We start from the raw sequence: 72,089 nt of genomic DNA, 5'->3' as shown, positions 1-72,089 counted from the left end.
ATTGCTAGTAGAAGCAGTATTCTCCATTTGATCAATAATTGTGGATTTTAAAACTGGATCCTTAATCATTTTAAGAAATTCTAAAATATTATTATTAATTAACACATTAATATTTAAATCATTGAATTGAGACATTATTTTATAAAATTCATCATTTTTCTCTTCTATATGATTTAAACAAGATTTTTCTTGTATACAATTATTACATTCATTTAAATCATCAGAAATATCTGATTCACTATCTATTATTTCTTCTGAAATATAAGATTCTGAAGAAGTCTCAGTTTCACTGTCAGAATTATTATTTGAATCCATTATTATTTTAAATAATTTTTCTTTTAGATTATCATCTATATCTAAATTATTAATTTTGTTTCTAGCCCAACATTGATTAGCATAATGTCCTGGCTTTTTACATTTTCTACAAATTATTAATTTATTTTTGTATTTTTCTTCTTTTCGTAAATTACGGCTTTCTTTTCTTTTCTTCTTTTTATCTCTTTGTCTATCAGACAAATGTCTTTTCCTTCTATAAAGTTTTTCATCTTTTTCTTTAATTTTCTTCTTACCTTTATTAGGTAAGTCCATACCAAATTGATCACAAAATTTACCTAATTATTTTTTCTCAAGTAAATTTTGTCTTTTAATTTGATTATTTAATTTTAATTCATTACAGAGAGCTAGACCCTCTTTAATGCAAGTATTAATTAAATTTCCATAAGCATAATTATCATATGGAATATTAATCTCATCTTTTCTTAATACTTTTCTAATTCTTTCAGAAAATAGAAAAGGTAAACCATCTATAAATTTAGCTTTCCAGAAACTATTATTACAATCTGGTATCTCATATATACGAGATAAAAAGGTATCTTTATACCATCTAAAATCAGTAAGTGTTTTACATTTTAGATTACTTAATAAAGTACGAATCTTTTCACTATCATCAGTGAATTTACCAGTAAAATGTTCAATCATAGTCATTATTAATGAATATACAACATTTTCTGATTGAATATTATTCTCTATCTTTATAGAATTAATAATATCTTCTTTTTGGAATTGATTTAAATAATTATCCCACCAACCTTTAAGTTGACCAGTAAAACCTGATATAATCATCTTAGCAATATTTTTATCAGTATTGCTAGAAGTTTTACACACAGTACTATACATAAGCATTCTGTTAGCAGTATTATAAATTTGTTTATCACTAAAACCATCAATATTCCATTCATAAATACTTTTCCCATTATAACTATTAGCAAATATATATTCATGTTCTTCAATAAGAACGTCCATAGGAGTATGTCTATTATAATAATATTTATTTTGGTTAGGTCTATCTGCCCATTTAATTTTATTAATTTCTTCATCAGAATGATTTTCTAACTCTTTATTAAGAGTATTTAAATTAAGATTTCTAAATTTTTCTTCTAGTAATTTTTTTATATCAGAAACAGAAGATTTAAATTTAAAATCCTTTATATCTGGAGGGGATTGAATAGAAGAAGTAGCAATAGAGACAATATTAGTTTCTTCTTCATGTGTTTGAATATGAACATCTGGTTTAATTTGATTAATAGCTAGAATAATTTTATCAATACGATCCTTAAGAGAAACTATTTCTTCTCCTATTATCGTAAGATACAAATTTGTATAATTCTGTTTTTCAATTATCTGATTAATACGTTTAACAGTTATTTGTAACATATCATTTTCAAATAATTTAGAAAAAGCAGTAAAATTTAAAATTTTATTATTCTTTTCTATAATAAAAGATTGTTGAGTAGGATAAACAGATTTTTGAATCTGTCTTGAAGAAAGTTTATAATTTCTTTCAAGAATAGAAATATAATCTATAATAAATGTTTTAAAGAACCAAGGAACAAAATGAATTAATTTATTCTGTTTTTCACAATATTTATAAAATTCCGAAACAATATACTCAAATTCTTCTTCAGAAAAACTTTTAAAATACCAATTTCTGAAAGATTCCCATTTGGGTAAATAAAATTCTACATTGATCCTTGCTCTAGCAAGAGATCCTTTAGTAAAATCAATTTTAGATTTACTATCCATTAAATACTAAAATTCATTTCTGAAACGGTATCAGTTTATCTAACTTTTTGAAAGTTACTTTTATGCACAATATTATTCTGATTAATAATTAATTCATCTACTGTATCTTGTACAGGAGACTCAACATCTTCTCTTATCTGAGAAGTAGAAGCTTTAGAAGTTTGAGGAATATCCACCAAATAATCTAAAGACGAAATAAAAGAATGACTGGATCTTGATCTAGTATAGATAGAAGATGACAATAATCTTCTTTGTTCATTATTAAACTGTATTTGAACAGATCCTTCATTATTTTGTATAACCTGATGTAAATCCCTATTTATTATAGGATTTCTAGGAACAGCTTGTTCAATTATCCAGCTTTCTGGAAATTCAATTTCTTCCCATTTTATAGATCTACGTGTTGTAATATTAGATCTATTAAAATTAGTTTCTATAAGAATAGTTTCATTTAATTTTTTATCTATTTTTTTACACATAGGATTTAGTGTAAATAATGGTTTATAATAAATACGATAACAGATACATATTACTTCTGTACCAGGAGTATAATTATAACCATGAGTTTTAACATTTAATGTTAAAGAATCTAATATATTAATATCAGACAAAGATAAAGATAAATTCGGATAAACATCAAAATATACTGGACCATGAGCCAAACTAGATTGAATTATTCCCATAAGGGATTGTTTCCAATTCAAATTTCTACCATCTCTTAAAGCTGCTATAAAGCTTTCTGGTAGTCCTTCTAATGTTAAAGGTCTAAAAGCTATTTGAATTAAACTTATATGCATGAATCTGTAATTTTTTCTATAAGATAAAATATCTTTATTGTTTAACAATCTAATAACCATTTCATTATCATGAAGAGGTACTGAAGATTCCGTAGTTTTAACTACTTGTTTAAAACCAATTTTTTCAAAGGTTCCTAACTTATGGATCATTTTAGAATCTATCTTAGGAATAGTCCATTTATTCAATAAATCTAAATTCTCAGGTATATCATATTCTTCATTTAAACTGTTTTGAACAGTTTCTTTAAAATCGAAAATATTCATTTGAATAAAAGTGCTAAATTATTATCCAGACTATTTTTATGGCTCTGATACCATCTGAGACTTGGGATTAAAGTTTAGAAACATTACAGTAACTATTTAGGAGGACACCAACTTTTTCTCTCAACTTTATCCTTATATGATACTAATATTATACTTTTGTTTTTTGTTTTTGTTTTTTTTTTTTAATTTCAACACACTTTTATTTTTTATTTTTTTTATTTCAACCATTCAAATATCAATTTAATACATCCATAATTTGTCAAATTTTACTTTAGTCCATCGATAATGATAAAAAATACTATACACACATACATCGCGTGTACAAAATAATCAACATAATAAATGGGCCAGACTAATGCAAGGTTTGTACCATAAGCTGGGATTGGATATCTAGTTGCCGCTTGTAACATCAGTATACTGATATTTTTGTTTATAGATAAATAAAATCATAAGATTCCGAAACATGATATTTCATCTCAAATTTAACGTCTCTCGGACGAATATAGTACAAAAATAAACTAGCTATTAGTATGTATAGTCTATGTTTTCGTGGCTTATTCATTTCTCCAAGCTACTATTCTTGTCTAATATATTATAGTCGTTCAAAATATATTAATTTTTTAAAATATTTTTTTGGAAATTTTAACACACACACACACACACAATCAATCCAAATGAACGACTGGTGTGGGGGTATTATTTACGAAGTACAGGCGATACAAAGATCCACCACTGCTTCCCCTGAGCACTACACGTGCCTGCATGACTCATCGTGTGATTTGAAATTGGCAAATTCCAAATCCACACGTGTCAGAAAACTGAGATATTATTAAATTACAAGAATGAAAATTTTTATTATTACATTATTATTGCTGTCATTATCTTTATTATTGTGTGATTATTATTATATGACGAATGAAAATTTTGCTTAATGATTTGTTCCTTGGCTGTATTTACTTCCGAGTGTTTGACTCAGTGTTTCGAGATGATATACAATCGCCAGTTGGTTGAAGAGACTGCAAAAATTTTTAAATTTAGATAGATTTTTTAGCATAAAATTGTGGACCAATGGCTTCAGATAAAATATCGTACATTTTGAAATTCAATTGTAATAAATATTTTTTTTCCGGAATTCGAAAAAGAACATAACTTAAATAAAAAAAGATATTTTTAATCACAAAATGGTTTCAAAAGTTTTTTTTTTTAGCCCCACATTCAAGTGGCTGAGGTTATGAGATTGGGAAATATATAGGTCTTGACACGAGATAGGGTCGGATGGAAACATATTCAATGGTCGAGCACTTTGTGTTATCGAATGTTACATCAACCGACAATGCATAAAGCTCGAGAAATTTGTGGACAGAGTCCGTGACGACGACGATTTCTTGTCATTATTTGGGACATTCACGAAACTACGATCGTTTCATCTCATCACTTTGTTTTTATATAAAATATTTATACAAAATTACCAAGAGAGTTGTCTTATGGACTATTTTCTTCCCTACTAATTACTATATAACTCGCAAAATAAATAATTTATTTCTCTGTGAAGGCTATATATATATATATATATATATATATAAAATACCATATATTTTTAATATCTCAACTTAATTTAACTTTAAAAAATACATTAAAAAGAGAAGATGATCCCTAATCATTTTCAACCGAATGCGTTCCGTTGGCTTCTTACATGTTTCATTAAACACCCTCACTTCAACCTAGTTGCCATTTTGAATCTTGAATTAAAAATGAGTCAAGTTGCCATTTTTTGGACGAAAATTTTGTTGGAAATTTGAATCAAATTTAGAGTTTGAATGAAAGTTATGACTCATGAATGTGGAGTGTCTTTTGGCTCTCCACATTCTTGAGTTGGTTGTGGCTCATTATTGTGGAGTATCTTTTGATTTTTCACATTCTTGAGTTACTTGAAGACTTTTGGTTCTTCATATTCTTGAGTTAATGAGAATATTAATTGAGTTAATTAATCTTGCATGACTCTTGGTGTGCATTTTGAGGCTTATAAATAGTGTGTTCATTTCCTCATTTCAAGTACATGAAAATCTTTTCTCTTTCAAGTATTCTCTTGCATTTCATATTGTTAGCTTTTCATTTGGCATCCGTTAAATATCGGTGATAAAGTAAAAGTACGTTTTCAGTTCGCCGTAGTAGTGTCTCGTGCTAAGTCCCTGCTGGTTGTTCCGTTGTATCCTGGGAAAACAGACGTCCGCTGAAACCTCGAAGCACATACCGGAGAGGACGAATATGTTTTAAGAAAACTGTACCAGCTACGGGCCTCGGTTTGGTTTACTTCATTTATATCGTTTCTCTACTGTTTTCTTCTCACTATATTGCTCGCTGGTTTTATTGACAAAAACCTTTTTGTACTGTCCAATTTGATATATTGTGCAACAACCTTAAAACAGATTTCTCATTAAGTGGTTTGTTTCAGATATGGCTACTGAAACCAGCGTTCAAAGGGAACTGGTTTTGTTGTCCCTACTGTGGCTCAAGTTGTCTCTCATGTTACCCCACGTGCTGCTGCGGTTGCAGTCCCAGCCAGTCACGGTGAAAAGCCTGAAAAGTTCACTGGTGTGGACTTCAAAAGGTGGCAGCAGAAGATGTTGTTCTACTTGACGATACTGAACTTGGCTAGATTCTTGTCTGAGGATGCTCCTAAACTCACAAAGGGTGAGGGAAATGTTGAATCTGTTAGTGCTGTGGAGGCATGGAATCACTCTGATTGCTTATGCTGAAACTATGTGCTAAACGGATTGGCTGATTCGCTCTACAACGTGTTTTGCGAAAAGAAATCGGCTAAAGACCTTTGGGAAGCCCTTGACAGAAAGTACAAAACCGAGGATGCCGGGGCCAAGAAGTTTCTTGTTGGCCGCTTTCTGGACTTTAAAATGGTGGATTCAAAGCCGGTTATCAGCCAAGTTCAAGAAGTCCAAGTGATTCTTCACGAGATTCACGGTGAGGGGATGACTTTGAGTGAATCATTCCAAGTGGCTGCTATTGTTGAGAAGCTACCACCAGCTTGGAAAGATTTCAAAAACTACTTGAAGTACAAGCGAAAGGAGATGAATGTTGAAGAGCTCATTGTTCGACTTCGCATCGAGGAAGACAACAAGAGTTCGGAAAGACGACTGTTTTATCCTATTGCCACTAGGGCAAATGTTGTCGAGTATGGTCAAAGCTCGAAAAGAGAACCTTTTCCTCCTCCAACAAAAGGTTCAACATGGGACCCAAAGGAGGCATTTCAAAGAAGAAGTTCTCTGAAAAATGCTATAATTGTGATGGCATGGTTCACAAGGCATCTGAATGCAAGAAACCAAATAAAAACCGAGAGGTGAATGTGGTGGAGAACATATCTCAAGAGGTTTCTAACATGAATCTCTGTGCTGTAATATCAGAAGTTAATATGGTGGGTTCAAACCCAAGGGACTGGTGGATCGACACTTGTGCCACTCGCCATGTTTGCTCGGACAAAGAGATGTTTGCTACTCTTGAGGAATCTGTGAATGGGAAAAAACTATTCATGGGAAATTCCGCTACTTCTGAGATCAAGGGTCAAGGAAAAGTTGTTCTAAAAATGACATCTGGAAAAGAACTGACTTTGAACAATGTGTTGTATGTACCGGACATCCGTAAGAACTTGGTGTCCGGGTCGTTTCTTAACAAGCATGGTTTTCGCATTGTCTTCGAGTCAGATAAGGATGGTTTTGTCGAAAAGTGGAATGTTTGTTGGCAAAGGGTATGTTTGTAATGGTTTATTCAAACTCAATGTAATGGCTATTAAGCCTGTGATGAATAAATTTAATACTTTTGCTTACTTGCTTGCGTCTTCTTGTTTATGGCATGGTAGACTTGGACACGTTAATTACGATACAATTCGTAGACTAATTAACATGAAAAACATTCCTGCATTCCAAATTGATAAACAACACAAATGTGAAACTTGTGTTGAGACAAAACTAACAAGATCATCTTTTCGAACTATTGAAAGAAATAGTGAACCACTTGATCTAATTCACAGTGATATATGTGATCTAAAAAGTGTGCAAACTCGTGGTGGAAATAAATACTTCATCACTTTTGTTGATGATATCACAAAATTTTGTTAATAAGGATGAAGCTATTGACAAATTTGTCCAATATAAGAGTGAAGTTGAAAATCAACTTACCAAGAAAATTAAGGTGCTAAGAAGTGATCGTGGAGGTGAATATGAATCATTTTTTGCCGAGTTTTGTGCTCAACACGGTATCAAACATGAAAGAACTGCACCTTATTCTCCTCAGCAAAATGGCATTGCAGAGAGAAAGAATCGCACCTTGAAAGAAATGATGAATGCGTTGTTATTAAGTTCTGGTTCACCACAGAACTTGTGGGGGGAAGCTGTTCTAACAGCTAATTACCTTTTAAATAAGACCGAAAGAAGCAAGATAAAAGTCCATACGAGTTATGGAAAGGTAGAAGTCCTTCTTACCAATACTTGCGAGTGTGGGAGTGTCTTACCAAGGTAGCAGTACTCACTCCAAAGAAAGTAAAGATAGAACCAAAAACTATTGATTACATTTTCATTGGATATGCTCAAAACAGTAGCGCATATTGTTTTCTTGTATATGAATCTCAAATACCTGATATTCACAATAATACGATAATGGAATCAAGAAATACTTCGTTCTTTGAACACATGCTTCCATACAAATCTAAGGAAGAACCAAGTTCATCCAAAAGATTATATGAGACAATTGATAAAGAACAAGAGCTTGATCAAGATTTTGAATCTAGACGTAGTAAGAGAGCTAGGACTGAAAAATCCTTTGGTGCGGATTTCATCACTTTCATGATGGAAAGTGAACCTCAAAGCTTCAGAAAGCAATGAGTTCATCTGAGGGACCTCTATGGAAAGAGGCTATAAATTCTGAAATGGATTCCATTTTACAAAACCATACGTGGGAATTAGTAAATCTTCCTCCGGGAAGCAAACCACTAGGCTGTAAATAAGTTTTCAAAAGGAAAATGAAATCAGATGGAACCATAGATAAGTATAAAGCCAGATTGATAATTAAAGGTTACCATCAACGTGAAGGGCTTAATTACTTTGACACATATTCTCCTGTATCGAGAATAATCTCTATTCGTGTAATACTTGCGATTGCCGTCTTGCGGAATCTTGAAGTACATCAAATGGACGTAAAGGCAGCTTTTCTAAATGGAGATTTAGAAGAGGAAGTTTACATGGAACAACCTGAGGGATTTTCTGCGACTGGGCAAGAAAAAAATAAGGTATGTAAACTGGTGAAATCTCTGTATGGCTTAAAACAAGCACCAAAGCAATGGCACGAAAAATTTGATAAAGCCATGATGGAAAGTGGATTTAAATTCAGTGAATGTGACAAATGTGTATACATAAAGAACACTGAAATTTGATATGTCATTCTATGTCTTTACGTAGATGACATACTTATCATTGGTAGTAATGATAAGATGATTAAATCCACAAAGAAATTATTGAGCTCAAGATTTAACATGAAAGATTTGGGTTTAGCCGATTTAATCCTTGGAATTAAAATTTATAGAACATCAGAAGGGCTAGTCCTAAGTCAATCACATTATGTTGACAAAATACTTGAGAAATTCAATAAGGATGACTCTGCATTGGCTAGAACCCCAATAGATATCAGTCATCATCTATCAAATAATCGAGGTGAGAGTATGTCTCAATTAGAATATTCTCGAGTCATTGGAAGTCTGATGTACTTAATGAGTTGTACAAGACAAGACATAGCTTATACAGTAAGAAAATTGAGTAGATTCACGAGTAATCCAGGAGTTGAACACTGGAAAGCAATTATCAGATTGCTAAATACTTAAGGTACACTCGTGATCATGGGCTACACTATACTAGATATCCTGCTGTTATTGAAGGATACAGTGATGCAAATTGGATATCTGATATAAAAGACTCAAAATCTACAAATTGATTTGTATTCACTTTAGGAGGTGCAGCAATTGCATGAAAATCTTCTAAACAAACTGTAATAGCCAGATCCACGATGGAATTTGAGTTTATAGCTCTTGACAAGTGTGCTGAAGAGGCTGAATTGCTACGTCACTTCTTAGAAGATGTTTCAGGATAGGAAAAACCAGTGCCGGCTATATGCATACATTGTGATAGCCAATCTGCAATTGGGAGGGCACAAAATAAAATGTATAATGGTAAGTCTAGGCATATATGTCGTAGACAAAATACCATCGGACAACTACTCTCAACTAGAGTTATCTCTGTCGACTATGTAAAGTTAAAGGATAATATAGCGGATCCGCTAACCAAGGGGTTAAACAGAGAGTTAGTTACGAAATCGTCAAGGGGAATGAGGCTCAAGCCTATAGAATAAATTGGTGCGAAGAAAAACCCAACCTACGCTGACTGGAGATCCCAAGAACTAGGTTCAATGGAAAAACCTAATCGCACTAATTTGGAGAATCGCTGTGGGGGTTATCCCTAGTCCATTTCTATTATGAAACAGTGAATGTTGAGGATAAGCTTACGGCTTTTAATGATTCTGATGAGATAAATATATAATCACCTATGTGAGAGAGAAGTGGAGCCGCTTCTAAGGAATTGATAAGCTCAATTCTAGACCCTCTCGCAGAACCAGGCGTGTGTTCATGGCCGCCCAAACGTACACGATCATGAGAACGGAATAGTATCAGGGAAAGTCTTGTGTGAAGTATGTCTTAATTTACTTACATAAACGGCAGGAACAGTTCAAGGACAACATGTCTACTGGTCAGCTAGTAAAGCAAATATATTTCATAAGGGAAGGTTCAAAGGGTAACACCTACCTATGCCTATGCAGGATTCAACTGTAGAACTTTGTCACCGAGATTTATATCAATTTTCATTCATGTGGGGGATTGTTGGAAATTTGAATCAAATTTAGAGTTTGAATGAAAGTTATGACTCATGAATGTGGGAGTGTCTTTTGGCTCTCCACATTCTTGAGTTGGTTGTGACTCATTATTGTGGAGTGTCTTTTGACTTTTCACATTCTTGAGTTACTTGAAGACTTTTGGTTCTTTATATTCTTGAGTTAATGGGAAGATTAATTGAGTTAATTAATATTGCATGACTCTTGGTGTGCATTTTGAGGCTTATAAATAGTGTGTTCATTTCCTCATTTCAAGTACATGAAAATCTTTTCTCTTTCAAGTATTCTCTTGCATTTCATATTGTTAGCTTTTCATTTGGCCTCCGTTAAATATCGGTGATAAAGTAAAAGTACGTTTTCGTTCGCCGTAGTAGTGCCTCGTGCTAAGTCACTGCTGGTTGTTCCGTTGTATCCTGGAAAACAGACGTCCGCTGAAACCTCGAAGCACATACCGGAGAGGGCGAATCTGTTTTAAGGAAAACTGTACCATCTATAGGCCTCGGTTTGGTTTACTTCATTTATATTGTTTCTCTACTATTTTCTTTTCACTATATTGCTCGCTGGTTTTATTGACAAAAACCTTTCTGTACTGTCCCATTAGATATATTGTACAACAACTTTGTTTTTTCTACGTCTTTTTTTTTATATTTTATCCATTGAAATGAATGATGATGTATCTTGTCTTATATCAGATACTCAGACTAAGTGTATTATCAGATTACTTCTAGTTTGCAGATGAGCCTTATTATGCAATTTGCTTCTCGTTTTACTTATTATGTAGCATGATGAATATTGTTATTTCTTTTTATTTATGTTATGAAGAGAATTTTTTTATTAATCTTTTATCGATATGAACCTCATTTGTTTTAATGATGTACGTTCGATGTTCGTGTTCTGCCAAATTTTTTTTTTTTGTTTTTTTTATGTTTAGTATTTACTTGTAATTTATTATATGGAGTGAACGTTCCTAAAATTAAGAAAACTTAGTTGTAAGTTAAAGGAGTGAAAAAATCACACATTACACAATCACCACATATTTTATTTTATAATTTCGTAATGGTAATGTTGTCTTGATTAAACCGATTAAATTTTATTTATTCGTATCAAGTGTAAATTTTATTTATAGAGGAAATCTAACACAAACTGTGCTCATGCTTACTCTTTCAATTTCTACAAGTACAAATCAATCATTCACATTCAAGAATATCGTCAAACTAGGTTTCGAATCAAAATGAAGGATGTTTTTCTCTCGAGTATTTGGATGATATTTATTGACAGAAAATTACTAAAAAATACTTGTATTGATGCTATCATTGAAAGCTTTGAAATATTTAAAAAAACGTCGACTTTTGTTTACCTAATTTTTTTGTTTAAAAACATATATACGATGTTTAGTCAGTCGAATATAAACGATAAAATATGCGTCTTTTTTCTGTTTAACGTTTTTTGTCTTCTGTAAGTGGTTTGTAAAGCATAAACCCTAGACCAGCCCATGCTCACAATGTGACAAAAATCAGTACAATACTAATTACACCAGCTTCCTTATTTTACTACACTTGGTTGCAATAAATATTTACCAAATTATATGTGTGTGTATATATATATATATATATATATACATACCAAATTATATATATATATATAAAGTATCAAAGTTGATGAACTTTTATAAAAGGAAATTTGTAAATGCATTTTTTAAAAGTTAAATGTGAGAAATGTGGCGTTGATATTAAGGTTGAAGACATTAATTGGTGGGTTAATTCAGTTTTTCTTAGAAAAGAGTGCCAATCATAGAAAACCAAGAACATGATGAGTACAATTATGATGTTAATTCCGAGATGGAGCTCCAAAAATTAGATCCATAAATAAAGCATGTAGAATATAAAATTCAATTCGGGCAAGAAAACCATAACATTTTTTTTAATCTACGAGAGAGACGACATCGAATAAAAATCTTATTTTGTAGACATTTTTTTGTAGAAGTTCATCATCACCTTGTCTTCTTCCATAATTTCTTTTAACATATCGTCGATTGTACTCCAGTTTTTGTCATATTTCATGGCTTCCGATGCCAAGAAATCAGTTGTTGTGCTTTGCTTTCTGTAAATATGATGCACTTTGATTTTTTATTATTTAGGGAGTAAATTCTGACATTTGTGTATCAAATGATGACAAAAAAAATGGCAAAAATTTGTATAAGATGGTATCACAAGGCGCATTTTGTGAGACAGATCTCTTATTTGGGTCATCCATGAAAAAATATTACTTTTTATGCTAAGAGTATTACTTTTTATTCTGAATATGGGTAGGATTGACCCGTCTCACAGATAAAGATTTGTGAGACCGTCTCACAAGAGACCTACTCAAAAGATGGATATCGAAAGATATGTCAACCCTAATTAGTTTTTAAAACTTTAAACCCATAAAAAAAGAGAGGCAATAGCAACACATTAAAAGTAGTATCATCAAATAATAATTAAACAACCATTTCTCACATAAACAAGAAAGAAAACACATATCATGAGAGACATAACAAGTCTGAAATAGACTTAGACGAGGTGATGACACAAAGCTACATTACATCTCACGTCGATATATTAGAAACACCCCTTTTAGAGACGTTTAAATACAAAATGATTGAAGTCATAATTGGAATTTGAGTGATTTCCACATCAAGTTGAATAGGAAAAACTAAATGAAGCCGGTTCAAGTTTAGGAATTTATGGAAGAAGATGTCTTTCACCTTTGACAACTCTACGCACTAGGGGTGATCAAGGTGCGGTTTTGCGGTTTTTTTTTATAAAAATTCAAACCGAATTGCCATATGCGGTCGGATAGTATATTGAAAAATTTTAATCGCAGTTTTACATGAAAATTAATCTTACGGTTTTGAACGGTTTCAAGCGGTTGCGGTCGGTTTACGGTTTTTTTAATGAAAAATATTAGAACATATATTCTAATTTATTCGAAAACAATAACAATATATTGTCTTCAAATATAAAATATAGTTCAAAACATATAAAGATCAAAATAGATAAAACAATAATCAAGATTCAAAATTAAGTTAATAATTTAACAACACAACAAAAATGACATTTACACTATTTTATCATTTTTTTACTTTCAAACTTCAAACAAAATATTGCAGCAAAAGAAATAAATACTTTAATTAAAGACTAATATGAAGAATAATTAAGAAAAAGAAAAGTTTTATTTGTAAGAATAATAATTTTGAAGAGAGATGAGATATAATGATTGATGACTTCTTTTGTTGTTTACAAATTATTATAATTCTAGGCCCAATAATATGACAAGCGGTTTAGGCGGTGCGGTTATTGGCCAAAAAATATCGAATCGCAGATGCGGTGCGATTTATGATTAATATTTTTAATCGCGATTTTTATAAAATATTATGAAAAACGATACGGTATAATTCGATTCGAGCAGCTCATGACGATTAATAAAAAATTTGATCACCCCTACCTCGCACAACATCTACATCCACGGACAACTCGCACTCACTTTTCACATATTAAACACATGTTATGTGTGTGCACGAAATATAAATAATTTAAAATAATAATTTTTTAATTGATTGTGGAGAGCACACGAATCAAGCTGACGAATTCGAGAAGTATATTATAACCACCGGAAAACGCCACGTGGCGCGAACGCGCCTTCCTCAGACTCGCCTCCACCGCTGCAATACACATGAGATCTACCCGCAACCCCATGCCACTCTATCCCTATATATACACGCACTCATGCAACAGACTTCTCATCCCAACTGATATTTATCACATCCCCTTTCCACTATTTCTTGATTCTGTGTTAGTTATCATTCAAGATTCGTTTGTTTTTCTGCAAAAGATTTTTGTTGGAAAATGGCTAGTTCTACGCTCACCGGCTTGCTGAAGCATGTCGCCGGAGTATTCCCGTCGCGGAGAGCCGTCTCAGTCTCCGGGAAGTTTGATGTCACCCACTCACGCCTGAATCAGTTAGTGGAGCAAGCCGCCGCTCAGCTTGTCGCGGCTGGTGTGAACCCCGGCGATGTGGTTGCGCTTACTTTTCCCAACACCGTAGAGGTGAGTTTTGGAGATGGGTTCTCTTTGATTTGGCTGGAGACGTGTTTGATTCTTGTTTCCTCGTGTGTCACGCTCTTTCGGTTTTGGGTTTTTTGTTAAAAAAATAATCTTTTTGATTTGGTTGTTGTTCTGGTTTAATCTTGGTATTGATCGAAGAATTTAATGAGCTAATATAATTTAATCTCTGATCGCAGTTTGTGGTGATGTTTCTGGCCGTTGTTCGAGTCCGGGCCACGGCAGCGCCGCTGAATTCGGCCTACACATTCGACGAATTCGAGTTCTATTTATCAGATTCTGAATCAGAGCTTCTTCTCACGTCGAAAGAAGGGAACGAGCCCGCTCAGGCCGCCGCCGCGAAGCTCAACATCCCTCATATCTCCGCCGATTTACCCGCCGCTGACTCAGAAATCATACTATCCCCATCTCCAGCCGGGGTAGACCTCAGCTCCCTGTCTGAACTCATCAACCACCCCTCCGACGGTGCCCTATTCCTCCACACCTCCGGCACCACCAGCCGGCCAAAAGGCGTCCCTTTAACCCAGAACAATCTATGCTCATCTGTACAAAACATCAAACAAGTGTATAGAATCACTGAATCAGATTCCACCGTAATCGTTCTTCCCCTGTTTCACGTTCACGGCTTGTTAGCCGGTTTATTGAGCTCCCTCGGCGCTGGAGCTGCCGTGACTCTTCCCGCCGCCGGGAGATTTTCCGCTTCCACCTTCTGGTCGGATATGATCAAGTATAAGGCCACTTGGTACACCGCCGTGCCCACTATCCACCAAATCATATTCGACCGCCACCTTAGCAAACCCGAACCGTTTTACCCGAAACTCCGCTTCATCCGGAGCTGCAGCGCCTCATTGGCGCCAGTGGTCATGGCTCGGCTAGAGGAGGCGTTCGACGCACCGGTTCTAGAGGCATATGCCATGACGGAGGCTTCCCATTTGATGGCTTCGAACCCGTTACCGGAGGATGGCCAGCATAAGCCCGGGTCGGTCGGGAAACCCGTGGGTCAAGAAATGGGGATATTGGATGCAAAGGGTGTGGTGCAAGGGGCCAATGTCAACGGGGAGGTTTGCATTAGGGGTCCAAATGTTACTAGAGGGTATAAGAATAACCCGGATGCTAATAAATCGGCTTTCGAATTCGGATGGTTCCATACCGGAGATGTTGGCTTCTTCGACTCCGACGGGTACTTACATCTTGTTGGAAGGATCAAGGAGTTGATCAATCGTGGAGGTAGTTTTTATATCTATTTTGCTTGGCTTATTCCTTAGTAATCATGTTCATTGTATGTGACATTATTTTTACATATAAAATGTGTAGTTAGGACTTGGTTTACATTAGAATTATTCTGTGAATGAATTTGGATCCTTTACTGTGTTGAAAGAAATTGGATCCTCTACTGTGTTGGTTCATATCGTGTGATAGTATATGTTCGTGATTCTCCTGGAAAAAGTCGAACTTTGTGATCAAATTTCCCCTTGAAGTTGCATTGATTATGAAAGTTTGTTACATGAAATTTTTCGACGAATGCAGGGGAAAAGATATCGCCGATTGAAGTTGATTCCGTTCTTTTGTCCCATCCGGAGATCGCTCAGGCCGTTGCGTTCGGAGTCCCCGATGATAAATATGGTGAAGAGGTAAAAAAAGAAAAAATCGCCATTTAGGCCTAACCTTTCTCTGTCTTGATTTTGAAACTACGTGGTAGTTGTTTTTCGTGGTTATAGTTTAATGTCTTTTTCAAAGAGTACAACTTTCCACTTGCAAACAAAAATAGTCACGATGAACAACCACCCACTACTTCGAAAGTGACCCAGAATGATATTTTGTTTGCACAATTGATTCTCGAACGTGGTTACTCGTGTCTTGGTCATAAAATAAACTTCAAGTGCACGCATCCCACGGAATTGAAAATGACAAGACTAAGTTCGAGTTCGACATATACTGAAATTTCTCACTTAGCGGTTATGACTTGTGTGCCTATTTTTTCAGATTAATTGCGCGGTAATTCCCCGAGAAGGATCAAACTTGGACGAAGCAGAGGTTTCAAGGTTCTGCAAGAAAAATCTGGCTGCATTCAAGATCCCGAAGAAGGTTTTCATCACGGATTCGCTCCCGAAAACTGCTACCGGGAAAATCCAACGTAGAATTGTGGCTGAGCACTTCCTTGCACAGATTTCTACTGCCAAGGTTCCCAAGTTTGGAGCTTAGATCCAGAAAATGTGCAACCAAATATGCCCTTCAGTTCTGTATAATTGTCAAGAATGTAGCCTTAAGCTCTATAGGGAATGAAAGATTGTAGCTTGCAATGGGAAAGATTAATATTTCTTTATTCTTGTACACTCTGACGAAGATATATGAATGAATATTTATTTATATAATTTAGTTGGTGCAAAAATCGTTGCAAAGAACAATTTATAATGTATAAAATTTTTTGATAATCCTCCGTCGTGGCTGAGCCTAGAGAAAAGCTTCAATCTCAAGTTTTTCAAGTCCAAATTAAAAATGGAAAACTTGTTCAGATGAATCCCACACAACAAAACCAATTATTCGCTCTCAAATTTGTAGATCAGACAAATTCCCAATAATTTACGGAAAACAGAGAGCAAAACCTACAATTTAATTCGGTCAAGTATAGAGAAAACACGTATCAAGTATTGCTTTCAGGATAAGCAAATGTCGTCCAATGAAAGCACATAAAGAAACATTTTCAGGGTAGGTAGAAATCGTCAAGCAAAAGCAACGAAAACAAGCAGGCTGAAACAAAATTAAATGTGATCCACACCCTAAAACGCACAAAACATTGGAATACTAGAAACATGGCTAGAATTTACGCTTCCTCCTCAACATCCTCTTCGTCTTCATAATTATAGTCTTCCTCTGCTGATGCATCCTGGTATTGTTGATATTCAGAAACCAGATCATTCATGTTGCTCTCGGCCTCGGTGAATTCCATCTCGTCCATGCCCTCTCCTGTGTACCAGTGCAAAAATGCCTTCCTACGGAACATAGCAGTGAATTGCTCGCTGACCCTACGGAACATCTCTTGTATCGAAGTGGAGTTGCCAATAAATGTGGATGCCATCTTGAGGCCGGTGGGAGGAATATCACATACGGTGGATTTAACGTTGTTGGGAATCCATTCAACAAAGTAAGACGAGTTCTTGTTTTGAACATTGATCATTTGTTCATCAACCTCCTTGGTGCTCATCTTGCCACGGAACATTGCCGAGGCAGTCAAGTAACGACCATGGCGAGGATCAGCGGCACACATCATGTTCTTTGCATCCCACATTTGTTGGGTGAGTTCGGGAACGGTGAGGGCTCGGTATTGCTGTGACCCACGAGATGTGAGTGGAGCAAACCCAACCATGAAAAAGTGAAGCCGAGGGAATGGGATAAGGTTGACAGCAAGTTTACGGAGATCAGAATTGAGTTGGCCAGGGAAACGTAGGCAGCAGGTCACACCACTCATGGTTGCAGAAATCAGATGATTGAGATCTCCAACTGTTCAGCAAAGATCATCATTAACGCCGATAAGAAAAGTCGAGTTTTGGCTCAAATTATCAAAATTATAGCAGTTGAAAAATCAACAAGAAACATGCCTCTAGGAATCTAACAAGTAAGTGTGTGTCAAATCAGAAAATAACACAAAAATGACAACATTCATTGAGCTACTTCATAAGCTACAGAAAAAAGAGCACGACCTAGCGGATACACATCATATTCGTGGGCATCGAGAAGAATGAACAAACAAATACAGCACTGAACACTAGGAATTTAAACATTTATGCTTGATAAAGAGATACAAAAGAACATTAACTTACAGCTTGGAGTGGTGAGCTTAAGAGTTCGGAAACAAATGTCATAGAGTGCTTCATTATCCAACACCATACACTCATCTGCATTCTCGACAAGCTGATGGACAGATAGAGTAGCGTTGTAGGGTTCAACGACAGTGTCCGACACCTTAGGGGATGGAAAGACAGAGAACGTAAGCATCATGCGGTCTGGATACTCTTCCCTGATCTTAGAAATAAGAAGAGTTCCCATTCCTGATCCTGTTCCACCTCCCAGAGAATGGCAGACCTGGAAACCTGAAAATGGAACACGAAGAAAACAAATTTTGAAACAAATCAACAAAGCAATGGAATAAACATCCACCACTCAAAAAGCACTCTCAACACCTCATATAAACACGATCTTAAAAATTCGGTCATTTATAACAATATTAGATTAGATGATAAACAGAACATGGAAAGAATATAGCGAAGACAATTAATGGTCAATTTCTTCTTAACTTCATAAATTTCACAGGAACTCAATGATAAGTCATAGACAGCACGTAGGTAACAATGCTCATAATATTTTTTCATACCTTAATACAAAAGCATAGCTACAAATAACACAATGGATATATGTTTTTACACTATTGACATCAGGATTTTTATCTGAACAGAAATAGATTTGTGAATTATGATCACTAAAGCATAACCAGATCAACAAAAATTGCAATGCAAAGGAAATCAGAAACGACATTTTCTCCAAGTATCAGAGCAAAAATAAAAATATAGTCTCTAATGAGATCTACAAAATCACGTTAAAGCCCAACAGAAAGAATCACTTAATTCAGTTCCAGTGCATTGCCATTCAAAAATTACCTACGAAAACAAAAAAAAAAAGTCTACAAAGCAACATAAATCTTGGGCAAAAATAAGCATTTCGAAAAACAAAACCACGACAAATTAAATAATACCTTGTAAGCAATCACAATTCTCCGCCTCTTTCCTCACCACATCGAGCACCGAATCGATCAACTCCGCTCCCTCGGTATAATGACCCTTCGCCCAGTTGTTCCCTGCCCCGGACTGACCAAAAACGAAGTTATCAGGTCGAAAAATCTGGCCGTACGTACCAGATCTGACACTGTCCATAGTACCGGGCTCCAAATCCATGAGCACAGCGCGTGGGACGAACCTCCCGCAGCTCGCCTCGTTGTAGTAGACATTCACACGCTCCAGCTGCTGATCATCGTCGCCGCTGTACCTTCCGGAGGAATCTATGCCGTGCTCCGCGCACACTACCTCCCAGAACTTCGCCCCGATCTGGTTGCCGCATTGGCCACCCTGGATATGGAGGATTTCACGCATTTTGGAGCTTCTGGCTACGGAAATGGAGGTATATACAGTTATTTTTTGCCTGTCGGTATAGAGAAATTGAGGTTCGCTTGAGGACCGAGAGAAAGATGAGAGTTTTAAATAGGCAGGAGGGGTTCTGGATTTTGAATTTTATGTGATTTTTTGAAAGTTGAGGTACGCGACATTGGAGTGGGTGAAGCACACGCACCTCTCTTGTCGGGGAAGCTGGATATCATGTGACAGGGTATTTTCCAGCCGGCAGACATCTCTTTTTGTTCAAGGATATTCCAGTTTCTTTTAAAACAATAATAAATTATTCGCCGGTTCCATATATATATATATATATTATGGGATTAGTTAATGTATATTTAAGAAATAATGATAGATTATTGAAAAAATTACTAGAAATGGATTATGTATTTGAGATGAAGAGAGAACGTGAGCAATTATTAAACAAATCAAATATAATTTATAAATAAAATATGACAAAAACTTGTATGAGACGGTCTCATGAGTCGTATTTTGTGAGACAATTATCTTATTTGGGTTATCTATGAAAAAATATTACATTTTATGCTAAGAGTATTATTTTTTATTGTGAATATCGATAGGATTGACCCGTCTCACAGATAAAGATTCGTGAGACCGTCTCACAAAAGACCTATTAATAAAATATAATAAATCATGAACAAAACATTTGCTGTTTTAAAAAATCAAAAATAAATTATTTTAAGGTAAATTTTTGTAAAATCCTCATGTTAATATTTCAACCCTATGGTTTTTTTTAATTGGTAACTAACAACCACTAAATTTTAGTTTAAACTCCTTCAATGGTCCGAATTTACTTTGTTGCATGATGACTGATGCAACCCGGGTGAAACGGACGAGTCGGGTCAGGAACTCTGCCGGGTAAACTATCAGGATATTGGAGGAAATAGGAGTTAGACGCTGGACTTGGATTGTAAACTCTCGAGCTCCTTGAAGGATCTGCGAAGAAGAAAATAACCACGTGAATGGGCGCCGGAGGGGAGTCCGGCGTGGCCACTCCGATGCTTAAGTCAGCAGGGCACTCGAGCAACAAAACCAATGTAGCCAAGTGATGGCTGTGATAATTGTTGTGTAGCAAATGAGAGTATTAAATGTGAATTAATATCTGAAAAGATAGTAAATGCAAGTAAAAAACCTGATATTTATAGTAGAGGATTCAATGATGACCTCGTTCTTCGTGTGAGAGCATTAATTATAATAGGGTGGCTGATTATACCCTATTGTTCTGACATGTCAAATCGCACACTTGTCACATCCAGGCCACTTGATTTATTGACCAATTGTAATAATGTCAGAGACAAATCGGCTATAAACACTGTTGATCGGCGGCATTAAATACTTCACTCATATCGAAATGATCATGGTGAGGTATTCCTCGGGATTCCTTATAAGAACATAAATGTATAACTTCTCAGGGAGATTCGGCTTCGGGTGCTCTCGTGGCCTGGCCTCTGATTGACCGGCCCTTCCGTGGGTTCTTCCAGCCACCTTCTCGTTATCCCGGGTAATTTAATGACTTGGGTGCCGATCCGTCCGATTACTTTATTGGTATGGTCAGAACCGTTTATTCTCCTGACCCGGGCATTAACCATGGATATTATCCATGACCCGGGATATCTCGAGGCATCATCACTCCTACCTTAATTAGTCGGGCTAGAGTCCACTCGTTGTCCCGATTAGTCTCGTGTGCCCGGTCAGGAAAATTGTTTGCTTACTCGCTTATTATTATTATTATTATTATTATTATTATATATATATATATATATATATTTTAGCTGATCGTAGTATACGAACACGTGGATTATAGCTGACATAGGCCGTAGGATTTGTCAGAGACTCTTCTTTTTCCAAGAAAATGAATTATTATGACGCCTTGATTCCTGGACCTGTCTTTTCGAATATCTTCTCATCTGTATGAATATCTTTGCACTATTTCCGATGGATATCTGAGCCGTTGGGTCCATTATGGATTAATGGTGTGGATTGACTTCACTCTCCTATATATATAACAACCCTTCCTTTGTTCAATGACACCAACATTTATCTTCTAGATAATATGATGGCAGGTGCAAGCGGCTCCAAGACTCCTGATATGGCGGAAGAATTCATGAAAACAGCCCGGGAGAAACGAAAGCTGGAACTGGAGGATGAAGTCTTCCATAAAATTATCCACTACCGGGAAAAGCTTCAGAGATTGAAGTTTCTCTACGAGACTGGGGAAGCTAATACTCCTAGACTGGTGGTAAAGCTGAAGGAGTATCGGGAACGTCTGCACGTTTCTGAGACAGCTGATCTCTTCAAGGACGATTATGTCTACGAGTTGATGCTCTACAAGGAAAGGAAAATTCTGACGGACATTGTCGACTCCGACAGCTTCCTCAAATCGTCTACTGGAGAAGTAAAGGGCTGGATGACCATGTGGATGATGTTTGTAGAGGAAGCATATTATGATGTAGTCCGCAAGAATTTTTTTTTCTGAATAAAAGTTATTTTTGTTTTATATTTCCGTTACTTTCCCAGCACCATTTCCGGAATAAAAATGCTTGTCCATTTCTAATTTTGTCGAGAATTTCAGTTTTTTTAGATTTTGTATTTGTACTAGGAACTGAATAAAATAAATCTCCCTAACTGAGATGCCGGGAGCTAAAATTCCTCGTGCTACTGAATAAGATGCCGGGGCCTCAAACCTCCCGGGCTATGATGTAGAATCATAATGACGCATGTATCAATATTAAATTTCTGTCGAAAAACGTTCCATATTTTGAGATGGATAAGAATGATGCTTCGATAACCGTGAACGTCCTCTCGTCTTACCTGATACCATTTACAAGGTGCCTCCATTAAATGTAATGTGCCTATAAATAAGAGAATAGAAATGAAAGGTGAACATCCGTTCAACATGTCTTCAAGTGACTCCAGTGTCTGCAGCAGTACAGTCTCTTCCATTGGTGCACATAGCCAAATACCAGCCGAGCTACATCCTTACACGGAGAATCTAAAAAGAACCGTCGAAGAGTATATCGAGGTAAAGGTTATGTCTACTTGGTACAAGATTCAAGATATTACCATCGCTTACCAGAATGGCCTGGCTCTTACTCGTGAACAGAGAGCAGTGGCGAGGAAATATAGGCGAGAGCTTGAAATAGCTCGACCTGCAGACCTAGCCACCGACCAAGCTCTGTTGCATGCTATGCTGTGGAAGGAGTGACATCATTTGAACAAGATTTCAACCGCCGAGTCCTTCACCAATCTCTATTTTCAAGAGTTGACTGATTGGATGAATGAATGGCAAGATTATGTATCTTCTAGAATAGCTGTAATACGACGCCGACCATTTCCTTAAGAGTCAATAAACAAGAAAACCATAAGCTATTAATTGATCGCAGGATCCTCGTGCCACCCGTGCTTAAGATAATACGCCGGGACTTCGTATCACCCATGCTTAGGATAATACGCCGGGACTTTGTATCACCCGGGCTTAGGATAATACGCCGGGACTTCGTGCCACCCGTGCTTAAGATAATACGCCGGGACTTCGTGCCACCCGGGCTTAGGATAATACGCCGGGACTTCGTATCACCCGGGCTTAGGATAATACGCCGGGACTTCGTATCACCCGGGCTTAGGATAATACGCCGGGGCTTCGTGCCACCCGGGCTTAGGACAATACGCCGGGACTTCGTTTTTCCTGATCATTTAATGCGATGTCAGAACGACGCATCCTCTTCTGACAAGCTGTCAGGAACTGTCCGTATTCCAAGCAAGTGAATGACTATAATTTCTCGATTTGTGCTCACGTTTTTTCAAATATCCCGCCCAATGATACCGCTCAATTTTTGAGGCTGATCTGGTCCGTTCGATCTGCTTTAGATCAACGGTATAGATCACCCTCTTCCCCTATATATAGTATATGACTGGTTTTCAGCATTCACTTGCAAATTCCCTTGTAGCGAAGCTCTGCCAAATTCTTTTCTCGAGCTTTTCCGTCACGTGGGTGTTATTCCGGCGATCTTTCCGTTCATCGACAACCGGTCACCACCTCCATTTCTTCCTAGTAAGTCTCCTTTCCTCATTTACCCTTTTCATTATGTCAAACTCTACATCTTCCACGTCCGGCAAAAATGTCAGGGGCCGATCGGAGGATAACTCCCCGACCCCTTCTGAGACCTCCGTTCGCCTTCCAGTAGGCATTCTCATTTCCCTTTCTCGACCCCTTAAAAAATTCAAAACTTCTTCTTCTCGGCCTGCTGGTACCCAGGGCAAGGGAAAAGAGAAGGCCACAAGTCTCACATGGTTTTCCACTGTGACTTCTACCCTTCGCCCGGGTAGTATAGAGGAGTTGAAATCTTTGGGCTCCATCCCTTCTACTTATGACATCAAAATTCCCGGACCAAACGATCACCCAGATACCCCTCCCCCCGGCTATCATGCTTTCTTTCTTGAGCAGCTCAAGAGTGGTCTCCGCTTCCCGGTACACCATTTCTTTGAGGGAGTTGCCCGATTTTTCAGCCTTCCCCTCAACCACCTCCATCCTAATGCTTTTCGTATTATGGCTGCTACTTTTGTACTGTTCCGTATGAAACAACTTCTCATCAATTCTTCAATTTTTCATTATTTTTATTCTTGCCGGTTTAATGATGGGGTCTTTTCTTTTATGGCCCGGATGCATTACCGGTTCTTAACTGATATCCCTTCCTCTTTGAAGGGATGTAATACAAAATTTTTCTTTCTTCAATTCCCGACTCTCCCCACCACTGCTTTGGGCTTTCTTTCTGCTATGCCCTCCCAACCCGAGCTTCCCCGGGATTACAAACTCCTCCCCCCTTTTATCCAAGCCTGGGGGGCCCTAGAAAAACAATCTTATCTTTCCTCTGTATTGATTGGGGGGGACTACTTGATTCATTATGGGATTGGGTCCCGGCCTGAAGACCCCGTGGACAAGATAATAGATGAGTTCAGTCACCCCGGGTCGCAGGCTGGTAAAGTATTATCTTACCATTATTTCCCTTTATGTATCCTTCACTTGCTTGGTTATCTGACATGCTGTTTTTGTAATGCAGCCGAGGACATGATCAGGGCGAGTTTCCAGGAGGCCACGGCTAAGAGAAAAGCCGAACAAAAAAGAGCCCAGGCTGAGAAAAAAGCTCGGGAAACTCAAGAGGAGGAAGAACGCCAAGCCCGGGCATTGGCTGAAGCCCGGGAAACTGAAGGTCAGAGGGACGAAGCAGAAATGATGGTTCGTGAGGAACCCATTCTTCCCCCAGAAGAATCCACCGTCCCAACTACCGAAGAGGATTCAGCTCCTCTTAATCAACGAAAGAGGAAAGCCATCCAAGAGCCGGTGGTGGCAGTAGAGGATGACGTCGTGGAGGTCGTCCAGTCTCCTCCTATGACAGGTTCTTCTACCGGGCCCTCTGGGGGAAGGCCTTGGGTTATCCCCAACATCTTCGGGGAAGATATCAGTGCGTACCTTCTTAAAATGATCCGAGGCCTTCTTCGTCCTGACGAGGTGGCACACCTTCAGGGACTCCATCCCAACATGCTTCTCTGCGAAGGAACGTCCCGGGTTTTTTCTGTAAGTTCAGGAAATTGTAACCCCCCCTTTCTCTTCTCTCCCTTTCTTTCTCTTTTCTCGCTTTATCCCAAGTTTGAACAATATTTTCAGGGCCTGCAGATGCTCGTACATTCTTACGAGCGAGTAGCTAACGTAGCTAAAGGGGCCAATGCTCGGGCTACCTCGGCCCAGGAGACGCATGCTAAACTCCGAGAGGAGGTGGACCGTCTGAGCGAGCTTCACGAACATGTGTTGGCTCGGGAGAGGGCTGTCTGGGAGCAACAAATGGATTTGATACGGGCGGAGCTGACAGTGGCCCGAGCAGAGACACAAGCATTAAGGGAGGAATCCGAGTCCTCCCGTGCTCGAGCTGATGGTCTCCATGCTACCGTATCCCTTCTTAAGACTGCTCAGGAGGAGCAGATGACCAACTTTTTAAAATCTCCTGAGTTTAAGTTGATGTTGGCTAAGAAAGCCTTCCCGTACTTTGAACAGGGCTTCAACAAGTGCCTGGAAAAATTCGAGGAGGCGGGTTTGGTCCCAGCTGACTGGGAAGATTTTCCAGATTTAGAGAAGGCAGCAGCCTCTCTCCCAGACGAGGAGGAGGAGCAGAACAAGGAGCAGGATCCCAAATAAAACTAGTTTTTTTTTTTTTTTTTTACTCCTGGGTTTCGGGCACTTTGTAAATATCTTCTTTGTTAATGAGATCTTTTCATCGCATTTGATAACGGCTTCCCCGATATTCCTAGATTTGAAAGTATAACCGGGGTACGGGTCCACCGGGCCAGGGTACGGGTCCCTGGACTTGAAAGTATAACCGGGGTACGGGTCCACCGGGCCAGGGTACGGGTCCCTGGACTTGAAAGTATTTAAACGCTTTCTCGAACAATCTTTTTATTTGATGTAGAAATCAGTAGGTACAAGTATCTTCTACACATAATATCTTTTTAAATGAAAAGCATTCCATGGCCTCTTGAGAGTTTGCCCCAGAGAATCTTCAAGATAATAAGCTGCACCAGAACTGATTCTTTGAATTATTTTGAAGGGTCCTTCCCATTTTGCTTCCAATTTCCCTACATCGCCCACCGGTTTCACCTTTTTCATGACTAAGTCCCCTATCTGAAAATTTCGCGCCCGAACATTCTTATTATAGGATTTCATTACCCGGCTACGATAAGCTTCCATTCGAATGTTAGCTCTGTCTCGCCTTTCTTCAACCAGATCAAGTTCAATGGCCTGGGACTGATCATTGTGATTTGGGTAGGACTCTATCCGAATAGAAGATTGCCCGATTTCCACTGGCAGGACTGCTTCTGACCCGTATACCAGGCTATAGGGTGTTTCTCGAGTAGATGATCGAGGAGTAGTTCGGTAAGCCCATAAGACACTTGGCAATTCCTCCACCCAATCTTTTCATTTCCCATGGAGCCGGGCCTTCAGTGCTTGCACGAGGATCCTGTTAGTTACTTCCGTCTGGCCATTAGCCTGAGGGTAGGCTACTGGGGTGAAGGATTGAATAATCTTCATTTCATGACACCAGGAGGTAATCTTTTTTCCCTGGAATTGTCTTCCATTGTCGGAAATTAGCTTCCTAGGGATGCCGTATCTGCAAACAATGCTTTTCCAAAGAAATTTCATAACTTTGTCTTCAGTAATTCTGGCTAATGGCTCAGCTTCCACCCACTTGGAGAAATAATCAATAGCCACTAGAAGAAATCTTTTTTGTGCCCGGGCCATGGGGAAGGAGCCCACTATATCTAGACCCCATTGATCAAAAGGGCATGAGGCGGAGATTGGTTGCATACTTGCAGTTGGGCGATGGTGAAAATTGGAATGGTGTTGGCAACCCTGGCATTTTTGGACTAGTTTGGCGGCATCTTGTTCCATCCGGGGCCACCAAAATCCTGCTAATAGGGCTTTTCGAGACAGGGCCATCCCTCCCAAGTGTTCTCCACAGCATCCTTCATGAATTTCCCGGAGGATGTATTCTACTTCGCTTTCTGAGATACATTTCAATAGAGGACCCATGTATGATCGCCTGTAAAGAGTGTTGTTCAATAGAGTGAACCTGAGTGCTTGCTTCTTTATCTTTAAAGCCTGAACTCGGTCAATCGGAAGCTTGGCATGGACTATGTATTCAATCAGGGGAGTCATCCATGAATTTATCTGGGTAGGTGATGCCTCATCAACAGATAGTACCAATCGGGTAAAACACATGATTTCCCGGGTACTTACTTCGGACATAGAAGCAGCTAACTTGGCCAGACTATCAGCTTCCTCGTTCTCTTCCCGGGGGATTTGCTCGATGCTCCAGTCGGTAAAAGAGGCAGCTCGGGCTGCTATGAGTTTCAAGTATTTGAGCATTTTTTCATCTTTGGCCTCGTAAGCACCCTTAATTTGTTGTGCCACTAACTGAGAATCAGAATAAATAATTACTCGGGAGGCTCCGACTTCTTGGGCGGCTTGTAATCCTGACAAAACAGCTTCATATTCAGCTTCGTTATTTGTAATCCGGGAATCGATTCTCAGGGCCAATTTTATCTTTTCTCCGAATGGGGCTACTATGACCACTCCAACTCCGCATCCGGATAGATTTGAAGCGACATCAACGAAGACTCTCCATACCTCCTCCTCTGTCGGTTGGATCATTTCTATCAAGAAGTCTGTCAGAGCCTGAGCTTTGATGGCGGTCCGGGGTTGATACTCAATGTCGTATTCCCCCAGCTCTATTGTCCATTTCACCATTCTTCCTGAGACTTCCGAATGTGTCATTATTCTTCCGAGTGGGGAATTGGTGAGGACCACTATCGGATGAGACAAAAAGTATGGCCTTAATTTTCGGGCAGTCATTACCAAGGCTAGAGCTATTTTTTCTATTTCACTATATTTCAACTCTGCTCCTCGGAGGGCTTGACTAACATAATACACGGGCCTCTGATCTGTCCCTTCTTTCTTGATGAGAACAGAACTGACAGCATGTTCAGTGGCAGACAAATAAATCCACAACTTTTCCCCCGGCTCCGGCTTTACCAAAACAGTTAACTCGGATAAGTGTTTTTTCAAGTCTTGGAAAGCTTGTTCGCACCCTTCATTCCAACCAAACTTCTGGGCCTTTCTGAGGATTTGAAAAAAAGGATAGCTCCGGTGAGCAGATCGAGAGATGAATCGGGACAAAGCAACAATCCTCCCGGTCAATTTCTGTACATCCCGGGTAGATTGAGGGGAGGGCATGTCAATCACAGCTTTTATCTTTTCCAGGTTGACTTCAATTCCTCTGTCTGTAACCATGAAACCCAGAAACTTTCCACTCTTGACCCCGAACACACATTTGGCCGGGTTGAGCTTAATCTCATACTTTTCCAACGTGGCAAAAGTCTCTGTCAGATCAGCAATAAAACAAGACATTTCTCGAGTCTTAATCAAGATATCGTCCACATATACCTCAATATTCCTGCCTATTTGCTTTTGGAAGACTTGACTCATTAGGCGTTGATATGTGGCCCCGACATTCTTTAATCCAAATGGCATGACCACAATACAAAAGGTGCCCCCAGAAGTGATGAAGCTGGCCTTATCTTGATCTTCTCGGGCCATGGGGATTTGGTGATAACGCTGATATGCATCCATGAAACTTAGTAACTCAAAGCCGGAAGTTGAATCCACCAACTGATCGATTCGAGGAAGTGGGTAACAATCCTTCGGGCAAGCTTTGTTCAGATCCCGGAAATCTACACACATTCTCCACTTCCCTGTGGCCTTAGGAACAAGGACCACATTAGAGAGCCATGTGGGAAATTGGACTTTCCTGATGTGGCCGGCTCCCAACATTTCTTCACCTGTTCTTCTATGATTTTGTCTTTTTCGGGCCCGAAGTGCCTTTTCTTCTGTTTTATAGGTCGGGATCCAGGGATGATATTTAATTTGTGCTCTGATACTTTGGGTGATATTCCCACAAGTTCCTGTTGGGACCATGCAAAAGTAGAGATATTAGCTCTTAAACAGGCTAGGAGTTTTACCCGGGTGGAGTCTTCCAGGTCTCGGGCCACTCGGATACTTTTTCCGGGTTTTATTTCGACCACCTCTTGCTCGTCTTCTGCAACAAAATTTACTTCATTCCCTTCTACCTCCTTTGCTCCCTGAGCCACTTTCTTTCCCCTGTCCTCCCTTCTCACCCTTTTCTGATCTACTCGGATTGTTTCACCATATCATTTCCGGGATGAGGGTTGGTCTCCCTTAAACTCTCCCACCTGCCCTCGTATCGGGAACTTGATCTTCTGGTGATAAGTGGAGGCTACAGCTCTCATCTCGTTCATAGCTGGCCTTCCAAGGATTACGTTATACGAAGATGGGGCATCTACTATGGTGAAAACTGTCATAACTGTCTTCCTCAAATCTCCACTTCCAAGTGTCAGGGGTAGAGTGATTTCCCCTTCAGGATACACAGCATGACCGGCAAAGCCGAACAGAGCAGTCGCAACTACTTCCAGCGGATATTCATGTAAATCCATCTGGACCAGGGCTTCCTTGAAAATAACATTAACAGAACTCCCATTATCTACAAAAACTCTCAACACGTCATAATTAGCGGCCCGGGCCTGAATAACCAGAGCATCATTATGAGGTAGGCTGACTCCTCTGAGGTCTTCCGGGCCAAAACTAATAACCGGCTCACTTCGATCCCTCCCATCAACTTCTAAGCACACTCTTCTACCCCTTGCTTTCCTGGCTCGGTTGGAATCACCATCAGTAGATCCTCCCGAAATCATTTTGATCACTCCCCGGATAGGGGGAAGGACTTTTCGTTCCACTTGTCTGCTTTTTTCTTCCCTAAAGTTCCCTTCTGTTCTCCTGCTTCCACTGGGGATGTCAGCCGATCTCCTAGGAACATTCGGTCCAGGTCGTCGTGATACCCAGGGCGGCGACCTAGGCTCCTCCCGAGTAGGGCGAGATTCCGGCTCAGTGTTCTTCTTAAACCCCTTCCTTAGGGATCGGCATTCATTCGTGTTGTGGGAGCATTCTTTATGTAGGGTGCAATATCTGATCTTTTCTGATCGGACCGGCCGGACTGTGAGATTAGAGAGTGGGGCCACATCCGAGCTGCATTTTTGAACTTCCATATTCCAGGTATTTCTCAAGGGAACATGAGAAAGATGCCCGGAACCATTCCTCTTGTTACTTCTTTCCTCAGGCCTGACAGCCCGGTCTCCCCTTGCTCTCTTCAATGCTTCTCTCTTCTGGTGCTGGGCTTCTTCCATATTGATGTACTTTTCTGCCCGGGACAAAAGGTCTTCGAAATCTCCGGGTAGTTTTTTGGTGAGGGAGCGGAAGAAATCCCCTTCTAGCAATCCTTGCGTGAAAGCAGTAGTTTTTGTCTCGGGCGCGCAAGCAGGTACGTCTAAGGCTACTCGGTTGAATCTTTTGATATAAGCTCTTAGAGTTTCCTCCGAGCGCTGCTTTACCTTGAATAGGCTAAATGCGATTCTTTTATATTTCTTGCTACTGCTAAACTGATGTAAGAACACCTTCTGAAAATCTTCGAAAGAGAGAATACTCTGAGGAGCTAAACCCTCGAACCACCTTTGTGCCGAGTCAATCAGAGTGGTTAGAAACACTTTCCTTTTAATTTGGTCCCCATAACAATGCAACATAGCCATGTTTTCGAAATGAGCAAGGTGCTCTTCGGAGTCAGAACTCCCATCGTAGTCCTTGATTTTAGCCGACTTGAAATGCCCGGGTAATGTTTCCCGAACAATGATGTCAGAAAATGGGCAACCTTTGGCAACTGGAGCGCTGCCTTTAGAACCAACATGCCCTTCTAACACTTTCACTTTTTTCCTCAATTCTTCCAATTCTTCCGCAACAGTGGGAGACTTAGAACCCGCGCTTGATTCCCCCTCCTCTTCCCTTCGCGGCTGTTCATGTTGTTGCTCGGGATGACTGGCATGGTGAGACGTGGCCTTCTTTGCCGTGGCCATCTTAACAACATCAGTTATAATCTTCTGTAACTCCTCGGGGGTTAAATGAATGGTAGGCTGAGGACAATTAGGGGGAGGACCATCAGCACCAGAGATACGAGTGTTGTTTTCTCCTTGAACATGAGTGTTGTTTTGATTTGCTGTTCTTCTGGTAGGAGCCATATCAACGTCTTAGAACTCACAATTTCCCACAGACGGCGCCAATGATGCAACCCGGGCGAAACGGACGAGTCGGGTCAGGAACTCTGCCGGGTAAACTATCAGGATATTGGAGGAAATAGGAGTTAGACGCTGGACTTGGATTGTAAACTCTCGAGCTCCTTGAAGGATCTGCGAAGAAGAAAATAACCACGTGAATGGGCGCCGGAGGGGAGTCCGGCGTGGCCACTCCGATGCTTAAGTCAGCAGGGCACTCGAGCAACAAAACCAATGTAGCCAAGTGATGGCTGTGATAATTGTTGTGTAGCAAATGAGTGTGTTAAATGTGAATTAATATCTGAAAAGATAGTAAATGCAAGTAAAAAACCTGATATTTATAGTAGAGGATTCAATGATGACCTCGTTCTTCGTGTGAGAGCATTAATTATAATAGGGTGGCTGATTATACCCTATTGTTCTGACATGTCAAATCGCACACTTGTCACATCCAGGCCACTTGATTTATTGACCACTTGTAATAATGTCAGAGATAAATCGGCTATAAACACTATTGATCGGCGGCATTAAATACTTCACTCATATCGAAATGATCATGGTGAGGTATTCCTCGGGATTCCTTATAAGAACATAAATGTATAACTTCTCGGGGAGGTTCGGCTTCGGGTGCTCTCGTGGCCTGGCCTCTGATTGACCGGCCCTTCCGTGGGTTCTTCCAGCCACCTTCTCGTTATCCCGGGTAATTTTATGACTTGGTTGCCGATCCGTCCGATTACTTTATTTGTATTGTCAGAACCTTTTATTCTCCTGACCCGGGCATTAACCATGGATATTATCCATGACCCGGGATATCTCGGGGCATCATCAATGACGATCTGGCCAATCGGGTAAGAGTTTAATGGACGATTGCACCGAGTCGGGTTGATGAGCTGGAGATGGTTGTTCGGGCACCTGGACCTGCACTCTCAAGGGAAAAAGAACGTTAATGGGCGTCGAAAGATTCTCCGACGCAACCACTCCGACGCTCAAGTCAATATTTTTTAGAGAGAATTAATGTTTTTCATGCAAGGAAAATTATATCTCAATGTTTTAATGATAAACAAACTTAGGTATTTATAAGAGAAAAATCAATGATGATTTTGTTTTCAGTGCTCAGCTACCCACTATGACAGAGTGTCTCATACTTGACAATCTAAAATATTATATATGTACTAGAATGCCCGGGCCCTACCCTCTCGGGCTCACAAATGGAACTCACACTGGCTACTCAATCCTCCGAGTGGCCCGGGTTTTAAGCCGGTGATGATCTGGGAAAAATAGGATGATGACCCGAGAGAATATAGGATATTCCACGAGATATCATTGTCCTTTAAGAATATAAGCATATTATGTAAAAGTTAAAATAATATGCAGATTTTTTCCCCAACGGAAACCTTCGCTCATCCCCAACAAGTAGATATAAGGCCACGAGATTAGGGGAGATAGCAATAATCCTCCGGACTTACTCACCCAAGACAGAACAATCGGCTCCCCCACCCCAACCACTAGAGATGTACTGAATGAAATAAATATGACAGAGATGAGCAAAAGAGAAAAGAGAGATTTAGCGACACAACGGTTGCACAAATAACAATGAGATTGAGAGAGATAATAACGCTATATTTCCTAAGTTCTTGTCTAGTTATTAAAATTTGTAGAACAATTTTTTGGTGTGATTGATAATTTTATGTTTGAAATTATTTTGCTGGAACAATATTATTAAGAGTTGGATTTAACGTATGGGCTGTGCTTTTATCTTATTCTTTTTTCTGTTTCACTTTTGTCTTCGTCGTATGTTTCTCGTGCACAGAGATCATGCCGGATCAGATGAAATGTGTTTACTAGGAATTTTTTTTTAATATATAAGGAATCAGATTGAGTACTTAAGACACTAAACAAGTATCATTTGACTAAAATTATTTTCTTTTTATATCAATAGATATGATCATCTTATTATTGACAAATAATGTCACATTAACCACATGCATCAGTCAATAGCTCGACGAAAAGAAAGTAGAACGAATGAGTCTTCTGAGGCTCAGAAGCGGGCCGGAGACAGTCCACACTAAATGTATTTGTTTAGAACACCAAATAACCGAATTGAGTACTTATGTGTGAAACACATACGATTTGACTAAAACTTTTTATGTCAATCTAGATATCATCTTGTTATTGGAAAATATTGTCACATAAAATAGTATGTATATATTTTTAGAATACTGTGGGGACCCGGACGCTAATCATGTTCTTAATCATCATTGGGACTAATTTATCAATTATAAAACAGGGTCTAAATTTTTTTTTAAAATGCGGAACGTAGTGAAATAAAACGTATATACATCTCAGTATAAAAGTACAAGTCCAGTACTACATACATTTATTCAACTAAGGTTTAACAGCTAATATCAAGTGTCCAACCCTATCTTTAATCCAAGTCCGGAGCCTCCACTCTAATCATGATCTTTCCTCATCTCCTCGACCCTGAACCTGTCCCACCTGTTGTCATGCACACATACAAAACAAGACAACAGCCGGATAACTCCGGTGAGAATAAATCCCAGTATAAACAATGTAAACATGCAATCATATAAAAACATATACAAAAGCATATAACAAATATTATTCACATGCAGCCAATCAACAAACATGTATGATATCACAACTGTAAATCAACTAGTCATTACAGACTCGACTCAAACAACGCGTCGTCTCAGACTCGACTCAACTCTAACCTAGGGATCCCAATATCTGGATATTGATAATTATATCGAATCTCAGTCGATAGGAATGAATCAACCCTAAACGGCATCGATATAATTCATATATCCAGTGTCTGGGCGAAACAGCCGCAGAATTGACGAATCAGTCAAGAATTAAGCGAATCAGCCAATAATTAGATGAATCAGTCAGTAATTAAAGCGAATCAGCCAAAGTTTAGACGAATCAGTCGATAACTAGACGAATCAGCCAATAACCAGACGAATCAGCCGGTGACTAGGCGAATCAGCCAATGACTAAACGAATCAGCAGTCAATACATGCATACAGTAACTAGGCGATTCAGCCGATGACTAGCGTGTCAGTAGTCAATACATGCAGTGGCTATAAATCAATAGACTACAAACATCAATCTCATCAATTACAAATATCAATGCAATAAACTAAGTATGTGATTTAGAGAAACTCGAGTCAAACCTCACTCGAGTTGTGCAATCCCAACTCAACATTAATTTATACCTTTCTTTCTGATACTCTGACTCTGTCGAAGTCTCGAACTCAAAGCATGTCAATACTCAATCTGACAATCACAATATTGAGGGTACGACATCAATACACCACTCAATCAATACTGGATATAATCAGAATTCAATCAAATTCTGTTTCAACAATATAATGTCATAATTTCAATATATCCAGCACTACCATATCAGTCAGATATCAATTCTAACATCTCATAATCGGTAAATATTCAATTCTGATATCAAATCGATTCCAAAACAACTCCGAAAATCATAATAATTCCATATGGTATCTATTCTTCAGTCCGGTTTCGATTATACGATGTCTAACATGACCAGAACATCATATAAGAATCGTATCAGATTCTGACAATACCATAATTTCAAATCATATCAAAACGTAGTAAAACTTACGTCCAATTGTAGCCTACGTCGATAGGAACACAGTACTGAAGTCGGATTCAAAATCGGATGGGCGGATTTCTCCCAAAAGGCGTAAGGATTTTCAACACTTTTTCAGAAACCTTTTTCTCGATTCCTTTCTTCTGAGGTGGAAGGATTCGTGTATATATATATATATATATATATACATCCACGTACATGCAAGAGGACGAGTGGCTTATTCCGCCTATTACACGTCTCGCGCATATGCGCGACATCAACCGGCGCATATGCGCGAGACCTTAAGTCTCGGCGCGTGTCTTCCCAACTGCTGGCGCATATGCGCGACACATTTCAGCGGATATGCGCCCAACTCTCTGGACTCGGCATTCCTGAATACACATGCTCGCGCATATGCGCGTCATGTCTCGCGCATATGCGCGAGACTTACTGTCTCGGCAATCACCCCAAATACTTGCCTCGCGCATATGCGCGTCCCTTTTCGCGCATATGCGCGAGGTGTTCTGTCCTCGCGAAGGATCTTTCGCGCATATGCGCGGACGCGCATATGCGCGAGGTGTTCTCTCCTCGCGAAGGATCTTTCGCGCATATGCGCACCTTTCTCCGCGCATGTGCGTGATGCCTACTGGTTTTCAACCTTTGTTCATGCTATCCCATGTCCTCTTCCATGTCATATCATTTTCAATTCATAATTCAATCTCCTTTTCGGATATCCTAATCTGATCCGTTTCGTCTATACTCTCATCAATTAATTAATGAATCATTTTAGATTAACAACACCTCAAATCTCGGGCATTACAAATACTAAATAATTGAATTGAGTATTTAAGGGGAAAAACAAGTATTATTTGACTAAATCTGAATATTTTTTTATAACAATATATGTATTATCTTGTTATTGACAACTCAATATATATTTTTCAAAAACACATAAAAATTGAATTGAGTATTTAATGGATAAAACATGTATCATTTGACTAAAACTAATTACTTTTTATTTCAATATATTTATCATCTTATTATTGAAAAATAATACTACATCAACCACTCAATGTAATATTTTCTATAACACCAAATAATCGAATTGAGTACTTAAGGGACAAAACAAGTATAATTTGACTAAAACTTGGTATTTTTTTATATCAATCTAGATATCATATTGTTCACACTAACCATTCAATGCATATTTTTTTAGAACACCAAATTATCATATTGACTACTTAAGGGTAAAACATGTACCATTTGGTACATCTTGTTATTGACAAATAAGCCATATCAACAAACTCAATGTATATTTTTTAGAACACCAAACAATCCAATTGATTACTTAAGGGGCAAAACATGTAAAATTTTACTAAAACTAAACACTTTTGATGTCAATCTAGTTATTATTTTATTATTGACAAATAATGTCACATCAACCAATCAATATATATTTTTAGAACACCAAATAATAGAATTAAGCACTTAAGGGGCAAAACATCTGCCATTTGATTGATACAATAAAGACAATCATCGAATATGAGGTATTATATTATCAATGTAAAAATATTAATAAGTATTATTAATGAATACTCATGTGTATATTGTAAGAATACAAATAAGCATAATTGATGGTTATCAACAAATATTATTAAATAATATGTCATAGTATAAGATCTATTTAATTATCATTTTGTATTTCATGAATAACAGTAAGTATTATAAATGATACCAATTGTAAGTATTATTACTGAATATTCATAAGTATAATGAAGGAATACTAATAAGTATAATATATGATTATGAATAAGCAATATGAATAAATAATATTAAGTTTAATAAATGACTACCAACAGTATTGTGAATGAATATTAATAAGTATAATATTAACAATAAGTATTATGAATAATACTATCAAGTATCTTATAAGTGTATTTTCTAACAAAACATTGATATCAAATCGGCAAAATCAGGTATTTCATATCTAAATGTAGGTTAAATTTAGTATTAAATCACTCATATCTGATGGTGAAGAACATGTTTTTTTTTTTTTTAAATTATTATTAAATCACATTAATACTTCACCCTAAATGCATATTCAATAGAAACTCCAACATGACTTTGTTTATGGTGACACTAAAACATCAAATGTTTCTTCAAACAAAATATGAGTATCAAATGAGCCACATCAGGTATTTGATATCTCAATTTAAGTACTTCGTATGTTAAATTTATTATTTACTTATATTTAACGGTGAGAAACATTTTTTTTGGGTATTAAATCACACGAATACCTCATCATTATGCATCTTCAATGAACATTCCAACATGAATTCGTTTATGGTGATCACTCGAACATCAAATGTATTTTCAAACAAAATATGTGTATCAAATAAGTCAAATCAAGTATATGATGTATCAATTTAGGTTTCTTATGTTAAATTAAGTACTTACACATGTTCAGTTGTTAGTTGGAAATATGTTTTTATATATATATATATTAAATCAAATTAATACTTGATCATAATACATCTTCAATGAAAACTTCAACAATAATTCGTTTATAGTGAACACTAGAACATCAACTGTATTTTCAAAAAATATATATAGATATCAAATGAGTCAAATCAGTATTTGATATCTTAAATTAGGAATTTTTTAGGTTAAATTAAGTACTTACTTGTATTCGATGGTGAGTGGGGAAATGTTTATTTTTTGTGTTAAATTATATGAATATTTCATCATGTGCATCTTCAATAAAACTCCAACGAACTTCATTTATAGTGATCACTCGAAAATTAAGCGTATTTTCAAACAAAATATGAGTATCAAATGGGAGAAATCGGGTATCTATTATCCTAATGTAATTATTTTGTATGTTAAATTAAGTATTTAATCATATTCGATGGTTAGTATGAAAACAATGTTTTTTTTATATATGAAATCATACCAACGAAAGACTTCCTTATTTATACAACGTATGAGACAAACAAATGATAGACTTGTCCGATGATTAGAAATATATAGAATATTATGTTGAATTTTCATTGTTATTTTAATTTTCTCATAGGTCAAGTAATGCGCAAGCAAATACGTAGGCCCCATATTAATATTAATATTAAAAGTTGCTTTCACTCGAAGGATTGGGATAAGAATGAACTGGACCCAATTTAACATAATGCAACTAACGAATTTTGATTCAATAAAATAAAATTATTATTTTAGACCAAATTTATATTTTTTTTTTCAAAAATATTATATATGGAAATATTTGTAAAAATATCATATTTTTTAGAACAAATTTTATATCTATGAAAATTATATTTTCGGTCTTATATAATTTTTTTCTGAGATTTTGGTAATCTAGATCAGTCTTAATTCATAATCTTTATTTTTTTCTTTTTTACAATTTTAGTTATTTTTTTTATGTGTTGTTGATGTGTCGCTAAACTAGCCTCGATATGAGCTAATATGGTGTTGACATGTGCAATATCATATGAGCACTCCAGAATTAAAAAAACTAAAATTGTCAAGAAATCGAAAGATTTTTGACTGAGAGTGAAATTTGACAACATAGAAGATCAAATCGTATATATATATATATGTGTGTGTGTGTGTGTTTGTGTGTGTGTGTATTAAAGAGAACCAATGAGAACAGACTTACATATCATCATGGATGTAACTTTCGGCCAAAGCAAGCAAGGCAATATCTTCAATGCTGATGTTTTATGCCAATAGCACAAGCGATTCCTGTTTTATTATCTTTACAAATTTGCATTAAATAAAAAAATGTTTCATTTATATTAAAAAAAAGTAATGCTTAACGAAAAGTTGATGTTCCGTATATATTATTAACATGGGAAAATAATTGGTTAATTAAGTTCTTAATTTTCTATGTTTTTTCTTAAGTTGGTTATGATAAGTTCATCTCAACCGAATTATAATCAATTAATAACTAAGACCAAGACATTAGCCTAAGCTAATAATAAATAATCCAATCCAATTTTCGAAAATGTTATTTTGGTTATTTTAGTGCGTATAGAATAATCATTTCGGTTCAGGTGTTTTGGAAAATTTTAAACTTAACATTTTAATTATTTTAGTGTGAAATTATTATGTGGACTAACATTAAGTAGAATAGTTGTTATAGTAGCTAGGGATATTTTATATATTTATAAAATCGACTTGTCATGTAACTAAAATGGAGACTTGTTTTTAATCCTCGACATCCTAGTTTAATGTGTGTTCAATCATTGTTAGATCAAAACTTTATATATAGTCCCTGATTCATACAAAAAGTGTTTCTGCACTCTTTGTGTCCATAATTATTTTTCGGATGAAATTTGGTGCAAAACATTGAAAATATGGAATATGTGTATGATATTGCTGAACAAATTGTTTTAGATCTGATACAAAAACAAAATTTTGAGTATAAAATTGGAATAACTATATTAATTACTACACATATCATATATTAGTATCCAATCTGAAAGAGTTTATACTGAAATATCATATATTTTTACCACATATTTAACGTTTTGTAGCAATTTTCATCCTGAAAAAATGAATCATTAATATCAATTTTTTTTTATACATGTTTGTGTACTTAAAAATCATATATTAGTGTCAGATCTGCACAAATATCATATATTGATATCATATTTTTGAGGGTCATTAATATCAATATTATACATGTTTGAATACTCAAAAATCATATATTAGTGTCAGATATAAAATATTTAGTTCTAAAAACCATATATTTGTTTCAGATTATCAATTTTTTGTATCAATTTTCATCTGAAAAAACACATGTGGGTCCATGGGTGCTGAAACATTTTTTGGGTTAGTCAAGGATTACATAAAAAAATCATTCTAACTGAGACTAAATATACATTTAACTATTGAGATATGGATTTATTGATAATTTGCTATAATTAAAATGAATTATTTTACATACTAATTCTAAAGGAAAATATGAAATGTCCTTATCATATATTTTTCTTTCTAAAGATAGATACAATTGGATTCAATTAGACATCGTTCCAAATTTGATATTTTGACGTTCCAAATTTGATACTTCGAACGTACAAGTCATCTACTTTATGATCCCTTTCGGATGTTGTAAAACCCGGAATTTTTTTTAGCATTGTAATTAAATATTCGCATTCCTCAAGGAAATTTTAAGAGCATAAGATTTTGGATTCTTGTATTAGGATAGACATCCATTCATGTACATGATGATTGGAGAATATATTGGAAATCTTTAAGGTTGAGTATATACACTTGTACGTACATGTATATTTTCGAAATTTGGGTATGAAGTATTACAAGATTGGAAAGTGAGTGCATGGATATTACTAAATCGAATGATAGATACTCAAGCATATTTGGGATCAAGAATTATGGAAGGAGATAGTGGTGAGATCACATATATGAGTATGTATGTATAATTCGAAATTCTACAAGATTTTTATGCTTAAATATTGTGGTGCACTTGAATACTAGACCATATACAAGTTTGGATTAAAGAAATAAATAAATGGGAGCAAATCCTTCTCTCCCTTGCACCTTATTTTCGAGCCAAGCAATGGTATTATATTAGGAAATAAAGAGCATAAATTGGTAAGCTAGATCAGCAGCCATGGAAGGGAATTTTGGAGTCAAAATCGAGATTTGGTACAAGTTTGGGCATGATTTGAGTACATTTTTTAACCTCCATCTCTCACCTACAAAGAGTCCATCATTCCTAGCATCACACCCTAAAATTCAAAACCTAGAGATGCATGTTTCGAAAATTCCAACAGCATAATCTAGGCAAAATTTTGCTTGAAAATCGTCCAAGTGTTAGGCTAGAATGTGAGCCGAAGTGCCGTTCGAGCAAGGAGCAAGAAGCAATCCGAGTTGAGTGCGGTTCGAACCTTCTCGTTTCTTTCAAGAAATACGGTAAGTGGGCTTTTTATAAAGTTTGATTTTCGGTTATGCATTTTTTTTTGAAAATTCGGTCGAGTGCAAATTCTTCTTCTACTTCATTCTTGATGCGATTATCGTATGGTGTGTGTGGGTACTGTGAGGATTCGACTGGATATTTGTGAGAATCCCAATATGACATGTTTATGGCCCTCACACAGTGAGATTGTAACCGTTATATGGCATCGCCCTTTAGAGAAATAAAATTAGGAATTTATATCAGTAAATCATAGAAAGTATGATATGTGTTTCAAAATATATGCATGTTGTTATGTTGTGCTCGAACGGCCCTCACTTGCTGAGTGACGATCATATCACTCACCCCTTACTATCCCTTCCCATATAAGTCGGAAGAACAGATTGGGGAGGAAGAGTTAGACCAGCTTTGGGGCTGGTGATTTTCGAGGTTATTAGTTTAAGTTTAATTTAAATATGAACATTTTCGCATTAATTCCGTCGTTTTCAGTTATTTTGTTGTAAAGACAATGTTGTTTTTTTTTTGGAAATTATGATATAAACTGGTTTTGATTTACACTGTACTACGAGGCTTGTTGTTTTTGGTTGTGTGATTGCTAAAAAACTTCGGTGTCGACTAACCCCAATCTCGAGGCGTGACATATATTATTTACTAGTGTTGACGTGCGCGTGCCCACACACACACACACAAATAATATATATATATATATATATATATATATATAATTTGATCTATTTATCATGATTTTTCCGGGATAAAAGTTTGGTAAAGAATAAGAAGATTTTATATATATAGGAGATCTATTTATCATGATTTTTCCTGGATAAAAGTTTGGTAAAGAATAAGGAGATCATGAAGCGAAGACGAAAAGTGGCAAGACAAATATCGACCCTTTATTTTCTCTTATTCACCGCGTTTGTCTCTTGTTTTGAAACTCACCACGCTAATTTCCAATTTTCGTCAAATTTCAAGAATCCATGCGACTCTTTCTATTCACTCCTTTTCTTCTATTTTCTCATAGTTATAATACTAATAATAATTTTTCAGGTCTCTTTCTCCTTGATAGGAAGCCAAAATGGTAACCCCTCAGGTCTTTCTCTTTGATTTCGAATGTATACTTTTACTAGTTTGACATATTGTTTGTTGCAAAATTTTGCTACGTACATTTTATAAATTCTTTTCACTATTTTTTTTCTTGGCTATTCTTTGAGACGTACGTTCCATGTTGATTTTTTTTATTGATGGAATATAACAATTTGATGTATTTTTCTTTAAATGGGAAGATTTTGAGAGGAGTTGGATAAAATTTACAAATTAAATTTAAGTTTTGTTGGGTTTGGCCCAAATTTATCTCAAGCCCAATAACCCAAAGCCATTTCTTTAAAGTATTGGCCTACTAGGTTGTTATGTCTTATATTTGAATACTGATTGTTCCTTACAGCGAAGCATGAGTTTGGGACAGACACAGTAGCGTGAAATTGTGTGCTGCACTCCTCATTCTTCTTTTGCGTGTAGTGCTCTTTGCTTAGTCCATGTGAGCTCTTCTCTTCTCTTCTTCCTCTCTAATCCTCAAGTAATATACGACAGTGTGTGTGAGATTGGAAACTGCCTCGATTCTTTGTGCTATCTCGATCAGTGTCATTTTCAGCATTGGTTAAGTTTGCCTGCTGTGTGTAGTTAGCTGTGTGCTTAGGGGCTATTTGCTCAGGGTTTAGTTGGTTATCAGTAACGGGAGTTTTGATCGAAAAACCTTTGTGGTCTTCGTCTTGATTTACAGTGTATTTGGAGAGGCCAAAATCAGTTCGTCTGAGCCTCGTTCTATCTTAACATATCATATTGTATTGTTTCTAGTTTTGGAGATAATTGCAGGCCGGTCAGCCAGCTACAGAAGGCACGAGAGATGACCGATGGACACCTAACAAGTTTTATTAAAATGTCTCAGAAAGATAATTTCTTTGTAGGCAAATGCTGCGTCTGGGACGACGGTGCACGACGTCTGTAAGCTAAAGTTCTTGGAATTAAAAGTAAAGAGAAATTACCGTTTCATAGTCTTCAAGATCGAGGGGCAGCAGGTGGTCGTGGAGAAGCTCGGAAGCCACGGGGACAACTACGATGATTTCATCGCATCGCTCCCGTCCGACGAGTGCCGCTATGCTGTCTTCGATTTCGACTTCATCACCAATGAAAATTGCCAGAAGAGCAAGATTTACTTCATCGCTTGGTATGTATAAACGGGCGCTCTAGTCGTCCTCATTACTTTAATAAATTCGTATTGACTCTGTTGGGATTTCAGGTCGCCAGAGACGTCGAAAGTGAGAATGAAGATGGTGTACGCAAGCTCCAAGGACAGATTCAAGAGGGAACTGGACGGGATCCAGATTGAGTTGCAGGCAACAGATCCAAGTGAGATGAGCTTCGATATCATCAAAGCACGAGCTTACTGAATGCAACATTCTGTGCCTTAATTCCCTTGAGTACCTTGTGTTTTTCAAATTCTTGAATAATTTTTCATGTGGTAGAGATATTAATTTTGATTTATAGTGGATTGATGACAAATGGTCCGATATGAGTGTGGCACATTAATGATAAATGCCTAGTCTTGGAATAATATACAAGGTGTTTTGCTTTAAAATTTTGGACTCATGATTGAATGACATTTATTTCATTATCTTGGAAATACAACCAAAGTCTTAAAGTTGGAAAATCAAGAAGAAGATCATGAATTAATATGATAGAATGATATCTCCATTAGTATGAGGTCTTTTAGGTGAAGTCCAAAAGCAAATCTACGAGAGCTTAGGCTCAAAGTGGACCATATCATAACATAGTGCAGATACGTGACTTCCATGTCATAACAAATGGTATCAGAACCATGTTTTAGATCAAGCTATGTGGGTGGAATCTTGAGATACTTAAACGAATGATGTGAGCGCTCTCATGTCATAACGAGACTTCCGTGTCATAACAAATAAAAATATTCATGTTAATAGATGAAAACTAGACTTTAATAAATTTACGGGAGAGATATTCTAAACAAAACAACTTATATATCCAATTAAAATTGATATATTCTCAATTTTTAATTATATGGATTAAAATACCTCTGTATATTTTTAACAAAAAAATATAACAAAAATCCGTACGTCAATTGCGAAAATCGTTTATTTATCATAAGTTATATGTTCCACAAGTTATTTAAATTTAATCCGACTATTATCTAACATAATTATTTATTTAAACTACATGTATTACTTGCTTAAAGTTTGTAATAAACATATATAAATTACGAAACGGTAAACACTGCAGCAAACAATTGCCTAGACAAATGAAAAAAGACATTGATATAATTAAACCAACCAAAAATCCCCTCATTTTTTTAGATAATTTCGGAAAATGGCTCATGCAGAAACAAAAATCCAAATCTGAGTTAGGGTTCTTAGTTTTTTCCCATATTGCCTCTCTCCCTGTGCTCTTTCTCCAAATCATCCACTTTCTTCATCGACTCATCTTTTCGTCGAAGAAAAGACTGAAACGACACCGGATCATAAGGTGGATCCATTGCGCATGGATTCGTATCGACAAACCCTTCAACCATAGATTCATCCAAGCATTTCTTCCGCAACCCTTCTGCGGAGCAAGCGATCGATTCGGAACACATTTCGACAGCTCCTTCAGGCACCGTGGGCTTGTATGTTAACAGCTTAGCATACTGATTCAACACATGAAACATGTAATCGTAAACGTAATCCATCTTCAGGCCTTGTTGGATAAAGATGCTTCCCGCCTTACCAATGGCCTCTGCCTGTTTGTCAAATCAATCCATCAGGGAATTACGTACCATTGTGGCAGAAGGAATATTTTGTGATTTTAATCATTTATTCAGAAATAAACGAATTATTTAAGTTGTCTATGAATCACAATTCCACGCAGTTTTGGTTTTTTATTTATAGGAATTGAACTAGATCAATGAGTCATCAACTTTTAACAAGAATTCAAGTTTGGGAAAGTAACTTTATTAGCCCACTAATTTTGGTACACTAATGTAGGACCGAGCACTTGCCGCTTTACCAAAAGCTATAGCTGGTGGTAATAGTGCAACTCAAATCTTTTAAATCGCACAACAGTTCAAGCACCACGGTTCGATCGCTCTACCAAGCAGAGACAATTATTGCACCCAACAATCTCCCTCTCAATAATTGCACTCCTTGCAAAACCCGTGACCTTGGCTCTGATACCAATTGTAGGACCGAGCGTTTGCCGCTTTACCAAAAGCTATAGCTAGTAGTAATGGTGCAACTCAAATCTTTTAAACTGAACAGCAGTTCAAGCACCACGGTTCGATCGCTCTATCAAGCAGAGACAATTATTGCACCCAACAACTAAGCATTCAAAACTTTGTTTTGGTGTATAAGCTTTTAATTTCTGTCTTAATTTGGTCCTATCGTTAACGTGTTGTCAGAACATTAGCAGTTTTCAGTGGTATTTTCCGACTCTATGTCAACACTCCAATGTAATAAAAATAAATACGAACTTCCAATTTGTAATATTGTGAATATTTGAAGAATCAAGTTAAGAAAATGACCTGTTGCCGATGAGTATTTCCCCAATCAACAGCAAATTTAATAGATGCGCACATGTCGTAGTCTTTAATCGGCCAGTAATGTTGCAATGGCATCAAGCTTCTTGAGAAGAACTCGAAGTAGTGAGGATTTACCAATAACGCCATGGAGTCACATGCCATTATGTATTTCTCACTAACTGACCAACCAACTCCTTCGACATACACTTTGTACCTAAATAACTCGATTCAACGAATATAAATTTAATTATTTAATTAAAAATAAAATTTCACTAATGTTTTTATTATATTTCTTGAATTAATAAAATTCATTATACATATATATTTATAAAAATAAATAATTGATATTATTATATTATTTTAAGAGTAGGTCTCTTGTGATACGGTCTCACGAATCTTTATCTGTGAGACGGGTCAACCCTACCGATATTCATAATAAAAAGTAATACTCTTAGTATAAAAAGTAATACTTTTTCATGGATGACCCAAATAAGATATATGTCTCACAAAATGCGACCGTGAGACCGTCTCACACAAGTTTTTGCCTTATTTTAAATAGGTTATTTATTTATCGAATAATAGGTGATATATATATATCATGCATGGAGCTAGCTATCCCACCTGTGAGTGCATTGGGTGCTCAAGTCTGAGTGTTTGAAACCTTGTCTTTCTTCGCGTTTCCAATCCTGCACAAACATAATTATAGAATATAAACTAGATTGACCTTATATTTTTAAAAATGGGAAATTATCCAACTTTAGGACTTCAATAATAATCCTAGTAAAAAGTTATTTACTTAAATAATTAATTTAATTAAAGATCAAGAATATCATATTTCATCTTGAAAGTTTTTATTTTTAAGATTACTATATAAAGCTTGAAATCTCATTAGTCACTATTTTTTTGTCTCCAAAAACGCCTATATTAAAATATTATTTTTCAATTACCTCCTTTCCATAATCTCATTATTTTTAAAAGAAAACAAATAAAAACTTCAAAATCAACTTTGATTATTCTAAAATCATTTTTACCTAAATATTACGCATAAAATTTTATTTTATATTAAATTTAATTTCTGTGTGTGTATGAATTGCTTGCCAATATTTACTAGCTTAAATTAATTGTGACGACATACGTGGGCGTAAACACGAGCATTCCAATCTTGTTTTGGTGAAACATTACATCTGAGCAAATCTTTTCTTCTTGGATTAACTGTCGGATTTCCCTTCCAATAAGCATATGGTTCCTTCTCCATCCAGCTTGTCCTCTTATTCCCTTCTGCTATACCCTTGGATAATGTCTCCCATGGTTTTATATTAATCTCTGGCCTAAATAATGAAAAACACATGCAAAATAAAGGACGGAATCATAAATTTTCAATAAATCAGAAAGTTATATGTGTTGTTAAGTATTGTCTCAGCCGATTGCTACTAGCCCATCTAACACCAAGATCCAAAGACGTTTGAGACGAGGTCTCAAGTTCGATAGTAAATAATATGTATATCTTTATTGAATGATAGCTAATACTAAGCTAGATTCAACCACTGTACACTTCTGTGCGTACTAAATAAGTATATAATCTATGGTTAACAGAATACCACTTGAAACTTAATTCTTTTGTGTTTTCTCATTAACTTCATGCGCAATTATCGCATTTTCTTTAGTTTTAATCTTTTATGCGGAATTGATATCATGATAATCTTGTTTCAAGACATATTGTCTCTGACTCGAAAATTAATGATTGGAAACACGTACCATCCCCAGAATGACCAATCTGGAAACAAAATCTCCACCGAGTCCTTGTTGCCACAGTATCGAAACGAAGCTGGATTGTTATTCAAACCCTTCCTAATACTTGGCGTATCGGAGCAATCGAACATCAACTCCAAATCAGGCACTCTGCCAGGATATCTCCTCAGCAACTGCAGGATACCCCATATAGTAAAAACGTCCCTACTTTGAAACACTTCTCGGAGCTTTTCCACGTAAACTCTCCCTTCCAATATCACCAGTCGAAAATGGGCCATTGGACGAGCATTCATCACCATCTCTTTTGTAATTCCTGTCTCCCTCCATGCCCATAAGTCTTCGTAAATCCAACGGAAGTAATCTGGGCAAGTTTCCGACGGTGTGGGAGATGACTTCTTGCCATTTTCGGGTAAGAATTTAGTCGAGGTATAGTAATTTGCGGGACAGGTCCGAGATAGGTTGCCTAGTGAACAATTCAACGGGAGATATCGTAAAGTTTTGGGAGATGACTCGCTGCTTTCAGGAGTTTCAGGATTATTAATTTGTCGGGAGTTTCCAGCTATCATCTACAAGAGGAGAAGAAAAATCAAATAAACATAATTATCTCGGTAGGATTTGTAAAAACATTAAATTTTTATTCAGATTCGATTAGCTAGAGACTCGGAATCTTTTGATATATCGATGAATTGAATCTACTGTTTCATTTTGTTACTTGTTTGAATTGAGTTGCATCATGCATGGATACGCTAAATCTGGAAAATAGTTTTTCTGGTCAACTAACATGTTCAATTTTAGGTTTTGGTTACTAAATTTTAATTTTGGGTTTTTTTGGTCAAATTATTAACGTGACACCGAAAAATACTGATGTGACATTGAAAAATACGAAACTAGAAAATAGTGACAAAGCATAGAAAAATAACGATGTGACATAAAAAATTGTTGAATTGTTAGATGTCACATCAACAATTGGACCATGATAACCTGAAAAGTAAAACTTTTAGCGTCCCAAAACAAAAGTTTGAAAACTTAATGGACGAACACAAAAGTTGAACAAGTAAAAAAAATCATTTTCCCTAAAAAGGCACAAAAGAGGAGTTTTGTTTATCGTTGTTCTATCTAGTAAAAGGGTGGCCGAATATCGTGAGTTCAAAATCTGAAAACCGAATTATTTATTGCTTAAAAACTAGACTTACATTAACAGAAGAATCTTTGTAGTCGCGAGTACAGATGAAGAGGCCGAGAGCAAGAACAAGCAAGAAGACAGCGGTCAGCGAAGTCTTCAACAATGGCCGCCGGATCATCGCCTCCATACCTCTTACCAAGTCCGACACTTCGCCGCAAAAGAATCCCATATCAAGAAACTTGTTTCCCTGGAACTTTAAGGTTGTTTTATGAGTGTGAATTAATTCATTTGAGCTTATTAAATAAAATCAGCCATTAAGAGTACTAAATGGGAGTTTTATAAATATTTCACGCATGCAAGGAAAATGCATACGAGGGAGGAATTAAGAGGAAGATAAATGTGTGACTCTGTGGGTTTAATCTCGTGGTGCCTTTTCTTAGAAAAATTACACCCGCAAGCTTGTTCTTTTCGAGGATGCATATCTATACACTGGTGTATGAAACTCTAATTCGAGGAAAAATTATGCATAAAAGTTTAAAATTCTTTTGATCGAGTGGAGTCGATCACCGATAACGATAAGTTATCGAGGTAAATTTTTCTTAAAATCGGCTCGTAAAAAAAATATTCACTCTTGTTTTTCTATGAACTATGACGATACATGTAGTTAAATTAATGAAAAACATCTAGAATTTTGTTGGATAATATTTGCTATTTGTCAAATTGGGAAATATTATTTTTGGTCAATTATTATATTTTGGATTTTGATCTACTTAGGTATTTAAATTTTCGTTTTGGTGCACTTTTTAGTTTTCTACTATTTGGTCCGATTACTGACGTGGTGCTATTACATCATGTTAGCAATTTTCGGTACCACTTCAGCATATTCTGGCACAAGATAAAGAATTTTTCGGTGTCCGCCAACATTCCTAAAATTAAGACTTAAAGCCAAAGAAAATCAAAGTCGGTGTACAAAAACCAAAATTTGAATGCTTAATGCACCAAAAATAAGACAAGTTGGTGGATAAAAAAATTTATTTATTCTAAAAAAATACATGGCGCGACAACTTTGCAGCAAACGCGTGCCTAGCCAAACGAAAAAAAAAAATTGATAATTATTTAATCCCCTCGTATTTTCGAGAAATAGGGAAAATGGCTCAGGCAAAAATCAAAGAAAACTCAAATCTGAAATAGGGTTCTAATGTTTTCCCATAATTTGCCTCTCCCTATACTGTTTCTCCAAAGCCTCCACTTTCTTGGTCTCCTCATCCTTCCTCCGAAGAAAGGACTGAAACGATGCCGGATCATACGGTGGAGCCATCGTGCATGGATTTGAATCGACAAACCCTTCTACCATAGATTCATCCAAGTATTTCTTTGGCAACCCTTGTGCGGGGCAAGAGATGGATTCAGAGCAGATTTCGACAGCTCCTTCGGGCACCGTGGGCTTGTATGTTAACAGCTTAGCATACTGATTCAACACATGAAACATGTAATCGTAAACATAATCCATCTTCAGGTCTTGTCGAATGAAGCTGCTTCCTGCCTTGCCAATGGCCTCTGCCTGTTTTTATCAAATCAATGCATTAGGGAACTACCATTGTGGCACAAGGATTTTGTAGTTTTAATAGTTTATCCAGATAGAATTCATGTTACAAAAGTGCAATACTCTAACGATAGATCTAAAGATCCAAAATTGATTTAGACATTTGCATTCTTAAAATATATGGACCCCACATGATCAAATTAAAATGAATCTTTAGACGTAATACGAGGATACTACTCTTATGCTAGCATCTCATCAATCGTTTTTAACACTTGATTTGTGTCCCCCGCAAGGGCGTACTCATAACTCATAAGCCCGACCATGGTTCCAAAACCGAATTTATTAGGTTTTGAAACCAATGGAGTTGGTTCGAATTGAAGGTGGAAATGAAATGGAAGTAAAAGCAAAAAAAAAGTCAGAAGTTATTGTACCAAGTCCAAATTTTGACTATTTAGTGGACCAAAACCCAAAACTAAACAATTCAGTGGACGAATTATTTTCCTGATGTGAATATATATGTAACCTAGAATAATCAAATAAAGAAAATGACCTGTCGCTTATGAGTATTTCCCCAGTCAACGGCAAACTTAACAGACGGGCACATGTCGTAGTCTTTAATCGGCCAGTAATGTCGCAATGGCATCAAACTTCTTGAGAAGAAATCGTAATAGTGAGGCTTTACCAGTAATGTCATGGAATCACAAGCCATTATGTATTTCTCACTCACTGACCAACCAACTCCTTCCACATAGATTTTGTACCTGTGGTAAATAAATAAATAATAATGTAAATTTTTTAAAATATAAAGTACGTCTCTCGTGAGACAGTCTCACGAATCTTTATCTGTGAGACGGGTCAACTCTACCGATATTCAGCATAAAAAGTAATACTTTTTCATGGATAACCCAAATAAGAGATCCGTATCACAAAATATGATACGTGAGACCGTCTCACACAAGTTTTTGCCTATATATTATATAACATGAAGGCTATTAGCTATCCTACCTATGAGTGCATTGGGTGCTCAAGTCTGAGTGCTTGAAACCTTGTCTTTCTTCACGTCCCCAATCCTGTAGATTTATTTCAAGTCTCATTAATATTAGCAATTTACTAATCAGTTTTGCGTACAGTAGAACTTGAATTAAACGTTAGATAAAACAAATATTGTAATCAACTAATAACTCATCGTTCACACAAAAAATATTAAAATATAATATATGATATCTATATAGTAAATAACTTTTGTTTTTGTCGATAATGCCACCAAACGAAATGATAAACTTGCAAAATACGTCACGTTTGAAACAAAATAGTTAAATCTTAATCAAACGTCAAAATTAATTATCTCACTTCAATACTTCAATAACTATCCTAACTAATGAATTTTTATAATAAGTCTATTATTAGTATAAATCTAAGAGCAAGATATGGGGTGCCACGATTTACTGGTTAGATGAACAGTGACACACACCTGAGAATAAACACGAGCATTCCACTCTTGCTCTTGTGAAACATTACATTTGAGCAAATCATTCCTTTTTGGATTAACTGCTGGATTTCCCTTCCAGTGAGCATATGGCTCCTTCTCCATCCAGCTTCTCCCTTTACTCCCTTCTGTTATATCCTTGGATAATGCCTCCCATGGTTTTATATTAATCTCCGGCCTAAATAATGAAAAAAATAATGTCACCATTTAATTTATCTGCATATAAACCCGCTTGACCAGGAACGGAACCAGAATTTTTAAATAAATCTGAAAGTTATATGATATGATATGATATATATATATATATATATATATATATATATATAATATTATTTCGCATGTACTTCAACGATAATTAATAATAATTAATGAGATTCAATATGATGATATGCAACTTTTTTTAACATTTTTTTGGCGTTGAAAAATTAGAATAACGATGAAATTTGATATATGTGAAAACAAGTACCATCCCCAGAAAGACCAATCTGGAAACACAATCTCCACCGAGGAGTCATCGCCACAGTATCGAAATAAAGCTGGATTGTTATTCAAACCCTTTCTAATACTCGGCCTGTCGGAGCAATCGAACATCAACTCCAAATCAGGCACTTTCCCGGGATACCTCCTCAGCAACTGCAGGATACCCCATAGAGTAAAAGTGTCCCGACTTTGAAACGCTTTTCGATACGTTTCGACGTAAACTTTCCCGTTCGATATCACCAGTCGAAAATCGGCCATTGGACGAGCATTCATCACCATGTCTTTAGTAATTCCCGTCTCCCGCCATCCCAATAAGTCTTCGTGGATCCAACGGAAGTGCTCCGGGCACGTAGGGGACGGTGTGGGAGACGAGTTGTTGTTATTTCCGGCTAAGAATTTAGTCGAGGGATAGTAATTTTTGGGACATGTTCGCGATAGGTTGCCTAGTACTGAACAATTCAATGGGAAATATTGGAAAGTTTTCGGAGTGGACTCGCTGTTTTCAGGAGTTTTGGGAGTAATGTTTTGTCGGGAATTTCTGGCTATCATCTGCAATAGGGGAAGAAAAAATAAAATCTTTATTCAGTTTTATATGGGATCGATTAATGAAACATATTCCTTTAAATCATGTAAAAGTGTGGCCGATCCTAAGGTCAAATCCTGAAAAAACCCAATTTTTATTTCCAGAAAAAATAAAGAGATGAAAACCTCAATTAATTTATTGATTAAAAACTGGACTTACATTAAAAGAAGAATCTACATAGTCGCGAGTACAGATGAAGAGGCCGAGAGCAAGAACAAGCAAGAAGACAGCGGTCAGCGAAGTCTTCGTTAACGGGCGCCGGATCATCGCCTCCATGTCTTTAACCAAGTTCGATTCTTCGCTGCAAAAATTTGCCATTTCAAGAAACTTGTTTCCCTGAAATTCTAATAAGGTCGTCGTTTTATTCGTAAATCAATTCATTTGACTTTCGAGCTTGTTCAAACAAAAGTAGCCATCAAGACTAAAATATATCATATCTCAATCGTTCTTAATTTAATGCTCACGAGCAACATATCAAAATAATATATATATATATATATATATATATATATATATATATGGCGGTATTTGGGGCGATGGGGTAGCTATAAGGAACATGCATACAAGGAATTAAGAATTAAGAATAAGAGAAACGTGTGAGACGGTGGGTTTAATCTCGTGATGCTTTTTTCTTAGGCAAAAACTTGTGTGAAATGGTCTCACGGGTCGTATTTTGTGAGACAGATATCTTATTTGGGTCATTCATGAAAAAATATTATTTTTTATGCTAAAAGTATTATTTTTTATTTTGAATATTGATATGATTGACCCGTCTCACAGATAAAGATTCGTGAGACCATCTCACAAGAGACCTACTCTTTTTCTTAAATTTCCCCCGCGGATCGATAGCTGAGTGGTGTGTGAGACTCGAATTCGAGGTAAAATTACACAAAAATTTAATTAAAAAATTGTTTGAAAGGAGTCGATTACAATTCTCGGTCGGGTTACGATTAAGTTTAGTCTTAATCGTAAAATTTAGTCTTACTGTAAAATTTATTAAAAGAATCTGTAATTTAATGACAGGGATTTGCTTTCTGTCAAATTGTATGAAGCTAGCGTGCCAAACCTAATCTAGATTACGAGAAGTTGAAAAATATTAATCATTCATAGAATAAAAAAAGGGAAAACAATTACATATTAGCTAGAAGGTATAAAATAATGCAAAAGTGTGTGATTAAACAATGGGTAAATTGCAATTAAATCCCCACATCTAAACTTGGGTTTGTGGTACTTTTTAATCCAAAAAAAATATTTCTGCACTATTTGGGCTCACATGTATTTATTGGATGAAAATCGATGCAAAACATTGAAAGTATGATACTAATATATGATATTTAAGTAACAACTATTTCAGAACTAGTACTTGTAAAACTCGAAAAATTTCCAAACTCAGGTATTTTGAACTCGAAATTTTGTACTAGTTTATAAAAATGGTAGTTAATAATTATCAAGATTATATAAAGTTGTATGAGATAATTAAATATTGGGATACAAACTATCCAAACAACCCGAAGTTATTAGAGATATCTATATTCTTACAAATTTTTAGTGTTATAATATACACACACACATATGCCAAATTAAAATTCTTCAAGATTCAAGATCTAAGATAAATGAGACAATTATCTTGATGATTTCAAAATAATTTTTGAATTATTAATATATCTAGGGGAAGGGATAAATAATTTTATCAAGATAGGTAGGATAGGAAGATAATGAATAAATTTCGAATTATACATGTACATTCATATATAAATCGAGATCCATGTATATGAATGTATACTTCAAAATGAGGAAATTTGAGTATCAAGAATCAAAATCGACTTATCAAGCACATAAAGAAATCAAAGACTCCTACCCAAGAAGATCAAGATTTCAAGAAGATAAAAAATAAAATCACGAGTGCAACTTATCAAGAAAGTTCAAAATTTCATTGGAAAAATTAGAAAAATTAGGGTGCATGGATTAAGAGTGTACTGCAGAATAAAATATCTATTCGATATTGAAATTTGTGCAAGGAAATTTTGAAATCTATGTTTTCAAAAGTTGTAATTTTCAAAATTCCTATCAAATAGAATAGATAAAGAGATCGTGATCTATCCAAAACTTCAAATCTTGGATTGATATTTATCTTAGATTCAAAACTTGATCAATTCAAAGTTTAAACGAGAGGATAAAATGTGATCTGGATAACATCTACACACTTATATATAAGACAACACCCCACTCACGAAAATCATACATAAAAATTTTTCGTATTTTAGAGAATTTGCTCCCCAATATTTCGAGTTCATTCTCTCCAATTGCTGCCAAGATATCGAAGTGTTGTCAAAACACAGTGAAGATCAAAGATCGAGAATTCTCAGCGAAGGGAAAACCCCCCTCCCCTTTTTAAATGTACTTCTATAACATATATTTTTTTCATAGGTGGGTTTTTGTATAACATATTTGTTGTTTGAAGCAGACTTATGTATTAAAAGTATAATTCGTAGATGAATTTTCTTTCTAATTTATTTGAAAGTTCATCCCTGCATGAATCCTTGTTCATGATATATTTCCCTTCAAGATTTGTCAATTTTTATGATCAAGCACTATTATGATTCGATTGGAAATGAGAAAGGATTTTCGAACTATGACGCTTATACAGTGAGATTATAACCATTGTATAACCTCACTCCTTAGAGGAATAACATATAAGACATGACATCACTCCTTATATGATCAACATATATATAAGAGTGATATCTGGAAAATCATAGAAAAAAGATGAATATCAATGCTTATGCTTTCACGTTTCAGTGCTTCATGTTTAGTGTTCGATGCTCATGCTTATGCTTAGATCATTCATGTCATGTTGACAACATTATGAAGTATGAACAACCATTATGCTTCAAGTTATAATATGCTATGTAAGTTTCAAATTTAGGTATATGTATATGTTGGTATATTTCTCGAATGACCACCGCTTGCTGAGCATTTATCAAAATACTCAACATTCTACTCTACCCTTCCCAGATAAGTCCAAAGAGCAAAAAGAAGAAGACGAAAAAGATTAGTTTTGAAGTTGTTGATTGATGCCTTAAGAATTAATTTAGTTACGTCATTTTTAGTTTTGTTTAAAGTTGAAAATTCTTCTGCAGATTTTTATCATTTTAAGAATTTATTTTGTAAAAACGATTCTACTTTATGATATTTATGAAATAAACTGATTTTGATTTATACTAGGTACGAGACTTGTCGTTGACGATTATGTGATTATTGAACTACTTCATTGTCAATTAATCCCGACCACGTGGCATGATAGTATTAATATATAATTTTTGAGTACCAAACATTTATAAAAAATAAATGACATGTATTTTCTCAAAAAATCGACACAAAAAATTGAAAATATGATACTAATATATGATATTTCTGTATGAAATGTTTCGGATTTGATACTATGATATGATATTTGAGTATCCAAACGAGTGTAACAAGTGTTGATATCAATAAATTGTTTCAATTTTTTACTTAAAATTTTATCTTTTATACCAGATCTAAAACAATGGTTACTCAAATATCATATATTAATACCATAATTTCAATGTTTTATAATTATTCTCATATGTGAAAAGATATGTGAGCTCAGGAGAGTGCAATTTTTGCGTGTTTGAATCAGAGAGCGTAAAAAGATTTTTTGTATGAAATGGGCTGAACACAAACTCATATTTAGATTTAGGTATTTAAAAGCAAGTTACCCAAAAATACTTAAAAAAATTATAAGAAAAAATGGGATATGAAATAAATAACATAAATGAAATTGAGTCTAATATACGTCAAATTGACTGAGTATTTTTTTTTTAAAATTAAATTTGTTTCTAAAATCATATCAATAGAATTAAGTTCTTGAAATCTAAAATATAAAATTCAAGGTTGACGAAATTAGTTTACAATAACCTTCTCTATTTTCTTGCTTTGTGTAGCAGTCCTTTTTATGCACTATTATTTTACTAGTATTTAATTTAAAAGTTGAAATAACCTTGTTGACTTTGTGTAGCGAATCAAAGGTGTCGTGTCACATTAATTTCCCAATGAAAATTAAATCTATTTTAATTTGAATAAACAAGTTTAATTTCACGAGGCCCACATGATTTGTATAAACGTAGAAGTAATCAACGATGATGGAATTTTTTTGTCTGATAATGCAAATCACAAAATGTATTTTTTAATCGGGAAAATTACATTTTTGTTTGTGTAACTTATATAATTTTCAGTTTTTAGTGATATTTTTGGTGAATTAATAGTCTTAATCCATTTTTTTAAAAAAAGTAATTTATTTCATCGGAGTGTTGATGTGACTTTAAAAACGTCTTTTGTCATCTCAGCATTCCGATCAAAAATGAATAAATTAACAAAAAATATAAATTAATAAACTAAAATCGTAAATTAATTTTTCCATTTAATCGTAAGGGATAATCGAACGGTAAAGACAAAATATCAGTAGAAACATATTGTTCAATAGAGACACGAATCTGATGGTATGATATTCCAGTAAGACAAGTAATGCCAACAATAAGTACTCCGTGGAGACAAGTAATCCTTTATTTTCCAAATAGGTTCACCGGTTAGCTTACTTTACCAATAAATTTATCGAGAGTAAGTCTTTTGTGAGATAATCTCACGAATTTTTATCTGTGAGACGGATCAAACCCTACCGATATTCATAATAAAAAATAATACTCTTAGTATAAAAAGCAATACCACTGCCGATATTCACAATAAAAAGTAATACTCTTAGTATAAAAAGTAATAATTTTTCATGGATGACCCAAATAAGACATCTGTATCACAAATATGACCTGTGAGACCGTCTCACACAAGTTTTTGCTTTTTCTCAATTGCTAATTTTTTTTGGAAAATAATCTGAAGGGAAATATAATTTCCATATTAAATTGATTTTCGTAATATTATCTTTTCCTTGTTGATTTGATTGAGTATAATATTTAATTATGGTTTTGCCTTTCTAGATAATTATGTTAAGATTTTATTGTGATATAATATCTTCCTTAAATCTAATTTCATTCTTGATAAGATTATGTGGAATATTGGATTTGTCTTTTCTAGATATTATATTTATGATGAAGATCTTGAAGATATGATATTATTGATTTAACTCTTGATTTCTTTATTTTTAGATTTTCTTGTGAGATGCAATGAATTATAAATATAAGAGATGGAGATTCAAAGGAAGAGAGACGAAGAGAAATTCAGAGAGTTTTAGTGGAGGAGTTTTAGTGGTGGAGTTTTTCGTGGAGTATATTTCGTGGGCGGTTTCTTCAATTTATTGCTATCGTGAAAGTTTTAGTGGTTGCATATCATGTGCACTTTTGCACGTCGTGAATTTCATAGAAAACCTTATTCAAGAGACGTGTTGTGTTTTGAAGAGTTGTGATAGGGTGTTGCCGTGAATGTTGAGAACATCTGCGGACAACATCTGTGAAGAAGTTTGCCGAAGACTGTTTCTCGTGGATCTCCTTTTAGCAACACGTTTTGTTTTCTTGTTTTCGTTTTATATCGGTTATTTGTTTTAGAAAGCATTTGTTTTCTCAACATGTTGAGGAAATTGATTTTAGTGAGAATCACTAGTGATAGGTTTTTGTAAACGGTGAAGTTTTCTAGTGATTAATTTTTGCCATAAGGCACGACACAAGTACTTATACTTGTGCATATTTAATCTCGTCCATCTATTTATTTGAAGTAAATTTGTGTTACAAACTTTAATTTTCCGCTGCATGTTGTCCGAGATGTTGTAACATCTGGCACAACATTTAATTCTGATAAAACACGAATTTGCATCTTATACTGATTTGGTTATATTAGATATACTTTATTAACTGTCGAACAACACGAGTTCTTACAAGTGGTATCAGAGCCTACTCTTGATATACTAAGTGCTGATTCTGGTTTTTGTTTTGTTTGACATAAATATTTAAATGGACACATCACTGGCAAACGCAGCACTTCGACCGCCAACTCCTAAACCTCATGTCCAACAACAGTTTTGACCAAGGAATGAAGAGAAACACTGACTGCAAGTGAACCCTTTAGGTGTTGCCCTATGTGTTGCCACTCCTGGCCGCAACATCTGCGAAAAATCAGTTGGTTTGAAATCCACAACTTCTGAAAATTCGAGTAGAGATGATGAATCAGAAGCTGATGATGAAGATATGACTCTTGAGAGTATTCAAAAATTTTATGAAGAATTGTTTGAGGATTGGACCAAAAGAAACAAGCTTAACTCAACTCTTATGAAGGAAAACACCAATCTAAAAGCCGTGATTGTCAAACTTGAAGTAATTCTGAGCAAAAAGGACTTAGAACTGGGTAAGACCAAAGAAGAGCTTAAAAAGACAACTGAAACATTATCCAAGTTCAATTCGAGCACATCCAAACTTGATTCCATACTTTTGATGGGAAGAGATGATAAAAAGAGCTTAGACTTCAAAGACAGTGTGTTTGAGATTGGTGAATCATCCAAGTCGACTCTCTTTGTGAAAGAAAAAGATGTTACATCCACACGACCTACATCTCCAGTCAAAAGCTCTCCACCAAAAAGACAATTCACTGCACATGTCCCTAAGAAAAGAAAACGCAGGTATGTATGTCATTACTGTTTTAAGCATGGATATATCAGGCCCTACTGTTTTAAACTCAGGGAAGACCGCATGAATCAAAAGACGAGTCAGATGTTGCCCCGAATGTTGCCCAATATTTCCCGCAACACCTCCCACCATCGACCTACAGTAAGACAAATTTGGGTACCAAAGGTAAAAACTTACTGCAATGTTGTCTATACTTCATTAAAGACTAACACCGCAGGTCATTGGTATTTTGATAGTAGAAGCTCACGCCACATGACAGGATCACGAGAACATCTCACTGATTATGTTGATCAAAAAGGTGGTAGAGTAACCTATGGAGGGGGAGCTAAATGAAGGATTGTTGGAAAGGGAACATTAAATGTTGAAGGAGTACCAAAGCTCCACAATGTGATTCATGTTGAAGGATTAAATTCGAATTTGATAAGCATAAGTCAGCTGTGTGATGATAATTTGTATGTCGAGTTTGATAAACATACGTGTGAAGTGTTTGATGAAACTAACTTGTGCATTATGACAGGTACAAGGTCTTCGGACAATTGCTACCAAATAGGTGAAGAAATTTCATGCAAACATGCAGAAGTTAGTGAACTCGACCTATGGCATCAAAAACTTGGACATGCTAGTTTCAAAATAATGAAGAATTTGAGTAAGTACGATGCTGTACGAGGTATGCCTAACCTATCATCTAGTACACCATATGTTTGTGGAGACTGTCAAAAGGGTAAGCAAACTCGCGTGTCACATCACATGTTGCCCTACTTTGGGACAACACGTTGCCTCGAATTGCTACACATGGATCTTATGGGTCCTGTGGAAGTGGAAAGTTTTGGAGGTAAGAAGTATTCCTTTGTTAGTGTTGATGATTTCTCACGATTTTCATGGATAAGTTTTATTAGGGAGAAATCAGACACTTTCAATGTGTTTAAAAAATTGGTCACAAGGATTACAAACTTTCATAATTTGAAGGTGAGAAGGATAAGGACTGAACATGGTAAGGAATTTGAAAACTCCTCATTCTCATTTTTTTGTGACAAGAAAGGTATTTCACATGAATTTTCTGCTCCAAAGAAACCACAAAAAATGGGATAGCCGAACGTAAGAATAGAACACTTCAAGAAATGGCAAGGGTGATGTTGACTTCAAAGTGCATTTCAAAGCGTTTTTGGGTAGAAGCCCTTAACACCGCATGTCATATTTCAAATAGGGTGTATTTGAGAAGTGGTTCGACTATGACATCGTATGAGATAATTATGGGAAAGAAGCCTAACCTTAAATATTTTCATGTTTTTGGTTGTGTGTACTATGTTTTGAATGACAGGGATCAACTTGCAATATTTGATTCAAAGAGTGATAAGTGTTTGTTTTTGGGATATGCAACTAATAGTCGAGCTTACCGCATGTTTAATTTACGAACTAGGACTATTATGGAATCCATTAATGTTGCTTTTGATGACTGTGCAGATTTGAAAAAGAAAACAGCTGAAGATGATGTGGAAGACCTACTGGAAATTCCAATCATACTGGAAAATGCAGATGTTGCTCCAGATGTTGCAACACCTAGCACAACACGTGACACTGAAGTCACTAAAGCTGAGGATGAAACGAATAGCGATGATGACGCAATAGATGATGGACAGAATATTCCAAGTAAAATTCAGAAAAACCATCCATCATCTCAAATTATTGGAAGTATGCATGAAGGTGTCCAAACTCGAAAGAAAGAAAAAGTGGATTAACGAAAGATGGCTGGACTTATTTGCATGAGCTCCTTATACTCACAGATTGAGTGAATATATACTGGAAATTGGCTTCAAACGAGGTGAGGTAGACAAAACTCTTTTTATTCAGAAATCTAAAAGTGAGATTCTTATTTTTCAAGTCTATATTGATGATATAATCTTTGGTTCCTCATCTCAAAAGCATGCTGATAATTTTGTTGAGTGCATGTCATCTACATTTGAAATGAGCATGGTTGGTGAATTAAGTTTCTTTCTTGGTTTACAAATAAAACAAATGCATGATGACATCTTTTTGTGTCACTTTCAACTGCTGAATCCGAATATGTGGCAGCAAGAAGTGGTTGCACTCAACTTTTGTGGATGAATCAAGTGATAGAAGACTATGGATTTAAAAATGAAACTTTAGTTGTGTACTATGATAATTCTAGTGCAATTGATATTTCAAAAAAAAAAAACCAGTACAACACTCTCGAACAAAACTCATTGATATTAGACATCACTTTATTCGAGATTTAGTAGAAAAAGGATTCATTCGAATTGAATTTGTTGATACAAATAACCAACTGGCTGACATATTCACAAAAACATTAGATTTTGAGAGATTCTCCAACCTTAGAAATTTTTCAGCATGTATTCTGCCTTATCATTCATAGATGTTGTCCCAGATGTTACAACATCTCAGACAACACCTAACATACATGTGCATTTTTGGATTTCGGCATTCTGCATTACATTCATACCGTTATATGATGTGTTATCACAATGATGTACAATCTTCTGGTACACTTACAATTTCTTGTTCTATTTAACCTTAACACACTTGAACATGATTAATGATCTGTTTAAATCACAAAGTAGTTGAGGGATGATCATGTACTCCATGACATTGACCCATACGAAAGATGACTTGAAAAGATTAAGTAAAAAGACAAAAAAAAATCAATTATGCATATGCTCTGTATCAGAAGAAAAGATTGAAAAAAGCTACCTAAAAGAGTCCAATGAAGACTGTGTTTTTAGTGTGGGAGCTACCTCTTCTGAATTTCATACAGAAGGTAAAATAGAAGAAATTGGAAAAAGCTACCTAGAGGAGTCCTAAAGAAGACCGTTCTTCTAGTGTGGAAGCTACCACTTCTATGATCAGAAAGCTGTTAAGTCACCAAGTGTGAAGAAAAATCAAAATTGTTTTTCTGGAATTGTGCGTGTTGTCAGAAGATGTTGCCAACATTTGTGAAAATACTTCATTTGTGACATATCTCATATTTGTTTTCATGTTTCCATTTCTGTTACATTCTGTTATTAGCCATAAATAGGTCATTCATAAACATAACATTGTGAATATTGTTGTGTCATGAGGTATGAGTATTTAAACAGAGAAAATTCGTTGAAAATCCAGATTTTACGAAAAATTGAATATGTGTGATTTTTGATGGTTCAGTGGTGTTAGATCGATGTGGGTTTTAATTCTGGAAATTATTTTGAAAAGATATTGGACGCAATTATCTCGGTATTCTTGGAAGGTGATAACGGCTAAAAATATTTCCCATTAATTTTTTTACCGTTAAGGATCTTAGGATTGTTTGAGTAAATCTTGATTTTGTTACCGTTGCATACATACTTATTCTTTTGATTTACACTGTTTTCTCTTCACATAATTCCTTCTTCAATATTTCGTGATATAGCCTATTAGTATAATCTTGTTGCTGACTACAGGCTGCTATTGGATGTTAGTGTCCATTCTGGACAAAAAGGGGGAGAAGATGCGACTCAAACTCAAGGGACTGTGAATTGAAATGATCAAATGATACCATCTATCTGATACCTTTGCTTGATTTCATTTTTAATGTTCTGCTCTGTTAAGATTCTGCTTCCCTAATGTGTTTCTGTTTCAATGAACTGTTAATGATTTTTGCAGGTGTTGTCTCAGGTGTTGCCAACACAACGACCAACACCCGTACTAACTTGATTTTATTCAGGGGGAGAAAAATTCTCATATTAAGGGGGAGTTAACTGGAGTTCAACTGAGAAATTGAGTTTGATTTGATTTTGTCCAGAAAGGCAAAAAAGGGGAGATTGAAGGGAAATATAATTTCCATATTGATTTCCCTAATATTATCTTTTCCTTGTTGATTTGATTGAGTATAATATTTAATTATGGTTTTGCCTTTCTAGATAATTATGTTAAGATTTTATTGTGATATAATATCTTCCTTAAATCTAATTTCATTCTTGATAAGATTATGTGGAATATTGAGTTTGCCTTTTCTAGATATTATATTTATGATAAAGATCTTGAAGATATGATATTATTGATTTAACTCTTGATTTCTTTATTTTTTAGATTTTCTTGTGAGATGCAGTGAATTATAAATATAAGAGTTGAAGATTCAAAAGAAGAGAGACGAAGAGAAATTCAGAGAGTTTTAGTGGAGGAGTTTTAGTGGTGGAGTTTTTCGTGGAGTATTTTTCGTGGGCGGCTTCTTCAATTTATTGCTATCGTGTTTTTTCACTCTTTGCTTGAAAGTTTTCGTGGTTACATATCGTGTGCACTTTTGCACGTCGTGAATTTCATAGAAAACCTTATTCAAGAGACATGTTGTGTTTTGAAGAGTTGTGATAGGGTGTTGCCGTGAATGTTGAGAACATCTGCAGGACAACATCTGTGAAGAAGTTGGCCGAAAACTGTTTCTCGTGGATCTCCTTTTAGCAACACGTCTTGCTTTCTTGTTTTAGTTTTATTCTGGTTATTTGTTTTAAAAAGCATTTGTTTTCTCAACTTGTTGAGGAAATTGATTTTAGTGAGAATCACTAGTGATAGGTTTTTGTAAACGGTGAAGTTTTACAGTGATTAATTTTTGCCATAAGCCACGGCATAAGTATTTATACTTTTGCATATTTAATCTCGTCCATCTATTTATTTGAAGTATATTTGTTGTACAAACTTTAATTTTCCGCTGCATGTTGTCCGAGATGTTGTAACATCTGGCACAACATTTAATTCTGATAAAACACGAATTTGCATCTTATACTGATTTGGTTATATTAGATATACTTTATTAACTGTCGAACAATACGAGTTCTTACATAATCTATCACTGAAATTTTTTTCCATGTGATAAATCTAAAAAGATGAGCATTTACTGTACAAGTACCAAAGCAACAAAGACTTTTACATGATCTTTGTAAAGTACCTTTGCAACCGCACCTTATTTAGGACTATGTTTAGATATATATAACCTCCAACATCACTTGTCATTTGGAAAAATGCATACCTGAATGACATGTTCAGTATGATCGTTCCCAGCGTTCGCCAAAATCCAATGACGAAACCAAATACAATAGATATATAAAATCCTTGTGTAATGAAAGAATCCTCTGCAAGGTCTACATTAGCCCATGCATTGCCATCATCATTGAAATTTGAATCTCGGGGAGTTTCAAGGCAAGATGTGTTGAGTATAGGACGCCCACATAGTAGGGGGTTCCCTATATAGGCCGAGTAATCGAAGTGAGAATCTGTTGGAATTTTTCCTGACAAGTTGTTGAAGGACAAGTTCAACACTCCCAAAAAGCTCAATTCCGAAATGGTATTCGGAATAGCCCCGGAAAGCTGGTTCCATGAAAGATCAAGAAAATCAAGAGACTTCAAACGACTGATGTTTTGAGGAATGGATCCGCTCAAATTGTTTCTCGAAAGGTCCAATATAACTAAACCGGTGAGGTTTGTGATTTCGTCAGGTATTTCGCCGGATAATGAGTTATTTGAGAGATTGATGTAGTTGATAAAGACCTTAGAGCTCGTGTACTCCACCTCATTTCCCCTCAGTGATACTGGGAATCGTCCCGTGAAACTATTATTTCGTAGATGCAACCATTGTAGGACTTGTAAGGAGCCAAATGAGCCAGGAATCTTCCAGGATAAATTATTGCTTGCCAAATTGAGATATCGTAAAGATTTAAAGTTTGAAAAACAATCAGGAAGCCGGTCGAACAAGAGGTTATCTGAGAGGTCGATCATATTCCAAATCGTGCTAGTGCACACAAATGTGACAAAACCCGAAATTCTGTTTCTTGATAAATCTATTATTGCTGTGATCATACTGCTAGAAAACATATATGGAGATAAATAGAACGACACATCTATCTTAAGGGAATGGATCGATAAGTTTGGGAAGACACCATATATTTGGTTGGTTGATTGATTAAGATAGAACAAATGTCGAGCTACTTCAGGAAATCAACTTGGGATAGTATCTGTTATATTAGAGTCAGAAATGTCCAGAAAGCTGATTTTCTTTTGTGTTCTTAGCCACATCGGAAATCGTGGTCCCGGTTTGCATTGTGGTAGAGCTAGGTACTGGAGCTGAAAAGGTGGTTTCCAGGAAGGACTGAGTTTTAGGTTGAGAAATTTATTGCAAGAGAGATCTAGCACTTTTAATCTTGAAAGATTGAATAGATGAGCTTCCGTGATCATGTCTTCTAAGTTATTTGAATAAAGGGACAAACTCTCTAGCTGAGATAAGTGTCCAATGCTTTGGGGTAAAGTTCCATTAAACATATTGTTGTAAAGATACAACTTTTTCTGTAAGGTCCAAAATTAAGACGACATAACCCAACTGCATGCAAATCTAGGAAATACGAAAAATGAGAAGTTAATTTATTTTAATTACTAATTAATTATGTGACGTACTTGTTTATATGCTAAATGAGATTTAATTGTCATCATGCATAAAAATGTATTTTTAGGAATATTCAAGCGACGATCGAGGAACGGGGACCGAGGGCTGAAGAAAACGTAAAAATATTTTTATTAAATAATTATTTTTAATTATTTAAAAGATGGTCGATGCTTTTTAGTATTTTTGTGAAATTAAGGGTTTTGAGGTGATTTTATACGCCGGGACGTAAATTTTATCGGTGTTGGTTTTCCAACTAAAATAAGAGCTTTTTGGCAAATCCGGCTAGTAAATTCACAAATTTATTTAACAAAAAACTTTGTAAATATTTTATTTAAATCCTAATTAGACTAATGAGCCTAATTTAATGGCTTATTAGGCCTAAGACCCAATAGTAAACTAATTAGTATTTAAAGTGTTGATTAAGCAAAACCTTTCACTTTTGCACCTCCAAACAATCGGCCACGTTCTTTTAATTCTGAAAAACTCTCCCCACCCCTCTCCCAACCTCACGGCACACACACACTAACAAGCTAGAAGGGGTTTTCGAAGGAACAAGCAAGAACAAAGCCAAAGGTTGCATCCCGTTCTTCGCCGTCAACGGATTTTCGAGCGTATAAAACGCAAAGGCACGCCATACATCTTCTTTTCTCATCCATCATATCATATTATTGTTTGAATTATTGTATGCATGAAGAACATGAAATATTTCTCATAATTTTCGGATTATTGCATGTATACATGAGGAAACTTGATTTTTGAATCCAATAATTTGTTTATGGTTCGGTTCAGGGACTGCCATGACATAGGGTAGGAACAAGAGTGGTTTACACCTGTTTTAAAGTCATACACACCCAACCTAAACACCACAAAAAAATCGGCAGGAACAAGAGCAAGCAACCGCGAGTTGATGTTAAGGGGGAAGGGCGCGGTTTTCATGCACAAGGGGTCGGTCAGGGTCTTGGCTTGGGCCAGGGCTCGGCCAGGGTCGGTCATGGGTCAGGAAGAGAGTCCTAACCAAGCTAGGACTCACGGTAAGGGCTGGGGAAGGAGTCCTAGCCATGCTAGGACTCCCACCCGAGAAACACGCAGCATGAGCGTGGGAGAGTGCAGGTGTCCAGGAGTCGAGGGGCTCGATTTGGGGGTCACGGGCTGGGTTAGAAGGGGTCCCTATGGTCCTAAGCAAGTGCACATGGGTTCGGTTCAAGGGTCGGGGCGTTGGCTAGAGCCACATGCACCAAAACTTAGAGTCCTAGCAAAGTTAATCTCTCGACCAGATTATGGGCAGTAGAGGAGGTCTTTGTTTTTGGCTCTAGGATAGATTTCTTGGTGATCTAAGGGTCCAGTAGGTTAATTTAGGATGTTGGTCAAGTTTTGGACCAACATGGTTTGGGGATAACTCGTGAAAATCGAAAGTTGGCTCGGGGTCGAAGTTTAGGTGTCAAGTTAGAGTTTTAAACTAATTAAAAATTGGAAAACGGCTCACGGTGGTCGAGTCGTGGTCCATAAGGGCTAAAATAATATAAAAAGACTAAATTTAGAATTTAGGAATTTTATATTAAAGTTTGGTATTTTTCGGGATTAAAACACTGATAAAACAATTAAGAAAAGATAATTGAAAAAGTCTAACATTTAGGCCAAATAAAATTATGAAAAAATTCAGGTAAGCTTAAATAATTATTTGGGACATGTTAGAGTCATGAAATCAAGAAAAAATTCGAAAACGTAAAATGTCGAGTCCAGGGGTAAAACGGTCTTTTTACATCAGGAAATTAATAAAGGTCATGGCAGTGCCCTAAATGCTATTTTTATGAAAATATGATTATTTTTAAATGTTTATGAATTTTTCATGATTAAATGATGATTTTTAAATGTCTAAGGGATTTTTATGATTTAAGAAGACATTTAAAATACATGTTGCATGCTTGGTTTCAAAAATGAAAAACGTAATGATATTCATGATTTTTCTAAAGTGATGTGAATGAAAAATTGTGAAGGATGTGAAATAATTGTGACTAATTCGTTAATGTTGGCGACGTCGTGAGGGTTATGGTCCCAGTGGGAGCCCGACGATCGTGTTTCCATCATTGCGAATATGTGGTAACGGATATGTGGTAACGGAAGAATGGGAATATCGTGAGGGGAAAATGCCCCAGAGGGAGCCCATTTATGGAAAAAGACCCCAGAGGGAGCCCCGACGATCGTATTTCTATTCGAATCATGATAGGCCAGGGCCCAGTTGACCGGTGAGATTGTTGCTGGTGTCCCCCGCCGCCCAGTACTGTGGTTTTATGTAGATGGATCCATCGACCCTCATGAGCATGATCAGGAAAGTCACAATTAACGATCTGAATTCAACAAAAGAAAAAAAAAAGGAAATGTTCATGATTATGTTTAAGGTTTTATGTCATGTCATGTTGAGGAAAAGAAAATTCATGTTTGCATGTCATGAAAATGTTTATGTTTAAAGTTTTATGCATCATGAAAATGTTTACGAAAATGTTTATGTTTATGCATCTTCATGAAAATTATATTTTAAGTACAAGTATTTTTCACCGTTATATGTTGACTGTATTACGTATTACTCGTTATAAAGAATATGGTGTATCGAGTCTTTAGACTCACTAGGTGTGATGGATGCAGGTTATCATGATAATGCCAATGGAGGTCTTGATGGTTGATCCGACTGGACTGAAGGTGCACATGACCCGAGGACCGACGCTAGTTTCCGCATATATGTTATGATTTATGTTAAAAGATTTTATCACTTTTATCATGAGTATGAGTTGTTTATTTTAAAATGATGTCAAAAATATTTTATGAAATTTTATGGTTCGGCCGAATGCTATGTGAGGTTTTAAAAAAAAAATTTCTAGTACTTTTTAAGAAAACGAATAGGCAGATGTTTCAGTTGGTATCAGAGCAAAGGTCCTGTAAAGGGTTGTGTCACCATCAGCGCCGAGAAGATCAGTCGTCAAGCCTCAATTTGTAAGTTTACATGCTTTATATGATTTTATGATGTTATCTGCATGATGATATGAATATTATGATGCATGTTTATTAGCTTTTTGAGTATTTATGCTTTGCATGCTTAAATTGATAAAATGAATAAGGACATGTCCCATGATTAGGAAACTTAGAATTTGGAAAACATTCAGATAAAATGCCTCCTAGACGCGTACCCGTTATCGAGAATCAGGCAGAGAACAGTGTTAATCGCCGAGGGAATAGTCAAAGAAATGCACCACCACCACCACCTCCTCCACCTGGGGATCCTGCTACTCGTGCATTAGAGGGCATGGCTCGCCTCTTCGAGCAGCAGTTACAGCAGCAGCAATTACAGCTGTAGTTACAGCAGATGCAGCAGCAGCCGCCTAGGCCACCGCAGGATATTTATGAGCAGTTCCGGAGGCTAGGGCCGAAGGAATTTTCTGGCACCACCGATCCATTTGCTGCTGAGAGTTGGATCCGATCACCCGAGGTACATTTTCGCTATCTGGACATGGGAGAAGCCGACCGTGTGAGGTGCACTACTTATCTGCTTAGGGACGACGCTTCTTTATGGTGGGAAGGAGCCGAGCATGGTGTTGACCTTGCTACACTCACTTGGGCATAGTTCAAGACGAAATTCTATGAGAAATACTTTATTGCTGACGTCAGAAGCCGGATAAAGAGGGAATTTATGACTCTCCGTCAGGGAGACATACCTGTTGCTGATTTTGTGAAGAAGTTTGATAGGGGTTGCCACTTTGTACCCCTTATTGCCGGGGACGCGGAAGAAAAACTTAGGCATTTCAAGGATGGCCTACGACCTACCATTCGGGATAAAGTTATGATGATGCGTCTGGAGAATTATGCTATGGCAGTTACTTATGTATATCAGGCTGAGCAGTCCCTAAAGGACATTGACTTTGAGATTCAGCGCAAGAGGCAGCACTATCAGAATAACAATCAACCCAACAAGAAGCCAAATACGGGTCCTCCTAGACCTCAAGGGCCTCAAAAGCCCCAAGGTCAAGTCAAGAAGCCAGCGCCACCAAAGCCATAGAATCCGGGAGCACCAAAGCCTGCTGAGAGGCAACCATGCAAGGAGTGCAACCGTCTACATCTTGGCAAATGCGAGTTGGGATCATATAAATGTTTCTACTACAAGGAGGCCGGTCACAAAGCTATTGATTGCCCAAAGAGGAAAGCAGCTACTATGGCCCGAGCTTATGTTATGAATGCCGAGGAAGCTGAGGAAGAGGCAGACACTACACTCATCACGAGTAACCTAGTCATTTAACATTTTTATATTGCTTATTTCTGCATGAAATGTTAAATTGGTTATTAGAATTGAATTGTGATTAAGTTTCAACCTAGAATAAATTAGGTTGCATGTTCTACTTAGTTGGACTTAAGCGATGATTTTAGAAACCATAGAAAAATGATTCGAATTTTTGTGCCTTATTTTATGTGAAGGATGTTATGATTCCAAATAAAAAGTTTTAGGGCCAAAATTAAAGAAAATCATAAAAAGGGGGTTTCGAAATTATTGGGTGGGCGTCAGAAATTTGCACTTAGGTCCCTTAATTTCGAAAATTATGGGTCAATAATGCAAACTTAAAAGATCGAGGGACTAAAGCGAAACTTCTCCAAGAAATGTTTAAGTTCAACACGAAATCTTCATTCAACTTTGGGAATTAATGATAGTAAATCCTTAAGTATCAACACGAAAAGAATTAAAAGACATTTTTACCGCAGGGATGATCATCATTCTAGGTGTAGCTACCTATGCTTTGCTAGATTCAGGAGCTACACACTCTTTCATATCAGAAACCTTCATCAAAAGACTGAATATTACTCCTCAAGATATGGGTTTTGGTTTCAAAGTTTCGATTCCATCCGGTGATCAGATGTTCACGTCTAAGATTGTTAAGAATCTGGAGCTTCGTTTATTCAGAGATGTTGTTCGGGCAGATCTTATTGTGCTTTCTATGCCCGAATTTAATATTATACTAGGGATGGATTGGTTATCAGCGAATGGAGCGTCGATCGATTTTCGTCAGCGATCAGTATCTATTAGGCCACCCAGTGGTAAATCTTTTGTTTTCGAGGCGGCAAGAAACAAGCAAATGCCGCACATTATCTCTTGTCTATGTGCGAGGAAGCTTATTAAGCATGCATGCCAGGCGTATTTAGCATGTGTCACTACTACACATGAATCCATCAGCCAGAAGTTAGAAGATGTTGATATTGTGAGAGATTTTCCTAGCGTCTTTCCCGAAGACGTTTCTGGCATTCCACCCAATCGTGAGGTGGAGTTCTCTATTGACCTTATGCCGGGCACTGTTCCTATATCTAAAGCACCTTATCGTCTAGCACCCGCTGAAATGAAAGAATTGAAAGATCAAATTCAAGAATTGCTAGACAAAGGTTTTATTCGCCCTAGTTACTCTCCATGGGGCGTACCGGTTTTGTTTTTGAAAAAGTAAGATGGTAGTATGCGTCTTTGCATCGATTATCGAGAGCTCAATAGGGTCACTATCAAAAATAAGTATCCACTGCCAAGAATTGAGGATTTATTTGACCAGTTACAAGGAGCTTCGATATTTTCTAAAATTGATCTGCGATCTGGATACCATCAGTTGAAAGTCAAGTAGTCTGACATGCACAAGACAGCATTTCGCACAAGATATGGGCACTATGAGTTTATGGTCATGCCATTCGGGTTGACCAATGCGCCAGCGATCTTCATGGATCTCATGAATCGCGTATTTCAGCCATATCTGGATCAGTTTATTATTGTCTTCATTGATGACATATTGATCTATTCCAAGAACAGAGAGGAGCATAGCCGTCATTTGAGGATCGCACTGCAGGTATTACAAGAAAGAAAGCTATATGCAAAGTTCAGCAAGTGCGAGTTTTGGCTTGACAGAGTGGCGTTCTTAGGCCACATCATTTCTAGTGATGGCGTGGAAGTTGATCCGAGTAAAGTTGAGGCAGTAAAAGAGTGGCCAGTACCGAAGAGTGTCACCGAGATTCGCAGTTTCTTGGGACTAGCTGGCTATTATCGCAAATTCATCAAGGGGTTCTCATCTATTGCAGTGCCTTTGACATCTTTGACGAAGAAAAATGCTAAGTTTATTTGGGGATCCGAGTGTCAAGACAGTTTTGACAAGTTGAAGCAAGCCTTGATATCCGCACCAGTGTTATCTATGCCATCGGGGCAAGGGGATTATGTTCTTTATACCGACGCTTCTAAGCTTGGTTTGGGCGCAGTTCTTATGCAAAACGACCGAGTTATCGCCTATGCGTCAAGACAGTTGAAAATTCATGAAAAGAACTACCATACTCATGATCTTGAGCCTACAGCAGTAGTCTTCGCACAGAAAATTTGGAGACACTACCTTTATGGGGAGAAGTGCAAAATATTCACCGATCATAAAAGCTTGAAATACTTCTTCACCCAAAAGGAGTTGAATATGAGACAGCGCAGATGGCTCGAATTGGTAAAGGACTATGATTGTGACATTAGCTACCATCCGGGGAAAGCTAATGTAGTGGCAGACGCATTGAGTAGAAAAGCAGCAGTTATCACTCATTTATCACTCCAAAGACAGTTGCAGTCCGAGATACAGTGGTTTGAGCTTGCAGTGTATGCTAGGGGCGAGGCCCCTAATCTTGCCACATTATCAGTGCAGTCGACTTTGAGAGACAGAATTCGGGATGGGCAGTCTACTGATCAGCAGTTGCTAAAGTGGAGAGCTAGAAATGAAGCCAAGGGTCGGAATCTATATTCAGTAGTGGATGGTTTAGTCCGTTATCGAGACCGTCTATGGGTTCCTAGTGA

At 36.5% G+C, this 72,089-nt stretch overlaps 6 protein-coding genes across 6 annotated transcripts; 2 read left to right on the top strand and 4 right to left on the bottom strand.

Annotated features, from left to right (window-relative positions):
• The first annotated feature begins 13,855 nt into the window (after positions 1 to 13,855).
• On the top strand, positions 13,856 to 16,557 carry LOC142531402 (putative CoA ligase CCL9). The gene is made up of 4 exons (XM_075637511.1): positions 13,856 to 14,170; positions 14,365 to 15,412; positions 15,713 to 15,816; positions 16,169 to 16,557. The coding sequence occupies exons 1-4, from the start codon at positions 13,970 to 13,972 to the stop codon at positions 16,385 to 16,387; spliced, it is 1,572 nt and encodes a 523-aa protein (XP_075493626.1). The 5' UTR covers positions 13,856 to 13,969; the 3' UTR covers positions 16,388 to 16,557.
• Positions 16,558 to 16,818: 261 nt separating this feature from the next.
• LOC142531403 (tubulin beta-1 chain) lies at positions 16,819 to 19,602 on the bottom strand. The gene is made up of 3 exons (XM_075637512.1): positions 18,933 to 19,602; positions 18,004 to 18,273; positions 16,819 to 17,683 (listed from the first exon to the last, which is right to left on the bottom strand). Exons 1-3 carry the CDS (start codon positions 19,324 to 19,326, stop codon positions 17,007 to 17,009), a joined length of 1,341 nt encoding a protein of 446 aa, XP_075493627.1. The 5' UTR covers positions 19,327 to 19,602; the 3' UTR covers positions 16,819 to 17,006.
• A 9,519-nt stretch (positions 19,603 to 29,121) lies between these two features.
• LOC142530469 (uncharacterized) lies at positions 29,122 to 31,053 on the bottom strand. The gene has a single exon (XM_075636307.1). The coding sequence runs from the start codon at positions 31,051 to 31,053 to the stop codon at positions 29,122 to 29,124; it is 1,932 nt and encodes a 643-aa protein (XP_075492422.1).
• Positions 31,054 to 41,562: 10,509 nt separating this feature from the next.
• LOC142531265 (actin-depolymerizing factor 7-like) lies at positions 41,563 to 43,267 on the top strand. The gene is made up of 3 exons (XM_075637361.1): positions 41,563 to 41,730; positions 42,614 to 42,873; positions 42,946 to 43,267. Exons 1-3 carry the CDS (start codon positions 41,728 to 41,730, stop codon positions 43,094 to 43,096), a joined length of 414 nt encoding a protein of 137 aa, XP_075493476.1. The 5' UTR covers positions 41,563 to 41,727; the 3' UTR covers positions 43,097 to 43,267.
• Positions 43,268 to 43,933: 666 nt separating this feature from the next.
• Positions 43,934 to 48,382, bottom strand: LOC142531332 (uncharacterized). Its single transcript, XM_075637432.1, has 6 exons — positions 48,174 to 48,382; positions 46,987 to 47,546; positions 46,367 to 46,559; positions 45,853 to 45,917; positions 45,235 to 45,445; positions 43,934 to 44,454 (listed from the first exon to the last, which is right to left on the bottom strand). Exons 1-6 carry the CDS (start codon positions 48,330 to 48,332, stop codon positions 44,089 to 44,091), a joined length of 1,554 nt encoding a protein of 517 aa, XP_075493547.1. The 5' UTR covers positions 48,333 to 48,382; the 3' UTR covers positions 43,934 to 44,088.
• Positions 48,383 to 49,086: 704 nt separating this feature from the next.
• LOC142531007 (uncharacterized) lies at positions 49,087 to 52,641 on the bottom strand. Its single transcript, XM_075636983.1, has 6 exons — positions 52,355 to 52,641; positions 51,599 to 52,161; positions 51,118 to 51,310; positions 50,652 to 50,716; positions 50,197 to 50,407; positions 49,087 to 49,664 (listed from the first exon to the last, which is right to left on the bottom strand). The coding sequence occupies exons 1-6, from the start codon at positions 52,511 to 52,513 to the stop codon at positions 49,299 to 49,301; spliced, it is 1,557 nt and encodes a 518-aa protein (XP_075493098.1). The 5' UTR covers positions 52,514 to 52,641; the 3' UTR covers positions 49,087 to 49,298.
• Between the last annotated feature and the right edge of the window lie 19,448 nt (positions 52,642 to 72,089).

The sequence above is a fragment of the Primulina tabacum genome, chromosome 17 (genome assembly GCF_025594145.1).
Source record: "Primulina tabacum isolate GXHZ01 chromosome 17, ASM2559414v2, whole genome shotgun sequence".
NCBI classification, from domain to species: Eukaryota; Viridiplantae; Streptophyta; class Magnoliopsida; order Lamiales; family Gesneriaceae; genus Primulina; species Primulina tabacum.
This window is presented reverse-complemented; position numbering and strand designations above follow the sequence as displayed.

Coding starts and splice junctions, on each gene's coding strand:
- LOC142531402 (XM_075637511.1), top strand. CDS start 13,970: ATGGCTAGTTCTACGCTCACCGGCTTGCTGAAGCATGTCGCCGGAGTA. Junction 14,171..14,364: donor CTTTTCCCAACACCGTAGAG/GTGAGTTTTGGA, acceptor CTCTGATCGCAG/TTTGTGGTGATGTTTCTGGC. Junction 15,413..15,712: donor GGAGTTGATCAATCGTGGAG/GTAGTTTTTATA, acceptor CGACGAATGCAG/GGGAAAAGATATCGCCGATT.
- LOC142531403 (XM_075637512.1), bottom strand. CDS start 19,326: ATGCGTGAAATCCTCCATATCCAGGGTGGCCAATGCGGCAACCAGATC. Junction 18,274..18,932: donor GAATTGTGATTGCTTACAAG/GTATTATTTAAT, acceptor TTCCATTTTCAG/GTTTCCAGGTCTGCCATTCT. Junction 17,684..18,003: donor TAAGCTCACCACTCCAAGCT/GTAAGTTAATGT, acceptor TTTGCTGAACAG/TTGGAGATCTCAATCATCTG.
- LOC142530469 (XM_075636307.1), bottom strand. CDS start 31,053: ATGGCTCCTACCAGAAGAACAGCAAATCAAAACAACACTCATGTTCAA.
- LOC142531265 (XM_075637361.1), top strand. Junction 42,874..42,945: donor AAGATTTACTTCATCGCTTG/GTATGTATAAAC, acceptor TTGGGATTTCAG/GTCGCCAGAGACGTCGAAAG.
- LOC142531332 (XM_075637432.1), bottom strand. CDS start 48,332: ATGGGATTCTTTTGCGGCGAAGTGTCGGACTTGGTAAGAGGTATGGAG. Junction 45,918..46,366: donor ATGCTCGTGTTTACGCCCAC/GTATGTCGTCAC, acceptor ATGTTTGTGCAG/GATTGGAAACGCGAAGAAAG. Junction 44,455..45,234: donor GAAATACTCATCGGCAACAG/GTCATTTTCTTA, acceptor TTTGACAAACAG/GCAGAGGCCATTGGTAAGGC.
- LOC142531007 (XM_075636983.1), bottom strand. CDS start 52,513: ATGGCAAATTTTTGCAGCGAAGAATCGAACTTGGTTAAAGACATGGAG. Junction 52,162..52,354: donor ATGTAGATTCTTCTTTTAAT/GTAAGTCCAGTT, acceptor CCCCTATTGCAG/ATGATAGCCAGAAATTCCCG. Junction 49,665..50,196: donor GAAATACTCATAAGCGACAG/GTCATTTTCTTT, acceptor TGATAAAAACAG/GCAGAGGCCATTGGCAAGGC.